Source organism: Pelobates fuscus, chromosome 1 (assembly GCF_036172605.1).
Source record: "Pelobates fuscus isolate aPelFus1 chromosome 1, aPelFus1.pri, whole genome shotgun sequence".
NCBI lineage: Eukaryota > Metazoa > Chordata > Amphibia > Anura > Pelobatidae > Pelobates > Pelobates fuscus.
Window position 1 is genome coordinate 404,096,080 of NC_086317.1, and position 72,089 is coordinate 404,168,168.

General features: G+C 41.7%; 1 protein-coding gene across 1 annotated transcript; it reads right to left on the reverse strand.

The window, feature by feature from the left end:
• Positions 1-2,546: 2,546 nt before the first annotated feature.
• LOC134575843 (pro-glucagon-like) lies at positions 2,547-35,312 on the reverse strand. Its single transcript, XM_063435316.1, has 5 exons — positions 35,256-35,312; positions 32,045-32,153; positions 11,147-11,290; positions 10,794-10,856; positions 2,547-2,628 (listed from the first exon to the last, which is right to left on the reverse strand). The coding sequence occupies exons 2-5, from the start codon at positions 32,143-32,145 to the stop codon at positions 2,547-2,549; spliced, it is 390 nt and encodes a 129-aa protein (XP_063291386.1). The 5' UTR covers positions 32,146-32,153; positions 35,256-35,312.
• Between the last annotated feature and the right edge of the window lie 36,777 nt (positions 35,313-72,089).

The window sequence follows — 72,089 nt, forward strand, 5'->3', positions numbered from 1 at the left end:
CTGTGAAGTATGATGGTGGGAGAGGGCCCGGCGTTGGAGTCCTTGATCTGCGGTCGGCCTGTGGGCGATGGTGCTGGGTACATCTTGGGTGCAGGCGGTGTTTTCAAAGGCGGCTGTGTATCCGGTGCTTCTGTCGTCGGTGCGGGGTATGCGGGTGTGATGCTGTAAGTTGCAGTTCTGTAAGTCTTGGGAGGGGGGGGCTTGGGCGTCCAGACAGGCTGCTACCTCCATTATGTCGCTGCCCCCTCCTCGATTATTTACGGCTTATGTCCTTTACAGCACCGCATTCCGGTGCTGGAAATCATCTGATCTTGCTGATGGGTTGTTGCTCGGTGGCTGGCGTGAGCTAGTGCCAGCTGCGGAGAGCGGTGTCTCAGAAAGCTGCGGAAGGCCCAGCTGGTCCAGGAGAGCGGGAATTTCTTCGGGCCGTGAGAGGGAAAGGAATCTGCCATCTTCTGACAATTAGCTTAAAGGGATGGCCCCATGCGTACCGATGACCATGCTGGGTAAGGTGGTGTGTAAGTGGGCGCAAGTCCCTTCTCCGTTTCAGGGTGGTCGGTGCCAAGTCCTGAAACAGTTGGACTGGCACTCCTTCCACCTCGATGGGGGTATCCCTGGCAGCTTTAATTATACGCTCCTTAATGTGGTAGAAATAGAGCCTTACAATGATGTCTCTGGGTGTGGATGCGTTTGGGCCCCTCAGTGCTCGGTGAGCACGGTCCATTAGGAAATCGGCTGCTGTAGCTTCAGGTATGAGGTTTTGAAATACCTCAGTAAGGGTGTCTGTGAGGATGTCTGTGGAGATGGATTCCGGTATGCCCCTCACTCTAATGTTGTTTCTCCTCGTTCTGTTATTCAGATCTTCATTGGTATCCTCGAGGGATCTTAGCTGTGCACGTAAGTCCTGTAGTTCACCGCCATGTGCAGACACCGTTTCTGCCGTCTCCGCCATTTTGGCTTCTGTTGCCTGTGTGCGCGCCGAGAGGTCCGCCATGCCTTCTAGAATTGGGCAAAGTCGTTTGTCGAGCTCTTCGGCTACGGACTTTTTGAAGTCGGCAATGAACCCGCGCATATCTCTCCGTGTCAGCGGGGCCTCCGTCGCCTGGCTGCTCATGTCGGATTCGGATTCCGACGGTGAGGGGTCCAAAGATGGCGGCTGCGTTTTCTCCGGCTTCTGTCTAAAGATCGGGGCCACCGATGAATTCCGGGCTTTCTTTCCTCCGCCCATTTAGGGGGGTGAGTGTGGGCACAGGGGCGGTATGGGGTGTATTTTCAGGGTGATGGGGGGCTCAGATGCTAATTATGGCTATGGATTGAGGCTAGGCCATGGCAGAGCTCGGGGGTTATGCTGCCATTCACTTGCGAGGTTAGGCTCCGCCTCCGCCTCCGCTCTGATATGCTTTTACAGCTGTGAGACTTTATATAGACCAGTGTGTGTGCCTTTCCAAATCAAGTCTAATCAATTGAATTTGCCACAAGTGGACTCCGATCAAAGTTTAAAAACACATCAAATATGATCATAATTTTCAAGTGTCATTAAAAAGGATCTGAATACTTATGCCAATGCAGTATATCAGGATTTGTTTTTGTTTGTTTGGGGGTTTTTTTACATATAAATTTGCAACATTTTAAAAAATCTGTTTTTTTTTTTGCTGTCATTGAGGGGTATTGAGTGTAGATTGAAATGAAAAAGTTTTAAATATTTTAAAAAGTATAGCTTTAAGACTGCAAAACAAAATGTTTTTTTATACATATATCTCCTAACATGATCAGTTATATTCATTACTGTTAACCCAAATGCAGTCCAGTATTACACAAAAGATAGTTATCTCAACAGTTTAATTTTAGTATTGGGAATGCATAGAGCCATACCGAGAGGGTGGCAGGTGCTAGGGCACGTCAGTGTATAGTCCCATGTAGTGAATGACTGGACCACAAGAGCATCTCCCCACCGCCCCTCATTGGCTCAAGGTAAGCAAGAAGGAGGAGGGAGAATAAACTTTATTATTCTTTTTTTTACACGACCAACACTACTGCTCCCCCCCCCAAACTGCAACAATTATTTCCCTCTCCACACCACAGCTAATTTTCCACTATACTACACCTACTCACCACATCTCCTTCATCCCCTTACACTACAGCTTCTATCCCCCCAACCACCTCTACTGTGCAGGTCACATCCTATGTATCTACATCACAGCCCCTATCCCTCACCATCTCAAACAAGCACTATAGACCCTATCCCGACTCTATAAGCAGTATACCTACAAATACTTAATACTACAAGTAGACTACACACCACCACAGACGGCATGACCCTACATACAGGGGAAGAACCACCGCCAGTGCAGCTGCACTGGGGTTGCACACTTGGGGGGGGGGGGGGGAGGGGCAGGGGGGGAGGCACCAGGCCCGGTTGGTCCCCAAAGCTCTTTTAACAGTGCAACAACTGGTAAGATTGACAGCACTAGGTGGAAGTGAGAGAAGGTCCCTTCCTCCCACCTACCTATAGAGCCACACAGGAGGCAGAGACAAGAGGAAAGAGCTCAAGACACAGTTCCAGCCAGCCCCACCCTCCCATCAGTCTCAGTCAGCAGCAGGTACCCAATGATGTCACAATCCTGCACACTAAAGGTATGTTAACAGGAGTGTGGTTGAAAATATAAAAATGATGACGTGTGTGTATTTGCCAGTGTGTGTGTCAGTATGTTGGGATGGTTGGGTGTTGTGCTTCAAATTGGTGTATACAGTTGCAAGAAAAAGTATGTGAACCCTTTAGAATGATATGGATTTCTGCTCAAATTGGTAATAAAATGTGATCTAATCATCATCTAAGTCACAACAATAGACAATCACATGTTTTTATTGAACACTTGAACACACCATGTAAACATTCACAGTGCAGGTGGAAAAAGTATGTGAACCCTTGGATTTAATAACTGATTGAACCTTCTTTGGCAGCAATAACTTCAACCAAACGTTTCCTGTCGTTGCAGATCAGACGTGCACAACAGTCAGGAGTAATTCTTGACCATTCCTCTTTACCGAACTGTTTCAGTTCAGCAATATTCTTGGGATGTCTGGTGTGAATCGCTTTATTGAGGTCATGCCACAGCATCTCAATCGGGTTGAGGTCAAGACTCTGACTGGGCCACTTCAGAAGGCGTATTTTCTTCTGTTTAAGCCATTCTGTTGTTGATTTATTTCTATGCTTTGGGTCATTGTCCTGTTGCAACACCCATCTTCTGTTGAGCTTCAGCTGGTAGACAGATGGCCTTAAGTTCTCCTGCAAAATGTCTTGATAAACTTGGGAATTCATTTTTCCTTCGATGATAGCAATCCGTCCAGGCCCTGACGCAGCAAAGCAGCCCCAAACCATGATGCCCCTACCACCATAATTCAGTCGGGATGAGGTTTTGATGTTGGTGTGCTGTGCCTCTTTTTCGCCACACATAGTGTTGTGTGTTTCTTCCAAACAACTCAACTTTGGTTTCATCTGTCCACAGAATATTTTGCCAGTACTGCTGTGGAACATCCAGGTGCTCTTGTGCAAACTATAAACGTGCAGCAATGTTTTGTTTGGACAGCAGTGGCTTCCTCTGTGATATCCTCCCACGAAATCCATTCTTGTTTAGTGTTTTACGTATTGTAGATTCGCTAACAGGGATGTTAGCATTTGCCAGTGACTTTTGTAAGTCTTTAGCTGACATGCTAGGATTCTTCTTCACCTCATTGAGCAGTCTGCGCTGTGCTCTTGCAGTCATCTTTACAGGACGGCCACTCCTAGGGAGAGTAGCAGCAGTGCTGAACTTTCTCCATTTATAGACAATTTGTCTTACCGTGGACTGATGAACAGCACGGCTTTTGGAGATACTTTTACAACCCTTTCCAGCTTTATGCAAGTCAACAATTCTTAATCGTAGGTCTTCTGAGAGCTCTTTTGTGTGAGGCATCATTCACATCAGGCAATGCTTCTTGTGAAAAGCAGACCCAGAACTTGTGTGTGTTTTTATAGGGCAGGGCAGCTGTAACCAACACCTCCAGTCTCATCTCATTGATTGGACTCCAGTTGGCTGACATCTCACTCCAATTAGCTCTTGGAGATGTCATTAGTCTAGTCACATACTTTTTCCACCTGCACTGTGAATGTTTACATGGTGTGTTCAATAAAAACATGGCAACATTTCATTCTTTGTGTGTTATTAGTTTAGGCAGACTGTGATTGTCTATTGTTGTGACTTAGATGATGATCAGATCACATTTTATGACAATTTGTGCAGAAATCCATATCATTCCAAAGGGTTTACATACTTTTTCTTGAAACTGTATGTAAGACAAAAAAGAAGACTTTGAAGGTTGAGTAGATATAGACCCTGGTTAAAAGAAATGTGGAAACCTCTTGCATTTAACAGAGCTTCAGGCTGGCTCTGGGATTTAAGCTAAGATTTAAGCAGTACAATTCCCGCCTTGGGATATGGGTGCTTCTCTTAGCGGATATACGTCCTCAATGGCATATGTATTATGATAAAAATTCCCATATGGCTCCAATAAGACAGCATTAAGTGGTATAATCCCCACTCCAGGATAATACTCAGCTACATGTTTTCAGCGTTATGCAACATATAACACAAAACACAGTGTGTGCATGTAACTGTGTGTATATATGTTTTTCACTATATGTATGTTTGTGTCGATGTTTATCTGTGTAAGTATTTAAAGGGAGCACTAAATAAAAAAACACACCACTGCATTCCAATGGAAACAGTACATAAAAATACACCCTTACAGGTACACATACATACTCCATACAAAACACACGCACATATTGCATTCAAACACACAAACTGCTCACAAATACTATCATGCAAGGATTGTAGATTCCATTCCTGGACTGGCCATGGGGCACACCGGGCAAATGCCTCGTGGGCCGCCATGGGCCGAGGCCGGCGCTATCCGAGTGCTATCCGAGTCAATGCATTCCATGACGGGCAGGTGGGGAGACTTAATCTCCCTCACCGGCCTACTATCACTAACAAGCGGTCGCTGGGTGGGGAGGGAGAGAGGACCCAGTGGAGCTCTATCTTGCAGCTCATCCGGGTTCCTCTCGCGAGATCCTGAGAGTTGCCATGGCAAGGCCCCTGATCTAACAAGCATGAACTCACTCACCACTAGAACCACCAGGGATGGCAGCACGGTCCGCCCCTGCCAGGCTCAAAGTAAGAAGGGAGGAGGGGATATAATGCCTGTTTTTTTTTCCCCAACACACAATCCCTCCTAACATATAGACACAAACATCACCCTCACACACATTACTCCCTCACACACATTACCCTCACATACACACATATCTCTCACACACACACACACTGCCCCCTCACACATGCACACTGCACCACTCACGCACACACAATACTTCCATATATATATGTACATACATACTACAGAACCCCTCACACACACTGCAACCCTAAACACATTACATTCCAGACAGACACTAAATCCCTTACCCAACTCTGGATCATCTACACACACTAGATCCCTATATACAATCTGAATCCGCTATATACACACACTCACTAGATCTCCTATACACATTGTGAGTCCTTGAAACACACACTACACCCTTATACACACACACACTCTACATTCCTGACATACACACTCTGGATCCCCTATACACACACACACACACACACACACTATATGGTATCTCATTTAAAGAGACAAGTTGCAAGGAAACACAGCACAAGCATATTATTAAATTTGCTTGCATTGTGTATGTCACGATTCCGGGAACCAAACACGCTAACATACACACAGAAAAGGTGCTGTACCGGACCTTAGAGTGGCCGGGCTAAGCACACAAAGAATAGTCAGGAGACAAGCCGAGTAAGGGGAACCAGAAGACAGAATAACGAGAAACAAGCCGAGGTCAAAGGGTAGGAGAAAGTCACAAAGTCAGATAAACAAGCCAGAGAGTACGTAACCAGAAACACAAGTTCAGTAGCAATACTAGCAAGCAAAGACCACAACAGGGCAGGGAGAGACAGGAAAGGTAAGTATTTAAACCTATTGATTAATTCTGATTGGATAATTTCCAATCAGAATTAACAATCACACGTGGGAGATATTTATACCTCCCACTGTGATTGAGGCACTGTGCCTTTAACGCCGGGTCAGGTGGCTGACCCCGGCGTTTATAAACTGGGCGGTCTCCCAGCGTGCAGCGTCATGCATGCTGCTGCTGGGGGACGGAGAGGAAGACGCGGGCGGCATTCGTGGCTGGGAGGATGCCGCCCGCCGAGCGCACACCAAGAAGGGGACCGCGGACGGCTGGAGGGTGAGTGCCGCGAGCGGACTGCAGCCTCCCCTCGCAGCCGACCGCGGGATCCTGACAGTGTAGGACAAATACAGGGCCTTTTTTTTTCATGCTAGAACTCTTCAGCGGAGCTCTGCGCATGGTCTGCCCTGGAAGAGCATTTAACCAACATGCTTACTTTTAGAGGGGGCATGCTTGTTATTAGTGATGATAAAACACACCCTCTCTGCCCCGTCCCCTTCTTAGTGGGCCGCTGTGATTTAAAAAATAAAAAATGCCTGGGCTGAAATTTTTTTCCGGTCCTGGTAGATGCCGCGCCTGTCATAGCAATGTGGGCATTGTATGACAGATGGGGTTCTACGTTTTGGTACCCTTTCGCTATAGTGGGGCCCAAAGGAAAACATTTTCTCGCACCAGGACCCTCTTTGTATTAGTTCCACCACTCCCCACTTAGACAACACCACATATACAAGACACTCTCCAATTTATGGGGCCACCAGAGGCAAAAGACAAGCAAGCATGACCTGTTTCTATGCCACAGGATTGTTAAGGGAGACACCCCCGGGTTTGAATAGGCCCTGGAAGGGTCTGTCTGCCTGTCCCCAAGCTGATTATGGTCAGTGCTGAGCTTTGCCAACTGGCCAGTGCCAATCACGCTGTAATTATGAAAACTGCCAGTAGATGGTGGTCACAGACCACTCTCTACTGTTTTTACAAGAACAAACATCTTCTGATCTAAAATTAATATTAGCAGGTGGTTTCTTTAGGGTTAGATTTAGGGGTAAGTGTGGAGTTAGGTTTATTGGGTTAATGTTGTTTTAGGGTTAGGGAGGGTGTAGGGTTAAGGGTAAGGTTAGGGTAGATATAAGGTTACAGTAAGCATAGGGTAAGGGGTATGGTTTGTGCAGGGTTGGGGTGGTTGGTATAGAGTTAGTTTTAAATACCAAAAATGTATTTAGATCCTAAACATATTGGGCATTTAACAATTTGTAACCCATTTTCCCCTTAGTTTTAAATTTGTATTCATACTTAATGTGTTGGATATACATATAGTATATTAAATGAAATGTATAGAGGTACTTAAAGGGAAATCCTTACATTACGGTGGAATACATTGTGCACATTATAGGTTTTGTTTTGGTTCAGAACTTGGAAAATTGCTTCCATCCTTAAGGGGACCATAAAGACACAAAAAGCACAGAATTCAGCTCAAAAATAATGAAAAAGGTATAATGATCCTGTTCTGTCCATAGTCAGACTATTCATTGAGAATAGTTTCATGTCATACAGTAAACACAGTTTAATTGGTGCTGAGCGGTTTTCAGACTGTTATAATTCAATTACGTGCAAAATACAGGGAAGGTCATCACTGTATTTAATGTTCCATTCATGACGCTATTCTGATGATGGATATGTACAAACAAACATTTGATAAAATAAAATTAATCATTTTATTATGTTTATTTAAAACCAACTAAAAGCATCATATACTGCATAAGTTACTTTTATATTGGCTCAAATAGAATGTATTATTTTTCAGGCCACAGAGATTTAGTCCAAATAGTAATAGTGCAGGATATGCCATTAAGGATTTATTTTTCCCATTTAGAGTTCTAGTAAGATAAACCGGAAATGTCTCCAAGTAGCAATCTGTCCAGCTGCTGTTAGCTGTATCTGGAAAACAGAATTAAATGTGTAAGTATGTCCTCCTCCAGTCTGAACTACTATAAATATTATCACTGGCTATATCATTAATCTGTGTCATGGTAGGCTTAACATTTCCAGGTAAAGGTAGGCAACATTATGGTGGTATCCATTGCTAAAAATACATAAAACTAAAAGTACATCATTGGTTCATCTAATGTATTTTGTCCAATGATTAAAGGGACACTCCAGACCACATGTTAAGTACTTAAAGGGGCATTATAGTCACCAGAACCACTACAGCTCAATGCAGTGGTTCTGGTGTCCATAGCCTGTCCCTGCATACTTTTACTTGTAAACACTGCCTTTTCAGAGAAACAGTTTTTACATTGCTGCAAAGTAACACCTCCCGTGGTGTTCATTAGAAATGCTTACTAGTTTATTGCCGCACTGTGTGCAGAATGCCCTCCATAGAGATGCACAGGTTCAATGCATCTCTGAGGAGTTGCCACGCATGCACAATAGCCTCCCAATGCTTTCCTATGGAAAAGCATTGGATTGTTTGAGTTCATCAAAATTGATCTCAGCTATGGAGGTGGGGCCAGCCTCAGCTACACCGGCAAGGTGATGGAGAAACTCTATGTTTAAACACAGAGATGGGGGCTGGTATCTAGTGTTACAAATATGTACATGTATTCCTAACACTATAGTGCTGGAATATATATTTAGGTATATATTCCAGCACTATAGTGTTAGGAATACATGTACATATTTGTAACACTAGATAGTTCCTTTAAACCCTTTAGGACACATGTCATGATTCCCTTTTATTCCAGAAGTTTGGTCCTTAAGGGGTTAAGCTTGCTACAGAGCTTTGGGGAAGAGTGCAGATTTCAATATGAATTGGCAATAGTACAAGTTTTTATATAGCGCCAACATATTCCTCAAAGTTGTACAATAGATCTGCCAAGACAATTAATTCTAACTAAGCACGTTTGACATACGAGAACAGTTGGTATAGTGGCTCCAGGGCCGGATTTAGATGAAAAGAGGCCCTAGGTTATTCCACTTATGAGGCCCTTTCACCTCCCATTTTTATGTTTGTAAATTACATGAGAGACAATAAAATACATCATTACTGTGATGTATATCAATATGTTAAATGAAACATGTTGTGATTGGTACTAACCTTTATAAAAAATGTGGCACGGATAATAAATTAAAAAAAGTCGAGATGAGGAGGGGGGGGTTGTGAGAGGGAGAGTGAGAGGGAGGGGGGTTGTGAGAGGGAGGGGGGTTGTGAGAGGGAGGGGGTGGCGAGAGGGAGGGGGTGGCGAGAGGGAGGGGGGTGGCGAGAGGGAGGGGGTGGCGAGAGGGAGGGGGGTGGTGAGGAGAGTGGGGGTGATTGTGAGAGGGAGGCGGGGAGTGACTAAAAAAAATTACCTTAAATCCCTGGTGGTCCAGTGGGGGCTACCTGGTGGTCCGGTGGGGTCCCTGGTGGTCCGGTGGCCCTCATTTCCGGTCTGCAGCTCTACAGAGCTGCAGACCATGGATCTCGCGAGACCCAATCAGAGCGTTGCCGTGGAAACCCGCGGCAACGCTCTGATTGGGCAGTGCAAGCGAGATCCATGGACTGCAGCTCTGCACATTGCGTAGCTGCAGACCGCCGGTCTCGGCGATCGCGGCAGGAGGGGCATTGCAGTCTGCCCCGGGCACCCCCCTAGTAAGTGGCGCCCGGGGCGGACCACCCCCCCTTAGTACGCCACTGGTCATATCATATGTGTAGAATTTCTACTTATTTTCGATTCAGTGTTTTAGTGTACATTGCGGAGCTGCAGACCGCCGGTCTCTGCGATCGCGGCAGGAGGGGCATTGCAGTCTGCCCCGGGCACCCCCCTAGTAAGTGGCACCCGGGGCGGACCACCCCCCCCTTAGTACGCCACTGGTCATATCATATGCGTAGAATTTCTACTTATTTTCGATTCAGTGTTTTAGTGTTCACTGTTTTAGAATAGTGTAATTTTAATTGTGCTAACAATTTGAATGTAGGCCCCTCTTGATCTTGAGGCCCTAGGCTGAAGCCTAGTTAGCCTATAGGAAAATCCGGCCCTGAGTGGCCCCTGCACAAAAAAGCTTACAAACTAAAATACTTTTTAAATTAACCTTTTTGCACTACTCTGGCTGTCAATAAGACAACTAGTCTTGTTACTTCCTGGTTGCTTAGTTCAGTGGAGCGAAGAGACAGGCAATTGCCCAGAGAACCTGCCTTGCAAAGACTTCTCATTGAGCTGCATTGGGAAGTGTGTTATTAGACAACCCCTTCTTAGGTGGTGAAGAAGGAGAGGGTTTGGAAAGGCTGCAGACCTTTTTTTTTTGCAAATGTATACGTAGGAAAAAGTTAGGACTACTTTTCCTTATATATAACCAGTGGGTTGACATAAGCTATGGAGTTTGAATAAAGCTCCACTCTGACAATTTTGTCATTGACTGTGTGTGTGTAAATATATATATATATTTATTTATTTATTTATTTTCACTTCGGTCTAGCCCCATGTCACCTCCTGAAGTGATGCATCACTGATCATTAACTGACTCTTGCGAGAGTCTCTCCAGAGTTAAAACGGAGGTCAGTGAAAGCCACCAGTGTAAGTACAACACATTGGAAGTCCCAGGTGTTTCCATCAGTCCTTGATCGTAAAAACCTCATACAGGTGAGTTAAACTGGTCCCAGGGGCTGAAGCTAAATATCCCTTGGCTGGGTGACGATTGGTCAGTAAGTGATAATGCTGCTTTATTGAGAATTTGTCATTGAATATTCATGCACACTTACCTGAGAAATGAAAGCTCTGCTAGGTTATTTGCAATCTTTAAACCACTCTCAAGGTGTCTCTTGCTGTAAGTGTGAAAAATATAGAGCTGTGTTTAACAGCTGTTATAAGAGAGAAAACATTCACATGATAAATTTGAGACATAAGTAAAAAAAAAAAAAATGTGCCTTTTCCCTTGTTTATTATTAGTCTATGATTATTATTTATTCATCATCCGTAATTTTGTCACAGCAAACGGACACTGATTTTAAAATTCATTTTCAAGCTAAAACTATAGAAAGCAAAATATAATCAGGAACATTTCATGGAAAAAAGGCACTGAATGAAAGAAAAACAGCAACTTTTTGTTGCTCACCTGAAGCGTTTCTTGTCCATAAGCCACTGTATAAAGTCCTTTGCTTTCATTTTGTCCAGGTACCTTGTTAAATCACTGGAGAAGGTTCCTTCAGAATGTCGTTTAATATTTGATATAAAGCTCTGAGATTGGTATTCTTGCCACCTGTAGGTAGGAAATGCTCAAGTGTCATTACAAAAGAGGAATTCTGTATTTGCAAATTGTAATGAAACCGGAAACCTCTTGGACGTAGTAAACCTGCTCATAAATCTTCCAAATCTTGCCACAGCAGCAAATTTACACCAATCAGACAGGCTACTACAGGTATGCCCAGTGATGCCTTTAAGTTAGTGCTCCATCAAACTGTTCATTGACTAGAAACCACACTTCATCACTTTTTCCCTATGGGATTTAGTCCTTGATTTAATTTTTTAACCGAGGCCCATAAATTATCCCAATATGTTAGAAAAAACTTTACAAATTATGTGTGTGCCTAAATTCCCATAGATTTTAATGGTGACTTCGGTAGGGAAATCATTTTATATAATTCTTTATTTTATTGTGCACGAACAATACAGATAGACAGGCAATGCCACAACAGCTATTGCATGCATTTAGGGCAACAATGATGAACATTTGGCATATCTAAACAGCGCACATTTTATGTTTTGTTGTAAGATCGTCAAGGGTAAAAACAACATGTCAGTTATACGATAAGGCAGATGAAAGGCTATTCAGCTGAGCATACTGACGTTATAAAAGTTAAAGAATCAAAAGTTTATTTAAGATTCATCTGTCATATGTGAATTAATAAAAAAACAAAAACAAAAAAAACAGCGAGAAAGCATGGTTAAACGTACGGTAAACAGTCTGGGTACTTGCTTTCAGAGGGTACATTATGTGTATTTAGAAGCCTGTCGTAAGCAATCCTGTACCTATTATATCCAACGTTTTCTATCAATTAAAGTAAGAGTGAGAGGTACCTTTCACAGGGTAATATAGACAGGTTAGGCAAGGCTGGATATAGCTTAATCACTGCAGGGAGATGTAATTGCTCAGAGTATTTAATGAGACTGGTCGCTGAGTTTAGCGCTTATATGAAGCAGTGTCTACTGAGGCTGATCCGAGGACACTACTTGTATGGCAAAATAAACTTTTCAAGACAACAGGCACTAAGAAATGAGACATTAAAGAAAACAAGATGAATTAACCAGGTTAACTTGGGACAGGTTTCTGCGGGGTGTTCATGTTCTATAAATGTGTGGAGCCTCTACAGTCGATCTTGGGCAATGAGGGACCCTGGAATACAAGCGGCCAGGGGGAGCTAGTACCTCTGTATATCCCCCCCACCCTTGACATGGCTGCCATTCACCCGATGCCTGTGCTGGCTACCTGGAGTCCTGTCAGTAATGAATGTCCCGCTTGGGTCCAATGTGGCGCAGCAGGGCGAGGGATACCTCCATCTCCTGGCTTGCGAGAGGGCGTGCAGCCCTGGACCGCCTTCTCTTGAACCTCTGATCAAGTCCATGGGTCTCTTGTTGAGCCGAAACTTGGTGGTATGTTTGAGTGTGGATAGCTTATTCATGCTTGTGAAGGTGGTCGCAGCCGCGTGGGTCTGTGCTCGTGATGTAGCTTTCGCTGTCGGCGGCACCATTTTCGTGCTCGCTTCTTTCTGTGTGGTGTGCCTCGTGCCCGAGGTTGTGAGGAGAGTGCCATCGGAGGGTGCACTTCCAGAGTGTGTGCCCAAGCCTGCCGTTCTTCCAGTTTCATCCAGAAGGCTGCAAATATGGCATCCAGCCGCATTAGAATGTCGGGCCAATGTGCCTTGTCTTGTGGCTCAGGGGCGTTTGCCGCCATTTTGGGTTTGGTAAGCACCGCTTGGGTATGCTTCCCCCGAGGCTGTTGGGGTCTCTCAAGGACGGGGATAACCTCCGCCAGTGCATAGGGGGGGGGGAACAAGGGCCCATTCGTGGGCTGTTTGCCTTTGGAGGCAGCCGGGGAGAGGCCGTCTCCCCAGTGCTGTGCGAGTTTGTAGGCCGCAGATATTGATCCGTTGATTCTTGCAGGGGTGGCCTCGTATTTGGTGTCAGCGTGAGCCCCGCTAGTTCACCTCTCGATTGGTGACCCATTTGGGTCATTTGGGAGCCATCTGTGGCCTGTATGCAGCGATTATTGCCTGGAAAAGCAGGAGCCATTCTGTTCTGCATCCTCTCAGTTCAGCATCCAGGCCCCCCCCCCGGGAAATCATTTTAAAAGCTGTTTCCTAACAGTTTGGAATAATTTCTGATGCTGATTGAGACAAACTAAATTGAGGCCTTGGTGAGGGGAAAATTATCCAATGAAAATAAAATCAACACGTGATAAATCCAATGACAGTGCAATGACAATCTTAGGATAGGGAATGGTCATCTAAAATATCCACTTCCTGGGCAATTCCAGGACAAAGAATTGAAAAGAAAATAAATGTGTGAATAATATCACTAGGGGACTCACATTGTCCCACCTTTCCTTCAGGCTATCTATTAAAAGAACACTATTGTGAGGAACTGACTCTGCTGGGTTTCGAACCTTGGTTTACATGCTGCTAAACCTCTTCCTTACCACTACACCAGCCTGCGTTTTGCAAATGTACCTGAGATCTGGTTACCTTGACTCTATAAGCATTGGTATCAGTGACAAGTCTCTTCAGCTGTGTCTGGTCATGTTTCTGGTTCTTGGCCTATAAAAGCCACTTCCTGTCTCTGTACCTTTGCCAGATTATTGTGGTTCCTGTACTCTCTAATCAAGCTTGTTCCTGTTTCTCCTACCTGTTGCCTGATTTTGGACCGTTTTGACTTTGCTGCTTCTCCTTCCCACTGACCTCGGCTTGCCTCACTACGATTATCATCTCTCTGTTCCAGTCTCCCATCTCTGCTTAAGACCAGAAGGCCACTCAAGGCTCAGGGGCTCAACCACCTGGGTAACGAGTGGCTACCTCTGGCAGAAAACATTGCTGATCTGGCTACTGGACTCCAAAACTTTGTAACATCAATATCATTACAGAATAATCTGGCCCATTCATGGAGACCGTCGGATCAGATTCTGCATTGGCCCAGCAGGTTGCTTTTAATGCAAGAACTATGCAGACCCAGGCACAGACCATTCAAGTGCTGCAAGATCAGGTAGCTGAACTGCAAAATGAAGTTCGATCAATGCATAGTGAGCTTCCCAGCTACAGGGCACATGATGTTGCGGCTGCTGCTGCTACTACTGTTACACCTGCACAAGATGCCCGCTTGCCTCTACCAGAAAAATTTGGAGGAGACCGCAAAAAATTTAGGGGTTTTCTAAATCAATGCCGTTTGCATTTCATGATGTTACCTAACCGTTTTCCATCTGAAAGAGAGAAGGTGGGATTTATTTTCTCCCTATTCAAAGATGAAGCCCTGGCTTGGGGCTCCCCTTTTCTGGAACAGGACAGTCCAGTCTTGGGAAATTTAAAAGACTTTCTTGAGGCCATGTGCCTAGTTTTTGATGACCCCAATCGCTGTGCTACAGCAGAAGCCACTCTCCTTCATTTACATCAAGGGAGGCGCTCTGTGGCTGAATATGCTGCTGAATTCAGACAGTGGGTTGCTGATACTACTTGGAACCAATCAGCCCAGAGGTTCCACTTCAGAAGGGGTCTCTCAGAAGCTATAAAAGATGAGCTAGCTCGTGTTGATCTTCCTGTTGAGTTTGATGCATTTGTGCGGTTGGCTATCCATATTGATCGGAGACTTTCAGAAAGAAGATTGGAAAGACAGGGCTCTTTTAAATCAAGTGCTACTCCTACTTTCTATTCAAGAATTTCTACTCCGACCCCACAAACACCTACAGAATCTGAACCTGAGGCTATGCAGGTAGATCTAATAAGAGGGTCATTATCCAATGAAGAAAAACAGTGGCGACGCACTCACAATTTATGCCTGTATTGTAGTAGTGCCGGGCATTATGCCATCAAGCATAATAGCAAGTCTAAAAGAACAATAGCTATGACTGCTTAGGGTGCACAGATTCAACACCAAGCCCAGATTTCAGACCAACTGGATTCTGTCACACAACCCTTGTTTTCTCTGGCTCAGGGTGAAGAGGGTATAATGACTCAACATCCTCATTTGGTGGTGCCTATCACTTTGCAATATGGTGATAATAAAATTTCAACTACAGCTATGATAGATTCTGGAGCAGGCGGAAACTTTATGGATATCAAATTTGCAGCAGGAAATAAAATTCAGTCTATCCCTAAATCTTCACCTGTGTTAATGGAAACAGTAGACGGTTCTCCACTTACGTCAGGCCCGGTTACACATGAGACTGTGCCCTTAAAATTGATTCTGGAAGTGAATCACCAAGAGTCTATATCTTTCCACCTAATTTCCTCAACACAGTTTCCAGTGATTTGGGGTATACCCTGGCTTGCTCTGCATAACCCACAGATTGATTGGAAGACTAGAACTTTGTCCTTTCCTTCAGAACACTGCTTAATGAATTGTCAACCCTCTAAGGCAACACCTGTTGCCACAACAATTAATGAAATGGTTGATACAAACTCTACAATATCGGGATTTTGCAGATGTCTGTGATAAGAAGAATGCTGATCAGCTTCCACCTCACAGGCCTTATGATTGCCCCATAGAGCTGCTACCTGGAGCTGCTATCCCATTTGGCCGTATATACTCCCTTTCTGAGCCTGAATTGAAAGCACTTCGTGAATACATACAAGAAAATCTTGCCAAAGGCTTTATTCGACCATCTACTTCTCCAGCAGGAGCTCCTATATTCTTTGTAGAAAAGAGAGATGGCAGTCTACGGCCATGTGTCGATTACAGGGACATTAATAAAATCACTGTTAAAAACCGCTATTCCTTGCCTCTCATTCCTGAACTTCTGGAGAGACTTCGTTCAGCTAAAATATTTACGAAACTTGATCTACGGGGGGCATATAATCTGGTTCGCATAAGACCAAATGATGAATGGAAAACAGCTTTCAGAACCAGGTACGGACATTACGAATATCTAGTAATGCCATTTGGGCTTTGTAATGCCCCTGCAACTTTTCAGCATCTAATCAATGATGTACTACGGGATCTCCTGGATCAGTTTGTTGTGGCATATTTGGATGATATCCTGATATTTTCTGATAATCTTGAAAATCACAGAAAACAGGTCTGCATTGTTCTTGAGCGCCTTCGTACCCATCACCTATACATTAAACTGGAAAAATGTGAGTTTGAACAAACAGAAATTCAATTCCTGGGATATGTAATAACTCCTAAAGGTTTAAGTATGGACGCAAGTAAAATTAAAGCTGTGCTGGACTGGCCCATCCCCAAGAATGAAAAAGATATTCAGAGATTTGTGGGGTTTGCCAATTTTTACAGGCGTTTCATTAAGAATTTCTCTGCCGTTATTACACCGATCACTGAACTTACACGTAAAGGGACTCCTTTTCAGTGGTCCAATAAGGCTGACACTGCATTTTCCAGATTAAAGACTCTGTTTACATCTGCCCCTATCCTGGTACATCCTCAGCCAGAATTGCCATTTACTGTAGAGGTAGATGCTTCTGATTCAGCTGTTGGGGCTATACTGTCTCAAAGGACTGGACCTAAGATGTTGTTACATCCATGTGCCTTCTATTCCCACCAGATGTTACCAGCAGAAAGAAATTATGACATAGGGAATAAAGAACTTTTGGCTATAAAAGCTGCCTTTGCCGAATGGAGACATCTCTTGGAGGGAGCCACCCATCCAATTACTGTCCTCACAGATCACAAAAATCTGGAATGTATTCAATCAGCTAAGAGACTGTCAGCCAGACAAGCGCGCTGGTCCCTATTTTTCTCAAGGTTTAATTTTTTGATTTCATACCGCCCTGGTTCCAGAAATGGCAAGGCAGATGCCTTGTCTAGGATAGCTGACCCCCTCCATACTACAGTAACCAAAGCCACCATCTTGCCTGAGAGTAGATCTTTAGGAGTTACCTTTCCTTCTGATCTAATGTCTCGCATTAAAAAGGGCTACGCTGATGATCCAGTTTTTCGTGATCCTCCTCGTGATCTTCATATGACCATGCTTAATGGGTTTTGGATTTTTCAACAACGTCTGTTTGTTCCGGAATCAGTAAGACTGGACGTTTTACGTCTCTACCATGACTCAAAACCAGCAGGTCATCCAGGAATCCGAAAGACACAAGAACTACTTACCCGATCCTTTTGGTGGCCTAAATATTATGAGGATGTTAAAGGACCACTCTAGGCACCCAGACCACTTCAGCTTAATGAAGTGGTCTGGGTGCCAGGTCCAGCTAGGGTTAACTAATTGTTTTATAAACATAGCAGTTTCAGAGAAACTGCTATGTTTATCAATTAGTTAAGCCTTCCCCTATTTCCTCTAGTGGCTGTCTCACTGACAGCCGCTAGAGGCGCTTGCGTGATTCTCACTGTGAAAATCACAGTGAGAGCACGCAAGCGTCCATAGGAAAGCATTATGAATGCTTTCCTATGTGACCGGCTGAATGCGCGCGCAGCTCTTGCCGCGCGTGCGCATTCAGCCGACGGGGAGGAACGGAGGCGGAGAGGAGGAGGAGAGCTCCCCGCCCAGCGCTGAAAAAAGGTAAGTTTTACCCCTTTTCCCCTTTCCAGAGCCGGGCGGGAGGGGGTCCCTGAGGGTGGGGGCACCCTCAGGGCACTCTAGTGCCAGGAAAACGAGTATGCTTTCCTGGCACTAGAGTGGCCCTTTAAGAAGTATGTGTCCTCTTGTGATGTATGTGCCAGACATAAGACTCCTCGCTCATCCCCTGTTGGCATGCTTCAGCCTCTTCCTATTCCTCATCGTCCCTGGGTATCTATATCCATGGACTTTATTGTGGAACTACCTCCCTCTAAGGAACACACTACCATTCTTGTTGTTGTGGACCGGTTAACTAAGATGAGTCATTTCATACCAGCTCGTGGTCTCCCTTCAGCTAAACAGACTGCTGACCTAGTTATTCGGGAAATATTTTGCTTGCATGGAGTGCCTGATGAAGTAATTTCTGACAGGGGAGTGCAGTTTACATCTAATTTTTGGAAATATTTTGTTCTATTCTAGGTATTAATGTAAATCTGTCGTCAGCTTTTCATCCACAAAGTAATGGACAGACTGAGCGAACCAACCAGACGTTAGAACAATATTTGCGGTGCTATATTAGTTACCTGCAGGATGACTGGCTGGATTTTCTACCCACGGCGGAATTTGCCTATAACAATGCCCAACACTGCTCCACTTCTTTGAGCCCATTTTTTGCTAATTATGGTTACCATCCAACCTTTCTAGTGAGTCTCCCAATTACTACTTCCATTCCTGCAGTCACTGACCGGCTAACCGCCTTACGAGATTCCCAAGAACTGTTGAAGAAGACTCTTTCGGAGGCTCAGGAATGTTACAAAAGAGCTGCTGATAGGCATAGAAAGGAGGCCCCAGTTTATCATGTTGGTGACAAGGTTTGGCTGTCAACAAAGAATCTTAAGCTTAGGATTCCTTCTCATAAATTGGGTCAAAAGTTCATGGGACCTTTTGAGATCATCGCTCAGATCAATGCTGTCACCTTCCGTCTGCAACTTCCAGATTCCATGAAAATACATCCGGTGTTTCACGTTGCACTGCTTAAACCTTTTCATGAAAATACTTTCCCTGGTCGAGCCCTGCCTGCCCCACCACCAGTCCTCGTGGATGGTGAAGATGAATACGAGGTGGAAAAAATTCTTGACTCCATTCTTGACTCTTGACTCCATATTCCGCAACAAGCTTCAATATTTGGTTCTTTGGAAAGGCTATGGTGAAGAGGATAGATCATGGGAACCAGTGGACAATATTCATGCCCCTGATCTTCTTCAGTCTTTCCATGCACAGTACCCTGCTAAACCAGGAAATAGGGCATCCAGAGGCTGCGCCTGTAGAGGTGGGAGTAATGTGAGGAACTGACTCTGCTGGGTTTCGAACCTTGGTTTACATGCTGCTAAACCTCTTCCTTACCACTACACCAGCCTGCCTTTTTGCAAATGTACCTGAGATCTGGTTACCTTGACTCTATAAGCATTGGTATCAGTGACAAGTCTCTTCAGCTGTGTCTGGTCATGTGTCTGGTTCTTGGCCTATAAAAGCCACTTCCTGTCTCTGTACCTTTGCCAGATTATTGTGGTTCCTGTACTCTCTAATCAAGCTTGTTCCTGTTTCTCCTACCTGTTGCCTGATTTTGGACCGTTTTGACTTTGCTGCTTCTCCTTCCCACTGACCTCGGCTTGCCTCACTACGATTATCATCTCTCTGTTCCAGTCTCCCATCTCTGCTTAAGACCAGAAGGCCACTCAAGGCTCAGGGGCTCAACCACCTGGGTAACAAGTGGCTACCTCTGGCAGAAAACATTGCTGATCTGGCTACTGGACTCCAAAACTTTGTAACATCAATATCATTACAACTATAGTGAAAGAAATACAAACATGTATTCCTGTCACTATAGCTGTAAAAAACACTATTTAAGTGGCGGCTCCCCCTTTACCCACCGTAGAAAGGGTGAAAACTCACCTTTATTCCAGCACCAAGTCGGTTTGTCATGGCTTTAATCAAAATTCCAATTGGACTGTGACCGCCTATGTCAGTCCGAGGGAATTAAGGAGGGAGGTGCTTAGGGCTGATACGGCCGCAATTAGGCGGCTGGCAGTCAGAAGGAGTCATCAGTCTCCCTTCACAATCCCCAGCAATTTGGTGCCTTGTGATCCTCGCACTCAAGATCCACCTCCCACATGCAAGCCATGCTACCCACACGCATGATGTTGACCTCACTGGCAGAAGGAGGACAAAAAATGGCAACTTCACCTCCCAGTGCTTCCACACAGCCTTCAGTGTCAGGTAGGCTTCAGCCCATGACAGTGATTCTGTGTGTGTATGTGCCTGTGAGTGAGCTTGTCTGTAGTGAGCATGTGTTTGTCAGTGAACCTGTCTGTAGTGAGCATGTGTTTGTGTCAGTAAGCTTATATGTAGGGAGAATGTGTGTGTCAGTGAGATTTTCTGTAGGGTGCATATGTGTGCCAGTGCTTAAGTATATCTGTAGGGAGCCTGTGTGTGCCTTATCTGTAGAAAGCTGTTCTGTAGGGAGTATGTGTGTGTCAATAACCATGTCTGTAGTGAGTTTGTGTGGGTCAGTGAGCTTGTCTGTAGTGAGCATGTGTGTGTCAGTGAGCTTTTCTGTAGAGAGAATGTTTAAAATGGAATGAGGCAAAAATGGGATTCTTTGTTAAACAAATTTGTATATGTCCACCCAGAATCCTTTGCAGTAGTACCATCACTGCAAATTTGTGATTTCTGTGGGAAAAGCAAGTCTTTTGGCTTGACTGGTGTGCAGATTTTTGTTTAACATTGTATTAACTATCCACAGACTTCAGGTGAAAGGGGTTTTCAATCACAATTTTTCCCCACCATAACTTTTGTGGTATATATATATATAAATTCCCACTATGAGTGCCTAAGTTAGGTGTATAAAAAAAAAAAAACATTTTTAAAAATACTATTTATGTTTTGAAGTTGGTGTTTACAGAGTGAGTAAGTGTGCCTGACCTTGTATGTTGTATTAATTGGCCCAAGCAGCAGGGGCGTACCTAGAGCATTTGGCACCCGGGGCGGGTCCTATTTTTGGCACCCCCCTGCCCCCCCCCCCCCCCCCCAAATTTAAATATAAAAACAACCAATTTTTTTTTATGTATTTAGCACTAAGCAGTGTTTGTGTGTTTGAATGTATGCATGTTTTTGTATGGAGTATATGTGAGTGAATGTAGCGGTGTGTTTGTATGTAGTGTTGGCGTTTGAATGCAAGCATGCATTTGTGTGTTGTGTGGTATTTGAATGCAGTGGTATGGTTATATATAATGGTGGGGTGTGTATGTAGTGTTGACGTTGAAATTCATGAGTGTATTTGTGTGTAGTGTTGGCGAGATTGTTAGATGTCTGCACATATACACATACACGGACATACACACATGCAGATACATATACACAAAACACAGTCACACACAGATACACATTGACACACATGCAGACATCGTGGCGACTCTAGGAACAATATATATGGGGGGGGGGCACATAAGATACCACAGTCAAAACAGGAGGGGGAGGGGGAGCAGTAAAACTTCTCACTAGGGGATGGGGTAATATGCTGCCATTGGCTGTCTGATGCCAGCATGCTGTGTTCTGCATGCTGGCATCTGACTACACATTTGCATATTATTCACATTAGCCACCCAGATTTCTTGTTGTGGGCTGGCTGACACCTCTTAATTGCAATCTTTGTTTAGCAGATAACTCCTCTATTTGCTATCCTTTGTGGGATTGCCATATTTAAGGACACCAAATAAGGTGCTATCTGCTAAACAGCACCCTCATTTGGTATCTTTAAATATGGAAATCTCACATACGGGCACCAATTCAGGGAATTATCTACTAAACAGATAAAGGATAACAAAATGCCCTTTTCTTATTTTCAGTTGTTTAGCAGATAAATCCCTTATTTGTTATCCTTATGTGGGATTGCAATATTTAACCCCTTAAGTCCGGAGGGCGTACTATTACGTCCTTTTAAAAGCGGCTCTAAACGCCGCCGGACGTAATAGTACGCCCTCCGTTTTTTAGTAACTTACCCGGTCGCTGGCGGTCCCACGCCGGCGATCGCGGTTCGGGGGACTCCCAGGGAGCCCCCCGCGGCACGTCCGCCCTCCAGGAGCCCTCCCGGCCATGTGAGAGTGAGGTCCTTGCGAGGACCTCACAATCACATGGCCGGTATAGCTGCCTGCTGCATTGCCAGCAGGGGGACCAACTGTAATGACAGTTGGTCCCCCTGCTGGCTGAAAATCAAATAAAAAATGTTTAAAACAGTGTAAAAAAAAATAAATTATATACTTAGATCATATATATATATATTATATATATATGATCTAAGTATATATATACACATATACACACATACACATACACCGTCTAGGTGTATTTTAATATTAATATATATATAATTATATATATATATTAATATCAAATTACACGTAGACTGATACTGATTAAATATATATATCATTATTGTTATATATATATTTATAAATAATATAAAAAAAATTAATATGTAAATACGTAAAAAAATAAAATAAAAAAAATAATTAAAAATAAAATATTAAAAAATATATAGATGTGTTTTATTTCGTTCTAACTGTATTCTGATATTAATATATATATATATTTATATCAAAATACACTTATAACGAAATAATATATATATCTATATACATAAATATATACGTATATATCACTATATATATACCTATATATAAATAAAAATATTAAAAAAAATATATATATATATATACGTATATATACACATATGTATATATATACATATATTAATTCTACACATATATTTATGTAATAATTTTACATAATTAGATATCCTAATTAATTACAATTAGCGGGACCTGCCTGACCACCCATGCCGAAAGTATAGGGAATTTAATTTGCTAGCACTATATTTAACCCTATGACTTTCCAAGACACCATAAAACCTGTACATGGGGGCTACTGTTTTACTCGGGAGACTTCGCTGAACACAAATATTAGTGTTTCAAAACAGTAAAATGTATTACAACCATGATATCGCCAGTAAAAGTGACGTTTTTTGCATTTTTCACGCACAAACAGCACTTACAGGGACGATATTATTGCTGCAATACTTTTTACTGTTTTGAAACACAAATATTTGTGTTCAGCGAAGTCTCCTGAGTACAACAGTACCCCTCATGTACAGGTTTTATGGTGTTTTCAAAAATTACAGCGTCAAATATAAGGCTTGTGTTTAATTTTTTTCACATTAAAATTCGCCAGATTGCTTACGTTGCCTTTATGACCCTATGGTAGCCCAAGAATGAAAATTACCCCTATGATGGCATACCATTTGCAATAGTAGACAACCAAAGGTATTGCAAATGGGGTATGTCCAGTATTTTTTAGTAGCCACTTAGTCACAAACACTGGCCAAAATTGGCATTTTTTGCATTTTTCACACACAAACAAATACAAACGCTAACTTTGGCCAGTGTTTGTGACCAAATGGCTACTAAAAAAGACTGGACATCGCTTATTTGCAATACCTTGGGTCGTCTACTATTGCAAATGGTATGCCATTATGGGTGTAAATTTATTTCCTGGGCTACTATACAGTCTCAAAGGCAACGTAACCAATCTGGCGAATTTCAATTTCAAATGTAACACGCTATATTTGACCCTGTAACTTCCCAAAACACCATAAAACCTGTACATAGGGGGTACTGTTTTACACGTGAGACTTTGCTGAATACAAATATGTGTATTTTATTGCAGTAAAAGCAAACAGTATTATGACATTGACAGTTAAAATGTCATGAAGAACGAAAAAAATCAAAAAAAATCTTATTTTCTCCCATTTTTTTCATATTTTTTTTTTTTTTTTTTTTTTTTGTCAATCTTTCTTTTATTAAGGCATATTTAAGGGGTACAGAGGAAAGAGCGGGAAATGCATAAGTGTTTCACAAGGTAGGGTCAAAACAGAGTTATCAGTGTTCACATACATTTCCAGAACCTTAACCCCTTAAGGACCAAACCTCTGGAATAAAAGGGAATCATGACGTGTCACACACGTCATGTGTCCTTAAGGGGTTAATGCCTCATTTTATGTTTTTATGTGTCGATGAACGGTAAATGTTGTGTTTCTATAGGCTAAACACTAAACATATTCGATCAAGCTTAACGTTACAGTGAGAAATAAGCTGTTGTATGCGTTTGTCTTTAGGTTAAACATTAAACATATTCTACCAAACTTAACGTTACAGTAAGTATTAGACTGTTGCTTGCTTTTGTTGCAGGAGTACAATATTATTCATGTTATTCACGGTATAGGCTATTATATGCAGTCCCTCACTTTTCTTTACCTTTGTAAGGAATATATCATAGTGTAACGTTATGAGTCTATATGCTAAATATTAAACGTATTCAATCAAGCTTAACGTTACAGTGAGAGGTAGGCTGTCGCATGCATTTGTCTATCGGTTAAAGACTAAGCATATTCAATCAAGCTTAACGTGACAGTGGAAAATACTGTTGCTTGCTTTTATCTATAGGTGAAACTTTAAACAGATTCAATCAAGCTTAACGTGACGGTGAAAAATAGACTGTTGCATGCTTTTGTTGCAGGTATACAATATTAACCATGTTATTCCCATCATAGGCTATTACATTTAGTCACCCTCTTTACTTTACATATGCTAAGACAATACCCCATGAAGGGATACGTACATCCTGCAGGCTCGAGTTTGCAAGAGAGAAATTAAGTAGCTAAATACAGTGGGAAATACATAATGCATGAGGATATGTTGTACTTCGTTTAGGTGCCCTTATGTATTGCAGAGCAAAATAAAGTAGAATAAAATGACAACACAGCATACGAGTAAGTCCTGCAAAAGCTGACATGAGTCTTCCCCCGGGCATGTGGCCAGACTGGCTAGCAAAACACGGTGGCGGGGTCTTCCCGATGTCGTGGTGATTCTGCAGCTGTGGGCCGCCCATCTTCGGCCCGAGGCCTTAGTAGGTGCTCGTGCCTGGTCGCCATTGATCCCATCAACAGGATCGTGGGCCCAGGGTTTCGCCGGATCCCGGTGTTCTCCCTGGGGGTATGGCTGGCTATGGAGGAGTTCCTCCTGTTGAGCACCCAGCTCGGATGAAGGGCTAGCGGTCTCGTCTGCAGCGCTATCCACTTGGGCGATGCATGTTGTGGTACTGGCGTTGTGTGCTTGGTGTATCCCCTTACTTGGGAGCTGCTCGATGGCATGTCTCAGTTGGCGTTTGTTGCCCAGGGTGGTGAGCCAGATGGTGTCTGTGGTCTGCTTCGGTCTCTGCGGTGCGGGTCTTACACACGTGGCCTCCGCCATCTTAGCTTCGGGCCTCGGCCTGCCTGGTGGCTTGTCATTGCCTCCGGGTTTCTCTGTGGCGCATGGACCGGGATCACCCCCCCGGTCCAGAGGGGGGGGGGATCAGGACCGGGTCCGCAGAAGTGCCAGACGCTTGTTGGGCAGGATAGTGGAGCGGCGGCCGTCCACTCCACTCACCGCCAGGTGGGATCCCGCATGGTGCCGCGGGGGTCCCTCCTCCGGGGGACTAAAACTCCGGGAGCAAGCCTCTCCCCGACTCCGGTAGCCCTGGTGCATCAATGGTCGCGGTTTTCGGTCAGTTAGTATCACTAAAATCGTCCATTATAAGCTGTATGAGCCATGTTGTGCAGGAGCTGATCCGTCCTGCGACCGCTCAGCTCGGCGGCCCGGCCCCGCCCCCCCATTTTTTTCATATTAAATTATGTTTCATAGCTAAATATTTGATATTAAATGAAAGCCCTGTTTCCCCTGAATAAAATGATATATAATAAGGGGGGGTGCATTTAATATGAAAGAGGTGAATTACGGTTGGACAGACATATAGTGCAAATGCCAGGTTTTGTTTACGTTTTGTTTCGTTCACAACTTGTACATTTGGCTGCGGTGTTAAGGGGTTAAGGACAGGAAATAAGGGAGCTATCTACTAAACACATACGCAGAGATACACACAATCACACATAATCACAGATTTACACAAACACAATCACTGACCCACAATCACATACACACACACACAAATATTACATACATACACACATTTAATCATTAAGAGGTCCACCCTGCCTCCCTACCTTGCTCTAGAAGGGCTGGAGTGGATCCTCAGTCCCTGGTGGTCAGTGGTTGCTGCTGGGATCTCTGTGCTCTTTCTGCACAGGTCCATCGCACGCCCTGTAATGATGCCGAGGCTGCGATGACATCATATCCTGGCTGCCGGCTCACTGCAGGGCGAAGACCGTCAGACACAGTCACTCACACACAGTTACAGGCACAGTCAAACACGCAGGCAATCACACAGGCAGACAGTCACACATACACACACAGATTCACACCCACAATCACAGGCAGACAGTCACACATACACACAACACAGTCACAGGCAGTCACTCACACACACACACACACAGTCACAGACAGTCACTCACACACGCACGCACACACACAGACAATCACAGTCAGACAGTCACACACACAGTGGCACACACACACACAGTCACAGACAGTCACACACACAATCAGAGGCAGACAGTCACACATACACACAACATAATCACAGACAGTCACACACACACAATCAAAGACGGTCACAATTAGGGATCGACCGATATTGATTTTTTAGAGCCGATACCGATACCGATAAGCTGTGAACTTTCATGCCGATAGCCGATAACTTGCCGATATTCTGTACATTTACCATTTTGAAAAAATAAACTCTTTCTAACGGTAAATGCACAAAATATACATGCCACATGTAGTGGATGAAGTGTATTTAGACAGGGGAGCTGTGTGTGTAGTGGATGCAGTGTGTATTTGTGTAGTGTGTATATATAGTGTATGCAGAGTGTATAGTGAATGCAGTGAGTGTTTGTGTAGTGTGTGTGTATATATATATATATATAGTGAATGCAGAGTGTGCATAGTGAATGCAGAGTGTGTGTTTGTGTAGTGTGTGCATAGTGAATGCAGAGTGTGTGTTTGTGTAGTGTGTGCATAGTGAATGCAGAGTGTGTGTTTGTGTAGTGTGTGCATAGTGAATGCAGAGTGTGTGTTTGTGTAGTGTGTGTATAGTGAATGCAGAGTGTGTGTTTGTGTAGTGTGTGTATAGTGAATGCAGAGTGTGTGTTTGTGTAGTGTGTGTATAGTGAATGCAGAGTGTGTTTGTGTAGTGTGTATGTATGTAATGCAGTGTGTGTATGTATGTAATGCAGTTTGTGTGTGTGTAGTTTGTGTATGTAATGCAGTGTGTGTGTGTAGTTTGTGTATGTAATGCAGTGTGTGTGTTTGTGTAGTGTGTATGTATGCAATGCAGTTTGTGTGTGTTTGTGTAGTGTGTATGTATGCAATGCAGTTTGTGTGTGTTTGTGTAGTGTGTATGTATGCAATGCAGTTTGTGTGTGTTTGTGTAGTGTGTATGTATGTCATGCAGTGAGTGTGTGTGTGTGTGTGTGTTTGTGTAGTGATGTAATTTGTGTAAAATGGAGGGGGGGATTTTTTATGTTTATTATAATTTTTTTTTATATTTAAATTGTATTGTTTTTGTTTCTTTTAGTCCCCCCCTCCCCCCCCACCTGCTTCTTACCAGGGAGGGGGGGATATAGTATTCCCTGGTGGTCCGGTGGCTTGTTAAGTACTGTGGGGCGGCTGGCAGCAAGTGCTAACTTACCCTCCCAGCAGCTCCTCCAGCTCCCCAGTGTAAATCTCGCGTCCCTTAGTGCCGCGCGGAGCGTTGCCATGGTAACCCGTGGCAACGCTCTGCAGCCGCGGGTCTCGCAAGATTTAGACATGGAGCTGCAGGAGCTGCTGGGAGGGTAAGTCAGCGCTTGCTGCCGGCCCCCCCAGGATCGCCGGGCTTGTAATGAGCCTGGCGGTCCTAGGAGGTATTATCGGCAATATCGGTAGCTATATTGGCCGATACCGATATTTCCGAAAATAACGAATATCGGCCGATTATATCGGTAAAACCGATAATCGGTCGATCCCTAGTCACAATCACAGTTACACACTCACACACAGTCAAAGACAGTCACAATCACAATTACACACACACACACAGTCAAAATCACAGTTACACACAGCACACACAGTCAAAGACAGTCACAATCACAGTTACACACAGCACACACAGTCAAAGACAGTCACAATCACAGTTACACACAGCACACACAGTCAAAGACAGTCACAATCACAGTTACACACTCACACACAGTCAAAGACAGTCACAATCACAATTACACACTCACACACAGTCAAAGACAGTCACAATCACAGTTACACACAGCACACACAGTCAAAGACAGTCACAATCACAGTTACACACAGCACACACTCTCTCACTTACAGTAAGCTTGGGCTGGAGTAGGAGTGGATCCAGTCCCTCCTGTGCTGTAGTTGGGGAAGCAGGGACTCCTTCCTGCTTCCCCTCTCTCTGTGTGCAGCAGTATGAGACTGCATTTAGCTCCGCCCCCGCATCCGGCTTGGCTCCGCCCCCACGGCCGTTTTAGCTCCGCCCCCAAATCTCCGTGCAGGTTTCCTGCTTCCAGCCCCTGCGTGTGAGCTGTGTCGGCTGCCCGGCGCCCTGGTGCTACGGCACCCGGTGCAGCCACACAGCTCACAGAATAGCAAGCCTGGCCAGCCCTGGTGGCACCCCCCTGCCTGATGGCACCCGGGGCGGACCGCCCCCCCCCGCCCCCCCCTTAGTACGCCACTGCCAAGCAGCACCTTTATAATGTATACCCATCCATCAGGTACCTACCATATATCCAGGTTGAATTTGCACATGCACATATATATAGTGAGGATTGCTGCCGTGGCAATGCTCTGTCGACGCTGCGGTGCTCGCAAGACTTAGAACAGAGCAGCTGTGAAGTGAGGATGAACCGTACTGGGCCCCCCTGCGGTGTACAGATAGCCAGGGGCCTGCAGCATGTCACCAGACCACTAGGGAATGTGACCTCCCTCGCCCTGGCCACAGGTAAGATGCAGGGAGGGGGGAATGAAATAAAATGTATAACAATTAATGGGAAAAAAAATGTATTACAATTAATGGGGGGAAATTTATAACCGTTAATGGGGAAAAATGCAACCCCCCCAAAGTATTAACCCCCACTACATTTTACACACACACACACACACACTGCATTAACTAAACACACGCTACATCCTTTCACACACTCACACACCATTAACTAAACACATGTTACATTCTTACACACACACGCACACATTCTGCAGTCACCAAACCACACATCATCCTTACAAAAACACACACTTTGTGTAAGGATGTAGTGTGTTTAGTGACTGTCGAGTGTGTGTTTGTGTACAGCTATTTTCTGTTAAACAGGCTAATTTGATGGCCCTAGATGGGTGTTACAGGCTCCCAGCACCATCGGCGGGCACGGCAGGTGTTAACAGGGACGTTAAAATCCGCTTCCAAAATGGCCCTGACAAACAAGAGTTTATGACCACCATTCGCAGTAAGTCACCTTACAGCTTTAAAAGCCACCAGCTAACATTCTTCCTGGATTTGTCTAGAACGACCCTGGACTGGCGCAGGTCCATGAGACCTTTAATCTTGGAACTCATAAAGCATAATATGCCATATAAGTGGGGAGCCTTAAGAAGTCTCCTGATTCCCTACAACTCCAGGACATTGAAGGTCATGGAGGTCTGGTCTCTGAAATTTCGGACACGCTGTCTGCAGAAGTAGAGGGACCAGAGACCAGCGGTCTCCTGAACTGTTCACCAGCTTTTATTTTGTTTTGCTTAGTTTGATTTTCTCATGTTCTCTTTCTGTGTTCACACTAACCTCCACATATATAACTATACACCCTAATATGCTACCCCTGTTAATCGTCCCCCGCCCACCCCCACCCCCACCCCCACCCACACACCTATCTGATCCTGGAACACTCTTCACACCAACACTGTGGTTGATCACCTCTAACCCTGTTACAGTGACATGTATACACATCAAATTCTTGAACGGCAAGAGGAGTATAGTCCACGATACTCCTTTTCACATAACACTAACCTTCAATACATCGTGTAGGGGTAGTGAGCTTCCAACCAACTGTTTAAAGATATCTTAAGTTTTATCATAAAAAATGTGCAGTGATCTCAATGCCAAACCTCTGTTAACCTTTGTTGATATTATTATGCTTGCATTTGCCGTTGTGGCTTAGTAACCTGCTTTGCTACATTTTGCACAACAAAAAATTAAAAAATTTAAAATAAAAATAAAACACTTATAATTAAATTACACACATATGATATATAATAACTGTATGTTGTATATATATATTATTATTATAAAATATAACAATAAAATGTGAAAATTATTAAAAAAAATTATATATGTAATTTTATTCTAACTGTATTTTGATATTAATATATATGTATTTATATCAAAATACACTTAGAATGAAATTATATATATATGTATATAAAAATAATACAAAATATATATCCATATACATAATTTCATAAATAAACACATAGACTTCAAATATATAAATATGTATATATATTTAAATTCTACGTGTATATTTCTGTATTATTTTTACGGAATTTCATTGATTGCAATTTGTGGGACCTGCCGGACAACCCAGGCTGAAAGTATAGAGAATTTAATTTGCTAGCACTGTATTTAACCCTGTAACTTTCCATGACACCCTAAAACCTGTACATGGGGGGGGGGTACTGTTTTACTCGGGAGACTTCTCTGAACACAAATATTAGTGTTTCAAAACCGTAAAACATATTGTGAAGTGTTTTGCATTTTTCACACTCAAACGGCACTTTCACTGATGATATTGTTGTGATACGTTTTACTGTTTTGAAACACTAATATTTTAGTTCAGCAAAGTCTCCCGAGTATACCAATACCCCCCATGTACTTGTTTTATAGTGTATTTAAAAGTTACAGTGTCATATATAAGGCTGGATTTTCCGTTCCGTTTTTCACATTGAAATTTGCCAGATTGGTTATGTTGCCTTTGAGAACGTATGGTAGCCCAGGAATGAGAATTACCCCCATGATGGCATACCGTTTTTTTCACAAACACTGGCCAAAGTTAGCATTCATAATGTTTTTTTTGCATTTTTACCACACAAATATAAATGCTAACTTTGGCCAGTATTTGGGACTAAGTGGCTACTAAAAAAAAGACTGGACATACCCCATTTTGTATACCCTGGGTTGTCTACTTTAAAAAAAAAATGCAATGTCACTATTGATAAATTTTAAATATATATATTTTGAAATAGCCATGTCCTACTTGTACTTATAGCCTTATAACTTGCAAAAAAATAGCTGACAATATGTTAACATTGGGTATTTCTAAACTCAGGACAAAATTTAGAAATGGGTGTTTTTTGCGGTTGTAGATGCGTCACAGATTTTGGGGGTCAAAGTTTGAAAAAGTGTGAGTTTTTTTCAACATATTTTATAAAGATTTTTATAGTAAATTATATGATATGATGAAAATAATGGTATCTTTAGAAAGACCATTTAATGGCGAGAAAAACGGTATATAATATGTGTGGGTACAGTAAATGAGTAAGAGGAAAACTACAGCTAAACACAAACACCGCAGAAATTTAAAAACAGCCCTGGTCCTTAACGGTAAGAAAATTGAAAAACGGTCTGGTCACTAAGGGGTTAACATTGTGGTTCATGTCAAATCTTTACAGTAGGGGGAGACATGGCAGCCTGTAAAATGGATGTTTAAGTGAGAAAATAGAAAAAAAATGTGTGACTAAAGCATGAACTTTATACTACCTATACTATGCTGTAGCCAAAAGAGTATACTCCCTAAACGCATAATTGTAGTGAATTTAAAACAGATTAGCAAAAACTGTGTTAAAATATCCAAGATATGACTGTATATGAATTGAAGAAATTATCAGTTCTTTATGTTAAACATTGCAATTTGCATTTCACTTCACTACAATGTGTTGTTCACTAAATAAATTGTTTTGTCCTAAACACCGCCTTCTCAATCTACAGCTACAGAGTTAACATTCCACCAAAAATGAATGTATCATAAAACAAATAAAACCATAAAATAAACTTGGCAGCTTGGAAGTTGGACCATGGATCAGTGATGTTGCCAATGATTTTAAAATATGATCGAGTTGTAAATGTATTATTTTAGGTGTAAGCTGACGATATGACTGTGCAAGCTGCACTTTACTGAATTCATACCTGGTTTCATCTGAAGAATCCCTTATCAATATTTGCACGGTGACAGGCGCCATCATCAGGATAATTGCTGCAGCAATATTAATCAGTTGTGTCTTTTTCATCTGTTATGCTGAGGGAGGAGGTTACTAAAATCAATAAATGTTTTTTCAATATATTACGGTGAGCACAGTGTATAAATGAGCATGTGAGGACAGGGGAAGCCATCATTTCAGCATTAACTGCTATACTGTTTTAAAAATGTATATATTTTACTCTTCTTTTACATTGTATGCACCTTGCTTGGTAACCTAAAGAGTATTGTATATTCTATTTATCATGGTAGAATTGATCACATTTCTGATTGGCCCTGCTGAAGTTGCTGACCTATAATTTCCATTATTCTCTGGCCATCTACTGCATTTAAAGGATTCTGGGAGGTACAGGCTTAACATTTCAAATTTTGAGATCTGTTCCTTTAAAAAGCATCACACTAAGCATCATAACAACCTTGAAGCGCTTATGGTGCGAAGTCATTGTCTCCGAGCACAGTTTGACTTAAAACTGACTCTCTAAGCCTGTCCTTTTGCTGTCCAACTTCCATTCAACTGGGCACACAGAGCTTGCATGCGCCACATGGTGAACTTGGAGGGACATTATTCCTTTCTATGTTACTGCAGAATGTTTGAGCCACATGTATGGATGGTGGCTCAGGAGATCACTGCACACATCTCAGATTGCAAAACACTGGACCAGGCTGTGAATAGTCTAACACAACCAATGCGTGGTTATCAATTTATCCAGCATTTCTGTTCACCATGGAAGCTGCGCTACATATCCCATAAACTCATGCTAGACAGAAATGAATAAGATAAGGAAAACACATCTATAGCTTGGAATGACAGACTTCTGATGGCCCCTCAGAGTTCATACCCACACTCGGTTTTCAAGGATCAAAGCAGGAATATTGCTTTGGTTGCTGGCTTATACTGATAGGAGTTTGAATTCTAGCTTGATTGAAACATGCTCAATATTATTTCTGAATGCCAGGAGATCTAATATAAAAAGAACATATTTACTCAACACAATGTGCAATGTGGATAATTGGCTTAATTCTAATTGGAGATGTAATAGACAATGACAAACAGGATATCATTTATCACTCAGATATGAGTCATCAACCATTCTTCATCTCCGGAGAGAAATCTGACCTGAATGTTGCTTTCATTTTGCAGGAACAGTGCAATCCTTTATATTTCATCCTAGACATTGAGTATAATGGACTAGTGTCCCAATTGTGGGCTGCTCCCTCTAACATCTTGTTCTGGTTAGACATGGGAAAAGCCTGCCGGAGGTATATAGGCATTTGGCAAAACCAGAGTACTACAGGCCAAAGCCTCCAAAAGCATCACTTTTAAAGGCTCTGCTGAGTGTAGCTTCAAGTGGTAAAAACTACAACAGAAGGGGAACCTGTGAAATATGCATTTCTTGCCACTGCAGGATGTCAACACATGTGTAAAGCAGCAAAAGTGAGATTTAGGGAACTCATACAGCATCTAATAAAGTATGTCTGAATATGCAAACCTATGCACTCATTGGGTCCTAGATACTGCGTCTGAGTTCGTGGGTAGAATAATCTTCTCTTTTGCTTTCTTTACACTTTCACCTTAACTTTTACTTTTTGTGTTCCTCTACTTTCCCCTCCTCCCTCTAGCCTTCCTGTATTTTTACCCATTCTATATTTCCACTTCTCCTCTAATCCTGGATGACAGGTGTTACAAATAGCATCTCGTACTCAGGGATCCCCATTTGTCATAGGATGGTTTACAGATGGCATTTGCCTTTCTCCTTTATGTATTTTCTTCCCCCTTCCCATAGCCATTTGTTCACTTTATTTGTATTCTACACATTTTCCTGAAAAGTATTACAGTTGGTACATTGTATGATTTACTATACAACATTGGTACATTTTAGCATTGTTGTCAGGTCCCTCAGTTATAAAACACTCAGTGGAATCATTGCAGTATATATAACCATGGTCTCTAGGTTAAGCTGAGGTGCAGGACCTCTTGGGTGTGCAAAAACATGAGAAGATTCTATGGGAAACGCAAAACCCACTGTCCAACTTTTTATCTTGTAATCTAACTCAGATTAATTCATTCCCATAAATCTACAAAGCTATCTGTCACATACATGGAATTTCGGCATTTAGTTTAATCACTGCTGAATTCTCTGCCATTAACAAGTAAACTCACTTTGTTTATGTAGCCCTTGTCACACATCCCCTGGCATAGGTATGGCTAGGACTACATAGGACATTTTTGTTTTTTTTCCATGGAAGATGAAAAAGTAGTTAGATTGACACTTTAATTACCAAAACAGTGTGAGACACAACCAGGATAGGAGTGACTAGGGCTACGTGCCCAAAAGTGAACTCCTAAATTGCAGAGAACTGAGCAGTGAGATGCTCTAGAGACTAAAACTGCTTCATTAAACTAAAGTTATTTTGGTGCTTAGTTTTCCTTTAACCCCTTAAGGATACATGACGTGTGACATGTCATGATTCCCTTTTATTCCAGAAGTTTGGTCCTTAAGAGGTTAAGGGATTTATTATTCCTAGAAAGATTATTTCATGTAGCCAACATGCTTTTTGTTCTCATTTGTCGTTAGTGTTTTCTTGTCACTGCTACATTTAACATACACATTTACAGTATTTACACTAATTTTTTATTTTTTTTATAGCTTAGATTTAATTATTTTCTCTACCTGTAATAAATCTACAGCAAAGTTTACAACAACCTTCAAAATGTTTATATAGTGAGCTTATCTTGCTAAACACATGTTGGAAAATGTGAATTTATATATCTCAACATGTTTACCTGCATATGAATATACATAATTTATTATTATGTATATGTTATAGACTTGTATTTATATGTTTGTCAGTTTATATTTACATGTGTTACAGTTGAATTATTTTTGTTTTGAAAAGTAAAGTATGCATTTATATCTTACAGATTGTATACATGGTGATGAATTTAAAACTTACTTTAGACTAAAATTTTAACCCCTTACGGACACATGACATGTGTGACATGTCATGATTCCCTTTTATTCCAGAAGTTTGGTCCTTAAGGGGTTAAATACACACATACTCTTTGAAAAGAAGATACAATAAATCCAATACTAAAGTTGCGTGGTAAATGTATCATTCCATTATAGAATGTTGACTTACCCTTCTGCAGAAGAGGTTCTTCCTTTACCGGTCTTCACTGCTCTTGGTGAAGCTGCTCACCGCGCATTTCGCTTTTAAGCATTTACCGGATGTACAAGATGACAGGTAGGTCAGAGGTGTCTTCTGTATTCGTTTTCTATGCCATTATGATTCAAGTTCCATTTTATGTTTTCCAAGTCATTAATAATAACCTTTGAAATGTGTTTTTTTTCCTGTGGTCCTATGCATTTTTTTTTTTTTTTTTTTTAACAGTGGATATCCTAATCATGTTAACGATCTACTTCTGACAAAAGAAATGCACACTGTAATCCCCGGATCTTGTCACATTGCATTGTAGACATGACATTGACAGAAGGGTCGGATTTAGAGGTGGAAGGTCTGTGATACGCAAGCCAATTGGGTAGACATTTCAAACTACGTGGCTGAGACCGTTATTAACTCGTGTTACTATAAATATTATTTGTCACACATAGAAGATATTAAATCCCCCCCTTTTTTTAATGAGTTCTTTCTCATTTCCGAAATAGTTTTTAAGAGGCTATTATTTTCTTTAAGGGGCATAAAGTATTCAGCATTTCATCTAACTCTAATTAGTATTCACTGTGCAAACTATGAAAATATATATTCATTAAAAGGCTTGATTGCTGACATAATTGGTTACATCTTCCAACAGGGCAATTCTCAGATGAAATATTTAACCAAATGTTTGATATACCTGGACAGAAACATGGCACAAACAGGATACTTTAAAGGGGTGCTCTAAGCACCATAACCACTTAAATATGTGGCAGTGATTATGGTGCAAGAATGCCCTTCATATCATTGTCCAGTTATGTGTCAAACTGTTTTTGAGTGAATACATGAGTAAGATACACCAGCTTGGATGGCATGCATTGGATGACAGTGTTTACTGTTGCGCTAAGCTCATGAATGTAATTCAAATATGGGCACAGCTGGTATTGCTAATGTGGACATGTAACTTCTGTAACAGCGATATGCCAAGTGAGGGGCTAGGCTGCACTCCGGGCAGCAATGTATTGAGATTTCAAGAATGTCCATCTCCTCAGCCAGCAACCGTATCTTCAGTTCCTTTATGTTATGTATTCGTCTCTATACTATCACAAACGTCGCAGAGCCAGATCATCGCCAGTCATTCTCACTAGCGCTTTGCAAGAGCTTGATTTATTGTTTGGATGATGGTGTAATGGAGAGATCAGACATTCTTCGATATTAAATTTATCTGATTACAAGGTTTAAAAACGCTCTGTAAGATTAGACTTCAGTTGCAGCAAATTTGAATGGAACATCATGTTATTAAATAGTAAAGAGTGTTTATTATTTTATGTCCCTCTTGCAGGGGGTTAATATTTCTGAATTATATTTTATCATGAGGCTCTACACTGTTATGTTTAGTGGCTATCTTCTGTGAATAGAGTTGAGCTTTTGAAAGCGGAATAATATCTGTATTAATGAACTGAACACATGCATAGGGTTTTATTAAATTAGCCTTACTTTATTTTGCCTTGATTCTATTCATAGCTCATAGCAGTAATCACAGTAGGCAAGTTCTGGATTCAGTATATTTTACTGCAGGACATTGTTTCCATCCATGGAGATTGAGCATTCAGGAAAGTCGAACAGACAAGCAGGGAAGAGATTGTTAGTGTGAATAGTCAATTTAAATAAATCTACAAATGGGTGCTTTTCTTTAACCCTTTCACTCCAATACCAGGGAAATTACCTTCTATAAAGCATCAATTTACTTAAAATGTTAATAGAAGGTGCATGCTATGTCCTTTTAAGCAAATATTGCAATTATTGCAACTTAGAAGAACCCAACCTAAACTATATTTTTTATAATAGTAATAATTAGTAGCAGTAGTAGTTGTAAGAGCAATTGCATTCATTGTCAGTAGGTGAATACGAACAAAATGTAAACAAAAAAAGGACACAGACAGTTCATATGTGACCGATATCTAACAGAATCTAAAATTGATTTTCTCTTTTTTTTAATTCAAATTATAACAACTAACACTCACGAGTCACTAGAAGTTTTAGAAAACTCTGAACCAACACTAAGAATGTATTTAATACACTGACAAATGATCAACATGTAGAAATAAATTAAAGGGACACTACAGTCACCAGAACAACTAGAACGGAGTGGTTTTGAGCGTTCATTTACATTTTTGCCCTAGTAAGATCTACAGCCACAATGCAGAATACCTCCTACAAAAAACATTGGGGTTTAAATGAGTATTATTTATTTATAAAATATTTTACCAGGAAGGATACATTGAGATTTCTCTTGTTTTCAAGTATGTCCTGGGTCCACAAATCATTGCATTGTTACATTAGGGTACAATAAAATACAAATACAATATTAATACACAATAAATACAGATTTTAACATAGAACAGGTAGGAAATATATAATCAACCATGACACGTGCATTCTGTTTTGAGGTATGTAGAGAGGGATCTCTTAAAGGACTTTAGGCCTGGGGAAGATTTGAAAGTGTGTGGGAGGTCGTTATACAATTGCGGTGCTCTGTAGGAGAAGGAGGATCGGGCCGCTTTCTTTTTGTATTGAGGTAGACTAAGTAAAGTATTGGTATTACTTGGAACAAGTAACGTTATGGTGTAAATAAATAGATAAACCGAATGACCCAGCATGGATATTTTACAATTCTTGGTAGCAATGTCACGAGTAACAGGTAGATCATTTAAATCAGGAATGGCAGGGTGTCCACTAACTACAGAAATGGCAGGTATGTGTGTTTTAGAATTCAGGTAGATTATGGTTGAGTGCCTTGTTAAGCAAGGTATCTTCACATAGCTAAAGGAAGCGGCTTCTCACATGCAATGACTATTCCTAACAATATTGAGAACTATAATAATAGAAAAATAAAAGGTCAAAAGAAACATTCCCTCCCTCAAACCTAACCTCTCCTCTCCCCCCCCTTTTTTTTTTATTACACTTTTGTTCCCCCAAAGTTATACATAAGGAAAAGTAAGGACTATGTTTTCTTACTTAAAACCTTCAGGTTCAGGTTTAGTCAAGTTCCAAAGCCTTTGTCAGCTTTGTCATTGGGCGTATTTAGCTATATTTACGCCCCCTCCTGTGTTGCATCACTTCCCTGAAACAGCGTGTCACTGATACTTAGTGTTGAGGTCAGCGGAAGCAGCCAAATCCCCCTGCAATGAATGTGAGTTCAAGCTCACACTCAGGGAAGGCAGAAGATATGGTTTTCCAGTAGGGGAATCCAGGAGCTTAAGGAAAAGAACCCTCGGCAGGGATCAATATAGTGACAAAGATGCTTTAAAGTGATGTGCAGCGGACTTGTACTTGACAATTGGTATTGCATCCAGCCAAGTGGGGCTTTCAAAAGGGACCTGAGAAATGCTATACCCTTATTTGGAGGTGCGGACATGTTTGATAACTGGTTCACACTACTCTTTTTGGAGATCTTCTCCTTCCCCATTCAGCATATTCTTTGCTTGTAATTCTTTGTGTTATTCATATCCATTCGATGTCACCATAGACATGTTTCTGCTATTCATGCAGTATGCCAATGTAGTAAGGAAGGATACATTACAGTGAAACATATATTATGGCACAATAATTCCATTAGACATCATAATAAATCACAAGTCCAAATGTCTCCAAATTACCCAAATATCTTTATTTTACCCTATGCTTCAACATATCAATTTAGAGTATTTTATTTCTTTTTTTAGGGTATTGTTGGGGTTAGGGACAGGCTAGCTTACTTTCTAATTCTATATATGATACAAAGACTGAATACAGATGATTGTTGTGTAAAGGTGCATAAACACCCCGAATTATGTTCTTAATGGTCTGCCCATTCTTTATGTACATTTACACTACATAGAAACATGGAATGTGATGGCAGATAAGAACCATTCGGCCCATCTAGTCTGCCCAGTTTTCTAAATACTTTCATTAGTCCCTGGCCTTATCTTATAGTTAGGATAGCCTTATGCCTATCCCACGCATGCTTAAACTCCTTTACTGTGTTAACCTCTACCACTTCTGCTGGAAGGCTATTCCATGCATCCACTACCCTCTCAGTAAAGTAATATTTCCTGATATTTTTCAACCTTTGCCCCTATAATTTAAGACTATGTCCTCTTGTTGTGGTAGTTTTTCTTCTTTTAAATATAGTCTAATCCTTTACTGTGTTGATTCCTATTATGTATTTAAATGTTTATATCATATCCCCCCCCTGTCACTAGTGTGTGGGTTTATATTGTAAGGATTAGGCTGTTCAGTGAATGCTTACGTATTTCTTTCCCAAACCTTCTGCCTGTGGACTGATTTAATAAAACTAAATCCCCCAAAAATGTAAAACCTGGGATGGGGCAAGACTTTGGCCCCTTTCTTTTCATTTTACAAAAAAAATTTGGAGGATAAAACATTTTGGATGTTACACAGTATCCATATTCTTGGGGTAGTTTACAAAAGGTCTAAAACATTAGCTTTGACTAAGCAAAATACCTTTTTTCACCTACAGTAGGTGTGACGACAAACTCAAATTTACAAATCAGCAATACTATTTAAAAAAGCTAACAAAATTTAGCTTTGACATACAAACCTAGTTAGATACAAGGAAGGTATGCGGGTATGCCTAGCGGTCCATAGAGTGGCCGGACTAGCACTGAGACATTATTAAGATATATAAATTGCCAACATATTCTAGAAGGCACAGAGCTTCTAGAAAAGAGAGACATTAAAATCGAAAATAAGGACCGAGGGATTTGGGCCCAAAACCAGGCTGTCCCTCTTAAACCAGGACACTTGGGAACTATGCACAAGCTCTTCAAAAGGGCAGCACATAAAATATACTCCAAGCAGTATATAGACTTTAAATGCTGCGGAACAGTAATGCATTAGTTGATCAAGGCAGTTTTCTTTGGTATAGTTTTTGATCAATTGATTTCACTCCTACATAAAGCTGCCACATTGTCATAGTTGTGTGGAGTATGTATGTAGCATTGACAGATAAACAGGCAAAGTGAATGGGGCAGTCACTTCCTCCCAGTGTGTGATGTCATCACAGGGGGCCCTGTTGCGCACCGCTGAGCAGGCCCCCTGAAAATCCATACCCATCGAGTGGCCCTAACAGCATGGGCCACTTGATGGACACCGTGAATGGCGGCTTGCCGCAAAACATGATGGCGAGCACCCGGTTGCAGGGGTCCACAGGGCAGCCAGGCCCCCTGGAGTAACGGGCCCAGTCGCAGCTGCGATCCCTATATGTACGCCACTGGTTAGCATTCACTTTTCCTATTAGATTGTTTTCATAGAATTTTTAAACAAATAGAAAACTAAAGTCTAAGAAGGATGACAATTGTTAGTGATGTCATTTTAGAAAACAGTGTCTTTATTTATCTTATTCTGTGTCCAGGCCATTGTGCAATAAAGGCTAAGCCAATTAGCAAGTCTGAAATGTATTGCTGGACTCATTATAACAACGTTTGTGAAAGACTGCTATTGTGATTATATGAATAAATGTCATACAGAGTCATTACGCTAACCTATCTTTTAATAAGCTTATATTATATCCGCTCAGGAGCTCTATTTTTCCATTTAAGACCTCAAGGGGAATTATAACAGCAATTCCCAAAATATGCTTAATGTCAGTAGTCAGACATGCAAAACTGTCACACTTTCTAATCATTCTACTCGCTGTGAGTGTACTTAAAGGGACAGTAAACACCATGTTTCCATATAACTAGAGATGTATATCTCACAGATTGTGTCTCTAGAAAAAAGGCAACTACCGGTTTGCATAGGCATAACATAGGGAGAGCATTTTTGTCAGTGGTATGATCTGTAGATATATTTTAGACCATGGTCTACTTTGTTAACTTAAAAGTTTTATTTTATGTGTGCTACAAGAGTTTTAAGTTGGAGATAAGAGAACAATGGGGCAGATGGTAAGTTATAAACCTTTTGTAATTCTGGGGACTTCATCATGTTCACTTGATGGAACAATTGGTGAACGTGCGTTACTCCACACTGCTCCCAAGCTTTATGATTTAAAATTTGAAATATTTTCTGAGTTGCAAAAACAAATGGAAATAAACACACAATTTATGGCATGATTGATCCCGAATGGACAATAATAGTTGGGTCATGGGAAGCAAAGGGGTGGGAACATATTTATTGTTAATTGGACAAACATTTAATGTTTGGCTATTGCGCTGATGCAGACTCTGTTTGGACCCATTGAGGGGAGTAGTCTACTGAATGTGCAAATATTACATTAGAAAGTTGAGATGACCGAAAATAGGCTTTAACCTCCCGCAAGCCTAGGCAACGCTCCACCACTGGTCTTGTCAAGACATTTGCGGTTATTCCAGGTTTTTTATTGTTGCAAATACATTTAGAGAAAAGAGTGCACTTACTTCAGGAACCCCAAGGTGATAGATATCTGTAACATCCAAAAGTAATAATTTGGGTAGCAGTATCATATTAATTGCTGCCATTCTCCATATCAACAACAGTAATTTGCCCGCCCACTCCTTTATTATTTGCATCATATCTTTATAAAGTTTATAATAGTTTTGCTTGAACATTTTATTACATTTTTTGTTAGTCTAATTCCCTGTCCTCCAATCAAAATGAAATTAAGATTGAAGCTGAGACAGTACCAAACCATAATGCCTGGGCATAGAAAGATATATTCAATGAATAGCATGAATGTAAGCTGTATTCCTGCAGCTTGCTTGCAGATTGGGCAGGGAAATCAGAGGTTGTGTCAGTGTAAGGAGAACATCAACTGCAAATCGGTTTTATTTGTATTCACTTTTACATTTGAATATTGAGTATTGAGGTCTGATCTAATTGCTACTTCTAATGGTTCTAATGTCTTGTACCTTATTAAACATATTTGCTAATAAAGTCTTATATTTTTTGTATTGGATGTAAAAGAAGCCATCTGGCCCTTGAAGCCGTGCCACGAGGAAGGAGTTGTATGTGTGAAGTCACTTCTTCTATTGTGATGGGTTCTGCTAGTTTTTCTTTTTGGTTATAACAGAAGGTGGATATATCTAGTCCAACCAAGATATGCAATAATTCCATCTTTAGACCAGTGTGAGAGGTTGGGATCTGACTTCAGGTTATACAGTGTGCAATAATATTCAGCAAACTCGTTGCATATGTTATGGGGGGTCATGACAGTCTACCCTTTATTGGGAATTTAGACCCCTCTCATTATGGGAGTAAACCTGTTATAATGCTATTCAATTGGTGTCCACTTAGCTCAATGTTGGGTAGCTTTGGCTTATCATACAGGATCAGTAAAGCATGCACTATTTGGTATATGACCTGACCAGTCACAGAGCATTAGAGAGGCCTGTGCTTATCAGGGTACTAGACATGTTTTTTTTTTATTAGTGGCTTGTATATGGGGGACTTCTGGCATATTGACATATGTTAGTACATTGAACATAGACATATTCTGATCATATATAGTTAGAGATGTCCAATTATAGGGTAAGGGGTGAATGTGGTTAGCCAGAAAAGAGGGATAATTTAAAACCAGTAATGGGGAAAGAAACTGAAAGTGACCCATTGGTGGGGTAATGTATCACTAGGTGAGAGGCAGTGTGTTTAAATCTAAACTGACACTGCTGCCGCTCTGTCTATCCATAAATGTAGGTTGTGTATCAATAATTGTAATAAAGCATAAAAGGCCCAAACAGCAAAACACCATGTATATAGCTAGTGTGATATCAGAAGATTATGTCATGGTGCAGACCCTTCTAAGTCAGAACACCAACAATTAACTTGTAGATATAAAAATAAGTTTACACTATAAGTATAGCTACATTTAGTGAATCTTTAACTATACTCTTAACATAAAATGCATACAATCGCCCATGTAGTAAATAAGTGCCCATGCAACATAACCTTTTCTTCTTTGTTTTTGTCTTTTTTGTTTTGTTTTTTTGCTTTGTTTGTTTGTTTTGTTTTTTTTATGCTGTGTTTCCCTAATATAACATAACTGTGGTTCTTTACATGATGTATTCCCATTGTGTGTAAGGCACTAACATAAGAACAGCACTTCTAGACCTCCAGTATATTTCCAAACATTATAACTAGATTCTGGTGGGAAATCAAGGATGTGTGCAGGAGCGTCTAAACCAAGTTGTTAGATTAGGTACAGCTACAAGGTCTCTCTGACCTTCCCTAATTGTTAGCATAGAAACATCATAATGAGCAAACATAAAATAATGACTGTAACGGAACCGCTGGCACCCCGACCGGGTACCCTCCGCTGACGGATGCTCCTAGGTAACCCAATTACACATACAGTTAAAACATACTTTTTACCCAACTTTCATAACTCTAAAACCATACATCCAATCTCCATAAATTACATATTCACAATCAACCCATTCAGGGGAACAACATATTAAAAAATGGCACGAATCAGACCAGTGGTTCAAAAGTTAAGGGAAAATCCTTTGTGACCAAATGGAGCATGGCTTTTCTGCCCAAAACAAGTTCCACAGAGTCTCTATCCTGGAGATAATTGGGAAGTAATCCATTAGCCACATGGCAGACAAAGGACAATAAAAGACACAAAAATACATACTGTTACATTTATCACATAGAACCTACACATTTACAATTTACCGAACACATAATAACATACATAATATTGAAGACAGCCTGAATGCAATCTGCTACACAGTCCTAAAGGGACATTGTTGCTAAAAGTCATAATATGCCCACGGATGGTTTTTAAATGGCCAGCAGCAGCACCATACAAATCCAATATGCCCAAATGTTGCACCTGAAGGGCCAAATCTCCCAGGGACCATAGTCAACAGGTAAGAGGCTGGCAATCAGGCTCCTCCAACAGCCAGGGGTAAAGGGCAGCTTGTCACCAATAAACCCAGTGACAAAAGGCATTTCGTCATAATGACATTAAGGTGTGAGCATAAAGGTGATTAAACAAGCTGGCATTCGTATATAAAACTTTGGCAATATCACTTAACGATGCTGCTTTCTGGGTGTGGAGTCGCTTCCATGCGAGTTGTAAACGTGGGCTCCTCGCTCTTATCCTCAGGTGCTAATTAGTCAGGATCCCTCTGCAGGGAAAGGGATAGGCACCTGGTCGCCATTTCTTGATACCAGATGTTTTGCCAGGGAACCCCGGCGATATGGGCCTTGATTGTTTAGGAGTGTCTCTGTGGTCTCCTTGAAGGATGCAGGGTTTCTGCCGACAAGTCAGTGAATATCGTGCTCTCCTTGCAAGTGTCCGATAAGTCAATTTTTGCCCTAATACACCTGAGCAGCATTTCTTTGATATAAGTAATGAAGGTGAGCCAATATATCTCTGGGCACAGAGCTTGACAAATGCTACAGTTTGGCAACCTTATGCAACCGGTCCACCATCAGCATGTTGGTGCCAAGGCTCGGAATAAGCAATGCATGTATGCTATCAGTGCAGCGGGCAACACATCCTCAGAAATGCCTTGTAATCTTCTGTTATTTCTTCAGGATCGATATTTGAGATCCATGATCTTCACCTCATCTCTAGAAAAAAGCAAAGATGTGTGAGAATTGTACAGGCATCAGGTACCCTTGTTGGTGCCGAAACGTTGGGGGGGCGGGGGGGGGGGGTTTGGTGACTCGTGTTTCTGTCTGAGGCTTGTAAGGATTTTTGTGGTAATTTATTACTATTATTTTATTGTATCTGCCTTTACTTCTGTTACTTTGTTTACATTCATTTTTTCTTATATGTTTACATTCTGGTACTTTTTTGTACATAATAAAATTTAAATATTTTTTTGAGATTGTTATGGTGTGCATTCTATATCCTATATAGAATTGTACATGCACTCATAAATGTAATTTAAGATAAGTATCAGCAGCTTTAGCACTATAAGGGTACTCCTATTATTCCCCACGAATTGAACAGCAAACCACACACAGTGATTATTTAAGGGTTTGGGTGTTATTCCTCTCCCTTACATGAAATACAACCATGTAAAGTACAGTGCTAATAATAAGGAGAAAAAAATATATACAAAAACCAGTAGCAGCTTACCCTTAGATTAACACAGCATGGGTTGTCATATACACATGAAATACACATTAAATTAATCTTAACCACTGTTCAATGGATATCAAGATAAAGTAATTACCAGAATACACTGATTTAACACCAAGTGAAAATGATATTCGTTTAACATGAACAAGAGTTGAGTATACAGACACAGATTTATTGAGACAGTGCAAAATAATAAGATAAGCATGTCATAGAGACTCTAAGTTAAAGTGTGATTTACAATAAGAGTTTGAGCCGAAATGAGTAACTCTAAAGATCATAAATTTGCAATTTCCTTACAGAGATTATCAGGCCTCTGAATCATGCCAATTTCAGTGGGACAGTCCTGATTTTCCGGCACTGTCCCGCTGTACCAACTTTGTTCCGTAGTATCCTGCATTTAAGGACACCAGGAAATGTCCCTAAAAAGTGTAGCACAAGCGCATTATTAGATTCCCTGAAGCAGTGCTCCCTGCATGGACTGCCCTCAATGGCAGCCTGACATGCGTGCACACCAAGCTGACCTGCATGTGATTCAGGCAGACCCACCCCTTTGGGCAGAGCTTTTGGCACAACTAAGTCATTGGCCCTCCCCTTTTACCCCCTTCCCACTGGTGTCTCGGTTCATGGGCTGCTAATGAGGATATAGATTATAAAGTGTGGGTTATAAAGTATTTTAAATCTACATTGAGATGGTCAGAAGAGCGTAAATGAAATCTCAAGTCAGGATTGCCATGTAACAGTTCTCATGGTATGCTAAAGAAAAGGTTATTTATAGGAAAGATGATTGAAGTGCTCACTTGCCTTTATATTTATTAATGTTTCTTCCTTGTGCAATATCTGCAACCATTATCTGCTGCTCTGCCCATGATGGCTTCTGTTTGCCCTTCTATTGATTGATTAACTTACTGATGAATTGTGGGTGTATTTGATTGGCAGCTGAAACAGAACCTTGCTCAAGTTCCACCCATGTCAAATTTTAATGTGGGCCCTTCAAAATGTTGAGTTATTACAGTGTTGTCATAATAGACTTACAAGAGTATTAGAGCTAGGTGTCCACTGGTAAAGGTTATGAGTCAACTGCAGTGTCCACATATATGACTAGGAGCAGTGGTGGATCTTGGGAGGTGCACAGCCAAATCATATTATGACTAACACGATTTACCCTTTATGCTTTTTAAATAAGTCCTAGTCACAGTTACCCTTCCCTCATTGAGAGCCCCATATACGCTGATAATCCCCCTTTCTCCAGTATTCATATTCTTACAGTAACTTGCTAATTAACCCTCTTTCCTAAGTTCACAACCCCACTATCCATTGAAAATTAACTCTCTCATTATCCAATATAGATCCTAACATTCCCCTCCTATTGAAACCCTTCCTTCTAAAAAAAAAATAGATGGCCACACCACCATTTTATCCTCTACCTTCTAAAATAGAACACTTAATTTCCCTGCAATTTATCTCTTTCTCCCAATTCACATCCCCGCTTCGTGCTATCCATACATAAACAAATGAAACTATGTGTCTATCCAGGTTGGGGTACACCTTCATTCCAAATGATGTGGCTTGTAACTCCCATCATTCTCCGCTTACTGAACTCTGGGTCAAAGCATCTCCACCGTGCCATGTACCTTTATAATGCTCAGTGATGTGTGATATCTGTCATTGTCTGGATTCTGATTACAGACCAGTCTCAGATAAACATTATCTTTATTAAAAAGTTGTGTGTTATAAAAAACCTTCTGTAGTTAATCATTTTTTCTGTTTAGATATTTTTGTTTAGTTATTGATATCGGCCACAAATATAGGTGGATTTTGAGCTGTAGAGGATTTTACAAATTACTAAAGTTATAAATAACTAGGTTAAAGAAGACATCGTACGAGTAACATTAATCCCTAGTGCTAAAAAAAAAAAAAAGTTTAAAACTAACATACAAACCAGGTTACCACAAAGAGAGAGAGTGAAATCTAATTTGAAAACTTGGGAAATATGAGAGAGAGACATTGCATTATTTAGCAAAGCGAGGCTTGTTGGAAATTCAAAGTGAATTTTATGTTTTAGTCCAAAATAGATGTCAGCTGATCTTAAAATATACGTTTCTTGGAGATATTTTTCAAAGTCTGCCTATTGTGGCCAAACATGTTTAATTCTATTTTAAGTTCACTTTGAAATCCTGACTAGTCACTCTTTGGTTATTAATGCAGAAAGAAAAGTCCTGCGCTCACTCCTATCACTGGGCGGCTGCAAATGACTACAGTACACATCAGCCCAAATATATAGTAAAAAACAAGTTACCTGCGCTCTCTCCTTAATCCCTATGTATTTTTAAACAAATGGAGGTTTTTTAGTTGCCTCCAATGGCCATGAGAGGATGAGCCCACCTGCCAACGTCAAGGCAAACCCCCCTAGGGGGTCCTAACTCTGGCAAAAATCTCTAATGAGACAGAAAGGGGTATTTTTTTATATACACCCCTATACATTATTAACCCTTAATAGGGAACACATGGGATGGGCGGCTGCATTGTAACAAGGCTGAGTAATACAAAAAATGGATACAAAAATGGATACTCTTTGGTTAATAAACAAGTTTGTGTCTAATATAGAATCAACCCACCTAGAATACACTTGGATGTGAATAAATGCATCATGTTAATATAACCGTAGCTGATTCTTATTGTCTACATAATTCTTCATTGGATTTGGTGTATATATTGATAAACCCACTCACTCTATGCCTGGAAAACAAAATGATCTACATATCATCCATCCTACCATACACCACAATAACATTATTTTATTATTATAGCCATTTATATAGCGCTAACAGATTCCGTTGCACACTTTACAATATTATTAGAGGGGGGATTTAACTATAAATAGGACAATTACAAGAAAACTTAAAGCATTGATAGGTTGAAGAGGACCCTGCTCAAACAAGCTTACAGTCTATAGGAGGTGGGGTATAAAACACATTGGGACAAGAAATAGCAATTAAATAAGGTGGGAGTGAAGCAGAGCTGGAGGAGAGAGTAGAGTGCTGCCCTTTAGGAGAGAGCAAGAGACAGGTATGTGAGGTAGAGGTTACTCTGAGAGACCATAGTAAGAGATGGGTTTTAAGGCACTTCTTAAAGGATTGAAGACTAGGGGAGAGTCTGATGGCGGTAGGCAGGCTATTCAATACCCGCGAGATGTCCTGCAAACATGAGTTGGCAGTACGGGTGCGAGCAGTGGACAGAAGAAGGTCATGGGCATGGTCATGGTACAAGTATTCCATACAGCATAAAATGGGCAAACATATCACACATATTACAAGTTGGCCACATGGCTTCCAGATGGTAAGACACACAAATACCAATAGACCCATTTTTTTGCTCTCCACAATTTTAAAGGGTAATCCAGACGTGGACCCCTTGCTCACGGTGCCTAGGGAGATATCAGCTATGCCTCACTGATGAATCCTAATAAGGCTGAAACGATCGTCTGGGGTTGCCGTGTCTCTCGTGCAGAGGGAACTTGCTGCCATTTCGGATCTGGACTGTCCGTATGGGTGGGACCAGTCTGATATGTTTCAGATATGTTCTCTCTGTAATGGCACAAGATGAGCAAAAACCAGCTTGAGATCTGAGTGGGGACCCACTGAAGGGGGGGCTATTTCAGCTGCTGCCCGTTCTCAGTATTCTCTTGCGACCCATTTTTTTGCTCTCCACCAATTGATGTAATGCTTGAAAATGTAAGATTTTGTTGCTATTTTCACTTGGATTATGACAATAATCATTTTCAGGCAATTTCCTGTTAACATTTGACCACTAGATGGCAGAGATGTAATAGTTTTCTCTCACACAGAAACCTCTTTAGGCTGTCTACTAATTCATTGAATAGTTGCACTACCCTACATCACACATTGGAAATTTAAAATATTGTATACACTGCGTGCAGAATTATTAGGCAAATGAGTATTTTGACCACATCATCCTCTTTATGCATGTTGTCTTACTCCAAGCTGTATAGGCTTGAAAGCCTACTACCAATTAAGCATATTAGGTGATGTGCATCTCTGTAATGAGAAGGGGTGTGGTCTAATGACATCAACACCCTATATCAGGTGTGCATAATTATTAGGCAACTTCCTTTCCTTTGGCGAAATGGGTCAAAAGAAGGACTTGACAGGCTCAGAAAAGTTAAAAATAGTGAGATAGCTTGCAGAGGGATGCAGCACTCTTAAAATTGCAAAGCTTCTGAAGCGTGATCATCGAACAATCAAGCGTTTCATTCAAAATAGTCAACAGGGTCGCAAGAAGCGTGTGGAGAAACCAAGGCGCAAAATAACTGCCCATGAACTGAGAAAAGTCAAGCGTACAGCTGCCAAGATGCCACTTGCCACCAGTTTGGCCATAGTTCAGAGCTGCAACATCACTGGAGTGCCCGAAAGCACAAGGTGTGCAATACTCAGAGACATGGCCAAGGTAAGAAAGGCTGAAGACGACCACCACTGAACAAGACACACAAGCTGAAACGTCAAGACTGGGCCAAGAAATATCTCAAGACTGATTTTTCTAAGGTTTTATGGACTGATGAAATGAGAGTGAGTCTTGATGGGCCAGATGGATGGATTGGTAAAGGGCAGAGAGCTCCAGTCCGACTCAGACGCCAGCAAGGTGGAGGTGGAGTACTGGTTTGGGCTGGTATCATCAAAGATGAGCTTGTGGGGCCTTTTCGGGTTGAGGATGGAGTCAAGCTCAACTCCCAGTTTCTGGAAGACACCTTCTTCAAGCAGTGGTACAGGAAGAAGTCTGCATCCTTCAAGAAAAACATGATTTTCATGCAGGACAATGCTCCATCACACGCGTCCAAGTACTCCACAGCGTGGCTGGCAAGAAAGGGTATAAAAGAAGTAAATCTAATGACATGGCCTCCTTGTTCACCTGATCTGAACCCCATTGAGAACCTGTGGTCCATCAACAAATGTGAGATTTACAAGGAGGGAAAACAGTACACCTCTCTGAACAGTGTCTGGGAGGCTGTGGTTGCTGCTGCACGCAATGTTGATGGTGAACAGATCAAAACACTGACAGAATCCATGGATGGCAGGCTTTTGAGTGTCCTTGCAAAGAAAGGTGGCTATATTGGTCACTGATTTGTTTTTGTTATGTTTTTGAATGTCAGAAATGTATATTTGTGAATGTTGAGATGTTATATTGGTTTCACTGGTAAAATAAATAATTGAAATGGGTATATATTTGTTTTTTGTTAAGTTGCCTAATAATTATGCACAGTAATAGTCACCTGCACACACAGATATCCCCCTAAAATAGCTATAACTAAAAACAAACTAAAAACTACTTCCAAAAATATTCAGCTTTGATATTAATGAGTTTTTTGGGTTCATTGAGAACATGGTTGTTGTTCAATAATAAAATTAATCCTCAAAAATACAACTTGCCTAATAATTCTGCACTCCCTGTATTATTAATTAAAACTTGAACATAGTACCTATCTACTGCAAGATAGCAGACTGATGGGTTGCTTATGGTCAGAGAAAGGAATATAATTCTGGAAAAACATTCCTAGTCCATTAAATGACATTCTTTTAAATATATTTGTAAGCGTTTATTTAACATAATTATTATATTATTACATTTGTTTTGTAAATGTATTTTTATTAAACACATTTTCATTTTACAAAACCCTCAGAGGAAACAGATGGGACTCACAGGTCCTCAATATTCAGAACTCCGCATATGTAACAGCTGAGATACGCAGATCTCTATTGGAGAATAAGGTACTAGAAACATGCAGGTCTCGGTAATGTATGGTATCGCAAAGTATACTCCTAGAGTGTGCCCCTATGTAGAGTTGGCATTTGAAAGCTAAGGCATGGGCAATACAAAGATATAGGGCCCAGGATAGCTGTCAGCACCCCTTGTCTTCAGTCATTAATAGGCACCCAGACCACTTCATCTTATTGAAGTGGTCTGGGTGCAGTCTCCCTGTTCTCCTAACCCTGCAGTGTAGAACAAGGTAAATTTAGAGAAACTGAAATGTTTACATTGCAGGGTTAACATTGCCTCTAGTGGCTGTCTTCCAGGAGGGAGAGGTGGGGGGACGACAACGACACTATGGTGTTAGGAATACACTTTTCTATTCCTAATACTATATTGTTCCTTTAAATAATGAAAACATTGGAAGGTAGAAACACAAATATATATGTAAAACTATAGAAATTGATGTAGGTATCTTTGAAGGTATTTTGTTCATTGGTAGAAATGATACAGATTATATATGTTCACCTGTAATGGCAATGTTTACTGTAATATAAAAAAGCATAGCTAGCAAAAATATTTCCACACAACCGAGATTAATGATGTCAGAATACTAATTTTATTGGGAGATAATTTAGAATGTGTCAGGAAGTGAATTAACCCTCACATCTGTATTCAATATATTATTTCTATGAATAAATACTACTATATTTATTAGAACAATACTGAAATGTATTTATTTAGTCGCAATACAGCAAAAAGAAGGTAGAGGGCAGTATCTTATAGCATTGTCAGAGTATTGTAAGATAGAGACCAGTTCGTTACATGTAACTCATTTTCTTTGTTGTCATTTTTTAAATTTATATTTGAAAAGCAATGGTTAATATATTTTTTGAACAGCTCAGTCAAATAACAACAGAACCAATAGGGAGAGCTGTAAATATATTCCATCGAAAAAATATATGCAACAATATATATATTGAACGTGAAAGGAAAAAACAATATTCAGAACTGCCAATGGTGAAATTAATATTAACACCACTATAACTATTTATCTCCAGGGTTTACACTTGGCTTAAATCTGATCTCCTTTTTTTTACTAAATGCCCTCAAATTAGTTTGTTGTTGCTACATAGGGATGTGCATGTATGAAAAAAAATCATTTTGTTTAATTTTATCCAAAATTCGGAAATTAGGGATTTGCACAAATCAAATTTCAACCGAAAATGCAGTTAATTTCTGAAATTCAGATGCCCGTAATCCCATAAGATAAAGTTACGAAGTTACAAAGTATCAATTTAGGATATTTTCTGCTAAACTGCTGAAAAATCAAAATTAAGAAAAGCCCTTCAATAATAGATAATTACCTCTTTTGGTATCCATAATTATGGCAATCACACCAAAGCTGTTATCTGTTCATCTGCTGAAATTGCAAAATTAAGAAAAGCCTTTCGAAAATGTGCTTACCCATTGTACAGCTCTACGGAATTTTGCTGGCGCCATATAATAATAAAGTGAATGGATTCAAAATAATTAGTTGTGATTAATTTTGATTCCGTTCATTTTCATTTTGTTTCAGTTTCCATGGATTTGGAAATATTGACACTTGCTGAATTTCGATGAAATTCAATTTGGAATTAAACAAATTGTAAATGTCTATTGCTTCATGTCCCTATTATGTATCTGTTATTTTAATAAGAGAGTGCCAGTGTGTGTCAAGGTGTGTATATCTGACACACAGATACACACATACACTGGCAGATAGTGGCACATAGATACACACACCTTGACACACAGTGTGTGTGTATGTATCTGTGTGTCAAGGTGTGTATGTGCCGGTGTGTCACGACGTGTATATCTGTGTTTATATCCGCCAGTGTGTGTATCTGTATGTATCTGACACACAGATACACACACACACTGGCACATAGTGGCACACAGATACACACTGACACACAGACACACACACTCAGATACACACAATGACACATACACACACTTGCACCCACAGATACACACTGGCACATACACACACACACACTTAGATACACACAGTGACACATACATAAACCTTGACACACAGATACATACACTGGCACACTTACACATACATGCTCTTTGACAAACACACATACTCTTTTACAGACACACATATACACTCTCACTGACACACATACACTCTTACACACTCACTGACAAGCACACATTCACTCTCAATGACAAACACACATATACTCTTTGACGGACACACAAACACATACAAACTCCCTAACAGACACACATACAAACTTTTTTTTACTCCATTTTACTCCACTTAGTCCCCCTACTTTTAGGAGTGCTGTGATCCAGTGGGGTTGCTGAGCGGCTGCCATACAGTCCGAGAGTCTGGCCTAAAAATTGGCAGGTCAGCTTGCCATAAATGCACAACAAACACCCAAAGTCTCAGTGGACAAATATGTTGAAGGCTTGACTAGATATCTGCCATGAATGAACGTTGGTCTGCCTGCCAATCATGCAGGTCAGCCACATAAGTGCGAACCATGCAGAGAGGGCTGGTTCAGCATTTTCAGGAGGGCCTAGTGCCCTGAGCATAGCGTGAGTGCTTCTACTTGCACATTTCAGTGCTGACCCCCAAAAGCAGAACACCAGGGAACAGAGTTTGGATGAGGAGAAAAGACCATATGCTTAGAGAATCGGGAACAAATAAAAGACAGATGCAAAGCAGTTTGTTTTATTCGATATGCTAATCTTCAGGAATTCTTGAATTGATGGGATAGACGTTGATGTGGGACAAGCTGAAGGTGCTATGTGAACAGTCATTCGAGATATTGGTACCTTGCCTTCATCAAGAACTGATTAATTCCATACTTGGAACTAATCGCTGATCCATCAGTTGCCATGCCTTAAAAAATTAAGTGGTCATAACAATACAAGATGTTACCAATGAGAATTGTGTTCATGCTAGCATTTGTTGGCATGGTAAAGTAATTTTTTTGTCCAATGTCAGTTACTGCTATGGGTGCATTAGTATGCAGATGTTAGAATCATAATATTCTCCTGTGGAAGATAGGCTTGTTTGATAATGCTTAGTCCATCGATTTCCTTTGAAAAAAGAGGGAGGGAATTGTTGCTTTGAAGATGGCACTGTAGTGGATATATATTTTCTCTTTATATAAGTATTGTATATTCCTCTGGGAACCTTTGTTTATTTTGTAAGGTAAATTCAATGTCCTAAGATTGGCCTCAATATATTATTTTGGGTAAGCTTTCAAATTATTCAAATCTGTTAGAAAAACCTTTCAAATAATTTACCTACAAAAGTCCGCATTAAAGCCTATAGGAATTTTTGTAGATAAATCATGTAAAATGTTTTTCGAACAGGTTGTGATCATTTGAAAAGCGTATCCAAAAATATTAAATCAAGGTCATTGTTACTAACTAATCATTATGGTCCATGATTGTTACGAACAGTCATAGACTATAATGATTTAGTTAGTAATAATAACGGACTATAGTGTTAGTAAGCCTATGGCTTGAAGAACATCCGAGGCTTCCTAAACGTAAGTGGCACCAAGAACCTCACGGCACCATAAGAATTTAATTCAGATGAAGTTGTCATGGTGCCCAGATGTTCCCTTTTAAGTATTTGTGTCAGCGATCCATGTCCAGATTTTAATTGTGCACAGCTTTTGGTCAAGCAGTAACCTGGAGCACATTTGGATATTGTTAAATACTATGAGCAATGTCTAGATTTTGCAGTCCAAATGGCCCCATACAGCACTGGATGGTTTTCCCTATTTGGGGACATTCAAACTTCAGTGAATAACCCTGTTAGTATTTTATATTTGCCCCTAAGTATTTTAATATCCTACATTAAAACTCTCTAATGTCTCTTGTTTTATAATTCATTACTTGTTTTATTATTTTATTGCATTTTAATATGTAGGAAGGGCCTGTGTATAAATAGTTTATTTAATACAAAGAAAGTTATCTTTTTTTATATATTGCTCTCCATCTTTCTGTTAACTGTTTCACTTTTAACTCTCTCAACCACACTATCGAGAAATTATAAAATCAGTTGTAAAATTACCTCAGTTCTGTATTTGTCTAAGGGGCTTCCCGTTGCAACAAAGAATATAGTGTTGTTACAAAAAACAATATATAGTGGGTAGTTGCCCTTAGTTTGGTCACTATATTGTCATGTCTTCCAATTATCTACTGTAGATCCAGTGAAATTGTATGGATCCTCAATTTTTGGTCTTGGACAAGGGATTAAGAACCATTGTGTTAAATAGGTAGACCTACATCTACCTATAGACCTGCTCAGAACACTGTGAGGACAGAGCATGTTGACAGCACGGCATTGCGGGCCTCCGTATTCTTTCTCTTGCTGCCCCTTACACCACTGAATGGACTCTCTGCCTCCCTCTCTGCCCAGCAGCGTGGCGGCAACTGGACCGCACTGCTAGTGGTCCGTGGGTTGGACACCCATGCTTTATCTCCTTATTTGAGGTTGCACAAAGACATCAAATCCCCACGCAAGTATGTGCGTTGGACACAAATTTAAACTCTGAATACATGTATGCACACTGAGGAAATTAGATTTTCCCCAAAAATTCCTCAAGAACATTGCATATACTCAATACCTTAAAATGTATAACTCTGGCTTCCTCTTACAAACCTTGCCATTTCACAAATGGCCCAATGCCCTCTTTCTCCATTAATATTCATCTTGGCTCTAGAACCATTAATTTACAAGATTAAAAATATAGATCTAATATCGGGGCTAAATACTGCCTCCATGGAAAACAAACTTGCCCTCTTTATAGATGATATTTTACTAATCATTACAAACCCAGAAACATAATTTCCAGAGTTAATGAAATTCTCATCTGAATATGTTTAGGTGTCATTCTAGAAAAATAAACTTGGCAAAAAAGTTAACCATATATTTAGTCAATTAAATATATATTTTTTTTATCAGGAATGATAAATTTTTATCAGGTCGGATAATAATATGATCATAATGTACGTAAAGGAAAATCCCGATGTAGATTTTAATACCCAATGGTGGAAAAAAAGACCTACTGTTGATGGACTAGGAAAATATTGCCCAGAGTACAGATATATATATTTTTTTTTAGAGAGAACTGTATTTGGATGGTTGGTGATGCAGGAGTTTGGTGTGCATATAGAGCATGATCCCCTGTCTTTTGATTAAGTTAAACATAAATAGAGCTAGGAAAAAGGGATTGAAGTTGGCGATAACATATTATCAGCTAGCCAGAATAAATTACAATTTCCCTTCAAAAGAAATCACTTCCCAACTCACAGAGATCAAAGAAAAAATGAATGAATTTTTGATTGAAGAAACTAAGTTATTAATTATGAAAGAAAAATATTACTATAAAGGAAATAAAGCTGACAAATGAATGACCAATAGAATAAGAGGCAATAAAGTGAACAAATGAATTACTAAGATACTTAATGGGGAGGAAATCTGTCTTGTACCTAATAGGATAGTTAAGTCATTTAATAAATTTTATGAAGAACTGTACAATATACCCAAGGGCCCGCATGATGAGATGATAAACACATTTTTGACCTCTATTACTTTTCTTAAAATAATTGAACAGCAACTGACAAATTTAAATCTTCCTTTTTCATGGCAAGAAGTCGAACTTGCAATTAAGAATTTGAAATTAGGCAAATTCCCTGGCCTAGATGGGTTCAGTAATACATTGTATAAGATCCTAAAAAAATATTTAGTATGTAGAAAAGGGTGTGGAGAGACAGCGCCTGTAGAATTGTTCTCAACTCCGGTGATATATGAAATAAGCAGGAAAATTTAATATAGTGCACTATATTATGAATCCTGGTGGAATATTAAAAACAGAAATGCACTTACAATTTTCTGGAGCTTATGTTCAGCTCCAGATTGATGCGCATGGACAGGACAATCCCCGTCTGTGGATATAATAGTAGATCCTGGTTCTTCTTAATAGGTGTTGGCCCCAGGCTTTGGATTGTTGTCCCGCTGGTGGACGGTCAGATGTCCTCAGTATAAGGGGGAAGATAAAAACAGACTATAGTGCTCACTGTATGTGATGAACAGAATAAAAAGAGAGGATAAAAGCCATCGTGGGCATGTCTATGGAGGATTCTCTACATTTACTACATTCCCCATAATGCAGCCGATGACGTCGCGGCCCAAGCCGATCACGTGGGCGGGTCCGTGAATGTCATTTTGGTTTTCTGAATATAGGGGTTCTCTAAGTTTATAATGCTCGTTTTAAGGGGTGATACATTCCATCCACCCTCCCTTCCCCCTCCCTCCCACCCCCCCCCCTCTTGATCTTTCAATTAAAACTGGCAGTGGCCATCTTTATACTCCTATTATGGAGATGGCGGTGGCCATCTTGGGCCCCCCCCTTTTTCTTAAAGCCACCCCACAAAATAGAATATATAATACATTTTATTTGAATGTCATTTATGGTTTTATGTAACATTTCTTATCCAGTCTGTTGTTTTTATTGGTTTATATTTCGTTTTAAAATATGTTTTAATTAAGTCCTGGTCACATGCCCAATCAATACCACCTGTTTTTAGCTATTTAAACAAGATAGGTCTCACAAACTGTAATCACATTGAAAAAGCCTGTCAGAGGTGAAACGCGTTAGTGTTATTCTTTTATGTTTTATATACTTTGTATTATCTCTAAATAAAGTTATTTGCTTTATACTACCTTGTAGATTCCAGACCTATCTTTGAAAATATGTTTAATCCTGAAGATTCTCAGAAGGAACATGAGGAACAAGAGGTCGTGGAATAGGAAAAGACTATTATAGATTATGCAAATGTAAGTGTTATTTCTGCAGAAGTGGAATGTTTGCATTTGAACATTTGGAGAAACAAGGGTATTTCAAAAAAATCAATGGAGGGAGACTTAGTTAAATATTTCCACCACCTAAAGTTTTATAATTAAACATCTGAGAAATAATCATAGACCTTTAATTGTTAAATTAGAATCTTTATTATCTTCCTTGATGCCACAAACTCGATTTGAGTCAATATATGGATCTTATTAATCTTAAAACTGATCCCAAAGAAATTCCTTCAATTAAAATATGGAGTGCCGATACGAAATATCAGATTAAACGCTCAGATTGGTCTGTGTGACGAGATCAATCTCGCCACTGTGCATTGGAGGAGCCTGGTTGCCCGCCTGCTGCCTTTAGACTATGACCCCATGTTGAAGCGCTTGATTTTCCCCTGCAAAGACATGAAAGCCGGGTCATTCGGTGCTTGCCCTGTTTGAGCGGTGATACCCCAGATAGCTATGCCATGGAGCCCATTTGTATAATGAAAGACTATGGAAAAGACTTTGACTCCATGGCAATTGAACTGTATGTGTGTGGTCTGAGCGCCATTCAGTAATTATGTGTGCTCAGACCTAAGCTATCTGGGGATATGTTGCATGTCTGTATTTTATGTAATAAATGTAACCTTGTGTATTTTATTGTATTTTACTGTCTTTTTACTGCCCTGTGCTTAATGGAGTTTTGCCTCTGTCCTTGGAGATAATTGGATTACTTCCCAATTATCTCCAGGATAGAAGACCCTGTGGAACTGGTTTTGGGCAAAAAAGCCATGCTTCATTTGGTCACAAAGGACTACGATCTATCTTTTAAACCACTGGACCAAATTGTATGATTTTGACGTATGTTTGTATTTGGAGTATGCTGATTCTGAAAATGTAATTGGTGGCAAGCGGCGGGATCGTTCACACAGCCAGAAGGACAGCTACAGGAGACACCATTCTGTGGATTTACAAGTTGGGGGCAACGCATGTCCCAGTACAGCGACCCTAAAAGCAACAGAATGGAACCAGCAGTGTTATATGAGGAGGAGGACCTGGATGGCCGGGATGCATTAAGGAAAGGCATCTGGTACCAGGCCCTGGATAATGTACAATACCAGCGGGGTGAGAGTCTCCCCAGTGAAGAGCAGCGGTTGCAGAAGCAAGTGGCCCTGCGGATGCCCTTCCTGGGAGAGCAGCCCCTGGAGGAATGGGTGAAGGAACTAGAGCACCGGGTATGGCAGGAGCTATGGCTGGAGGATGCCTACCAGACACTCTGGTGGTATATGGCACAGTATATACCCTGGGCAGATGAGCATGACAAGCCAGAGGGAGAGGAGTTTGATGGGCCTAGCTTGTTATGGGAGTCCTTTGCAGAGCCTGACTTTGGGAGCCCTGCGCAGACCAGACTTCAGGATATTTTCTACGAGAGGGAGGCTAGGCATGACTGGGATGACCCCCATGAGGTAGAGCAAGACCTGGCTCACCTAGCAACCCTGGAGTGGGAACTGGAACAGGACTACCGAGATCTCTTCCACTCCATTGGGAAGGCTCAGCAGGACAGCAAGGTGACAGATCCAGACCCCTTCAGCTGGGAAGATATTGTAGAGCTTTACTGGGAGGAACCCCAGGTGGCAGGTGGAGATGGGACTGAGGTCTCTCCACTGGCCCTACAGGGATGCTGGGTGGTCAGCCCAGATCCCCAGCGGCAGATTGATTTGCAGGGAATAGAGAGCCGTGTCTCCTTTCCCCAGCGGCAGTGTGAAGTGCAGGGAGTGGAGAGCATCGTCTCCCCTCCCCAGCGGCAGTGTACCTTGCAGGGAGAGGAGAGCAGCGTCCTCCCTTCCTAGCGGCAGGGTGAGCTACAGGGATGCTGGGCGGTCAGCTCAGATCCCCAGCGGCAGTGTGATATGCAGGGAATTGGGAGCCCAGTCTCCATTCCCCAGCAGCAGGCTGAGCTACCGGGGGCAGAGACGGTCGGTCCTGTCCTCCAGCAACAGGGCTGTTTAGCCAAAGGGGAGACAGTTGGTCTCCCCCTCCAGCAGCAGAGCTGTGTATCTAAAGGGGAGACAGTTGGTCTCCCCCTCCAACAACCAGGCTCCAACCAGGCTACTTCCGTGGTAGCACTGGCACCAGGGCAGAGTACCGCTGGTCTCTGCCCACTCAGCAACCCACCAAGGCAGCTTACCAGTACCCAGCACAGCCATGGTGAGGCACCTGGACATGGACAAGTTTCTCCTCTACCCAGGTGTAGTAACCAGTTATTGTGGGTGGGCTGTATTGCTGATTGTGTTTTGTGGGTGGGCTGCTGGACTAACCAGGGCACTGACTGGCAGGAGGTCAGATACCCTGTTAGTCTGTTTGGAAAAGGGGAGAGATGTGACGAGACCAATTTCGCCACTGTGCATTGGGAGGAGCCTGGTTGCCCGCCTGCTGCCTTTAGACTATGACCCCATGTTGAAGCGCTTGATTTTCCCCTGCAAAGACATGAAAGCCGGGTCATTCGGTTCTTGCCTTGTTTGAGCGGTGATACCCCAGATAGCTATGCCATGGAGCCCATTCGTATAATGAAAGACTATGGGAAAGACTTTGGCTCCATGGCAATTGAACTGTATGTGTGTGGTCTGAGCACCATTCAGTAATAATGTGTGCTCAGACCTAAGCTATCTGGGGATATGTTGCATGTCTGTATTTTATGTAATAAATGTAACCTTGTGTATTTTATTGTATTTTACTGTCTTTTTACTGCCATGTGCTTAATGGAGTTTTGCCTCTGTCCTTGGAGATAATTGGATTACTTCCCAATTATCTCCAGGATAGAAGACTCTGTGGAACTGGTTTTGGGCAGAAAAGCCATGCTTCATTTGATCACAAAGGATTACGATCTATCTTTTGAACCACTGGAACAATTTGATGCATACTTTTAAAGTTATGAATAATGTGGAAAACTGTATTTCTCTGCCTGTGATAATTACATTACCCAGGCAGAGGGAGGATTTTGTGTGGGAGTGTCTGAGTGTATTGTACGTGTTTATTGGTTGTTTTCCAAAGCCCTGTGGGTGGTACTAATGTGTATATAAGAACAATAAACCCACAGCTCTAGTTGTTCACTGCTTGACCCTCAACACGGAGCTTTGTCTCGTTCTTGGGGGGATTTACTGTATGCTATAAGAGACTGATTGCCAGGAGTGTAAGCCGGTTGGGTGCTTTTCCTGTTCAGCTGATAGCACCTATTTGTGAGGTACAAGTTCGGGAGTTTGGAGTGCTACTTGGTATCCTCTTCGGGAGTTTGGGGTTCTGCAGTAGCTGTGCCTGTGTCTCTGGAAGGGGAAGATCTACTAAACGGCTTTCTGATTAAAGTTAAAAAAAAACTGTCCACTGTCTAAATCTGAAACATGTTATATATTAATTAATAGATGATATTAAGTGCCACATGTTGGAGATGTGGAAATGAAAGGTGCTTATCTTCATATTTGGTGGTCAAGCGAAAAGATTATTACTACCTGGCAGATAGTACAAAACAAAATTATTTATTTAACAGATATAAATTAGAATTTTACTCCAGTTGAATTCTTGTTGCTCATGAATTGACCAAATATTTCATGGGAATTAAAACAGATTATAACTCATCTTAATTAGCACATTGCTACTTATAGCTAGAAATTGGAAAGCTACTAATGAGGTTCATTGGTCACAAATAGCAAATAAAGTAATAGATCAATGGAAATGTAAAAAATGCAACCTGCACCTTATAAGATTAGATTCCAGGAAATTGATAAATTGGTTCTAATTGTTAAATTAAAGAATTAAGACCTAAGATTTTTCTTCCTTGGAAGTTATTAATACAAAATAACTGTCTATGATTTTCTGGCCTTACGCCTCATAGTTTCTATAATTTTTCACCTAGTACAGTGATGACGAACCTATGGCACGCGTGCCACAGGTGGCACGCCGGGCCGTCTCTGTGGACACGCCTCCATAGGTTTCCCATCACTGCAGAGTAGGCACCTGCCTGGCCGAAACGGCAGGCGCCTACTCTGCTTCCATGTCGGGAGGATCGGAAGCAGGGGGGGGGGAGGGATCGAGGAAGCAGCTCTCCTTTCCTCCCTCCAGGTGTGGTGGAGCGTTGCCGCGCGTTAACATGGCAACGCTCCACACAGCATCGCGCGGGAGGACAGGAGAGCTGCAGGACCTGTCATCCTGTCCTGCATACTTGCCACCACCAGACCACCAGGGATGGCTGTGTTCCCCCCCTCCCCTTCACCAAAGGTAAGAAGAAGGGAAGGGGGGATACTGATTTAATAAATATTTAATATTTTTTTAAAAAATGTAATGCATTCAACTCCTCCCCCCACACACAGCCCCCCTACCCACAGCACCCCTACCCCCTACCCACAGCACCCCTACCCACAGCACCCCTACCCCCCTTCCCACAGCACGCCTACCCACAGCACCCCTACCCCCTACACACAGCACCCCTACCTCCCTACACACAGCACCCTTACCCCCCCACACACAGCACCCCTACCCCCCTACCCACAGCACCCCTACACACAGCACCCCTACCTCCCCTACACACAGCACCCCTACCTCCCCTACACACAAAACCCCTACATCCCCTACACACAGCACCCCTACCACCCTACACACAGCACCCCACACACAGCATCCCTACCCCCACTACACAAAGCACCCCTACATCCCCTACAAACAGCACCCCTACCCCCCCTACACACAGCACCCCACACACAGCATCCCTACCCCCACTACACACAGCAAACCTACCCCCTACACACAGCACCCCTACCCCCCCACACACACAGTACCCCTGCCCCCCACACCCACAGTACCCTACCCCCCACACCCACAGCACCCCTATCCCCCCACACCCACAGCACCCCTACCCCCCACACACACAGCACCCCTACCCCCCACACACACAGAACCCCTTCCCCCAAACACACACCGCACCCAAAGCCCCACACACAGCACCCAAATCCCCCACACACAGCACCTTACCCCCCACACAGCACGCCATCCCCCCACACACAGCACCCCAACCCCCCCCACACAGCACTACACACAAACACATACACTGCACCCCTCAATGCAGTATATGTGTGTGTGTGTTCAGCAGTCTTTATGTATTCAGCAGTGTGTGTGTGTGTGTGTGTGTATTCAGCAGTGTGTGTGTGTGTGTATTCAGCAGACTGCGTGCGTATTCAGCAGAATGCGTGCGTATTCAGCAGAATGCGTGCGTATTTAGCAGACTGCGTGCGTACTCAGCAGACTGCGTGCGTACTCAGCAGACTGCGTGCGTACTCAGCAGACTGCATGTGTGTATTCAGCAGGCTGTGTACGTGTATTGAGTAGACTGTGTACTCAGCAGTGTGCGTGTATTTAGCGGACTGTGTGTGTATTTAGCAGTCTGCCTGTGTCTCGGTGTGTGTATGTATTAAGCAGTTGGTGTGTGAATGTGTTCAGCAGTCTGTGGGTATGTATTGCATTTGTTGGAGATACTAATAAATATAAGCTTAATTTATATCATTATTTAAAATTTGTATAATTTAACTTTCTGTTGTGTTCTTCTTTTAATACAAAAGTTGTTAACTGTACGAGTAGTTTTTTCTAAACGTAAACCTCAGTATTCAGGTTTAATGGCCATGTTGGCACTTGGAGGGAAAAAAAGTTGGCATGTATTGCGGTTTGGGCACTCGGGCTCAAAAAGGTTGGCCATTAGTGATGTCCCGAACGGTTCGCTGGCAAATAGTTCCTGCCGAACGTAGCATGTTTGCGTTCGCCACAGACGGCGAACATATGCGATGTTCGGTCCGCCCCCTATTCGTCATCATTGAGTAAACTTTGACCCTGTACCTCACAGTCAGCAGACACATCCCAGCCAATCAGCAGCATACCCTCCCTCCCAGACCCTCCCACCTCCTGGACAGCATACAATTTAGATTAATTCTGAAGCTGCATTCATTTTTTTTGTATTTTTTTTTTTTTTTTTTTTTGTGTTTATTATATATTATCCTCCATAGCCAGTAACCTGTGTTTATTATACATTATCCCCCATAGCCAGCAACCTGTGTTTATTATACATTATCCCCCTATAGCCAGTAACCTGTGTTTATTATACATTATCCCCCATAGCCAGTAACCTGTGTTTATTAAGATGGGGGGGACCTACTGTCCTCCACCCCGGCCCCCACCCCTGAGCGGTGGGTGGGGGCCCTAGATAAGAATGGGGGGGACCTACCGTCCTCCCCCCCACCCCGGCCCCCACCCCTGAGCGGTGGGTGGGGGCCCTAAATAAAGAGGGGGGGACCTACTGTCCTCCCCCCGGCCCCCACCCCTGAGCGGTGGGTGGGGGCCCTAAATGAAAATCCCTCCCCCAATCAAGGTGACTAGGGACCCCAAGTCCCTAGTCACCCCCCCACCCAAATCAAGCTATCCCCTACCTACCCTCCTTACCCTAAAAATAGTGAGGGGGGAATAAAATAACTAACCTGTAAAAAAAAAATTAAACTTACAATTTGACGTCTTCTTTTTTTCTAAAATCTTCATTTTTCAGCCCCAAAAAAGGGCAAATCAAAAGCCATCATACCCGACGAACTTAAAATAAAATAAAAAACCGGAGCCATCCAATCACAGTGCTCTGTGTCATTTTACACAGCGTGGGAAAGTTCTTTGGAATTTTCCCACGCTGTGTAAAATGACAAAGAGCACTCTGATTGGCTTAAACCCACCAATCAGTGTTCTTAGCCTAATTGCAGGGCGGGGCAAGGCTTTATAAGCCTTCCCCCGCCTTGCGTAGCTCAGTCTGCGCGGAGCCCTCCATGGGTGAAGATGGATTATTTTTTTGCGCTCGGGTTTTTTCTTTTTCGTCTGTTTTTGTTTTGCGCTCGGGTTTTTTATTTTATTAAGGGGGGGTAGGTCCACCCCCTTATTGTTTTTTTAGGGCCCCCACCCACCGCTCAGGGGTGGGGGCTGGGGGGGAGGATGGTAGGTCCCCCCCACCATTATTATCTAGGGCCCCCACCCACTGCTCAGGGGTGGGGGCTGGGGGACAGTAGGTCACCCCCCTCTCTTTATTTAGGGCCCCCACCCACCACTCAGGGGTGGGGGCTTGGGGTATCAGTAGGTCACCCCCCTCTCTTTATTTAGGGCCCCCACCCACCGCTCAGGGGTGAGGGCCGGGGGGGAGGACGGTAGGTGTACCCCCCACCATTATTATCTAGGGCCCCCACCCACTGCTCAGGGTCCCCCCTCTCTTTATTTAGGGCCCCCACCCACCGCTCAGGGGTGGGGGCCGGGGGGGACAGTAGGTCCCCCTCCTTATTGTTTTTTTAGGGCCCCCACCCACCGTTCAGAGGTGGGGGCCGGGGGGAAGGACGGTAGGTCCCCCCCCATCATTCTTATCTAGGGCCCCCACCCACCGCTCAGGGGTGGGGGCCGGGGGGGAGGATGGTAGGTCCCCCCACCATTATTATCTAGGTCCCCCACCCACTGCTCAGGGCTGGGGGCTGGGGGACAGTAGGTCACCCCCCTCTCTTTATTTAGGGCCCCCACCCACCACTCAGGGGTGGGGGCTGGGGCGGACAGTAGGTCACCCCCTTATTGTTTTTTTAGGGCCCCCACCCACCGCTCAGGGGTGAGGGCCGGGGGGGAGGACGGTAGGTGTACCCCCCACCATTATTATCTAGGGCCCCCACCCACTGCTCAGGGTCCCCCCTCTCTTTATTTAGGGCCCCCACCCTCCGCTCAGGGGTGGGGGCCGGGGGGGACAGTAGGTCCCCCTCCTTATTGTTTTTTTAGGGCCCCCACCCACCGTTCAGAGGTGGGGGCCGGGGGGAAGGACGGTAGGTCCCCCCCATCATTCTTATCTAGGGCCCCCACCCACCACTCAGGGGTGGGGGCCGGGGGAAGGACAGTAGGTCCCCCCATCTTTATTTAGGGCCCCCACCCACCGCTCAGGGGTGGGGGCCAGGGGGGGAGGACAGTAGGTCCCCCCCTTATTGTTATTTAGTAAGTCCCCCCCTTATTTTACGTGCTTTAAAGCATGTTATTTCAAACAATTTAGGAATGTTAGGTGATTTATGCCCTTTATGGATTAAAACCAGACTCTGCATCAACTATGTAATTTTCCATGGGAGTTTTGCCATGGATCCCCCTCTGGCATGCCACAGTCCAGGTGTTAGTCCCCTTGAAACAACTTTTCCATCACTATTGTGACCAGAAAGAGTCCCTGTGGGTTTTAAAATTCGCCTGCCTATTGAAGTCTATGGCGGTTCTCCCGGTTCGCCCGTTCGCGAACATTTGCGGAAGTTTTATGTTCGCGACATCACTATTGGCCATCACTGACCTAGTATGTGTTGTTGCCAATATGTGTATGTACTGTTTTTGTCTTTACTCTTGTGTGATCTTTAGTGTAAAAAAAAAAAAAAAAAATTCCCTTTCCTTTATTTTCTTCCTATGTCAATTATTTTCTTCTTTCTCCACCTTCACTTGCATACATCATTTGATCTCAGATTGCTAATGCACAACTTTTTTTTTTTCTTTTGGATGGATTAATAACATAGTGAGCATATCAATATTTCCACCATGAAAATTAGAAATGTATTTGTTCATTTGGTAGGCAAACTATAAGAATGCTTATATTTATACATTACACTTTGTTATTACACATTTTATCGTAATGTGTTTGTTCGATTGACCAATAAAAATGATACATGTGAAAGAAAATATATAATAATAATAATAATAATAATAATTGAAATGTAATAATAAGGGGGTTCACGCTCTTGGACCAGTTGGTTTTATTCCCTTTATTGTTACACCACTGTTTGTGTCATTTTACTGAGCATTACAATTCAGCGTAAATATATCTAGTCATGATTAATCATGACTAATCAAGTGATTCACCGAAATCTAAATAGAAACATATTCTATCACTCCAATATAAATGTGAGACATTGAAATCCTACTGCTGTCAAATGAGAGGCATTGATCGAATTTCCTGGCTGTCTGCAGAAATGTTAAATAAATTTTTTTTAAAAATGGCTACGTAAACCCAGTGGTATTCCTACCTGCCAGGCCAGCTGCTTTGTCTGACGGATCACTAACTTCCTTTAGTGCTGTTTGTTCAAGTATGAAGCAGTCATTGTTTCTGCTGAATTAAAAGAGTGCTTAAACCGGGCACAGTAAGGCAAAGGGATTATGGCTTGCAGCACGCTGGAGGCTTTCATTGAGCCGTGCTTTGAGTTGGTTTAATAATTGCTTTGATGTTAGATGTTGATGTTAATACAGTTTACTGGAATGACTGGATTACTTGTAAAACATGTTATTGATTGGAGACCATTCTGCTTTGTATTTTTGTATAAATGTAATCCCTATGAGCGATATATGCGATAATTCAGATGAGATATGCATTTTGATGATTCATGATAAAAAAAAAAGTACGGTTGCAAGTCGAAAATCAAATTGGAAAATTTCGACCAAAATATACAGGCAATAACTGTTGCTGAACTTATTAATTATTTATTTATAGTGATGTCCCGAACTATTCGCTGGCGAATAGTTCCTGGCGAACATAGCATGTTCGCGTTCGCCACTGCGGGCAAACACATGCGATGTTCGGTCCGCCCCCTATTTGTCATCATTGAGTAAACTTTGACCCAGTACATCACAGTCAGCAGACACATTACAGCCAATCAGCAGCAGACCCTCCCTAGCAGACCCTCCCACCTACTGGGCAGCATCCATTTTAGATTCATTTGGAAGCTGCAATCATTTTATTTTTATTTTTTTATTATTATTATTTTTTATTTTTTTTAATTCTAAATGCAAAACATTGGTATATAGGGGAATATTTACTGAATGTCAAACATTGGTATATTCCCCTATATAACAACGTTTGGCATTTAGTGAATATTCCCCTATATAACAATGTTTTGCATTTAGTGAATATTCCCCTGTATAACAATGTTTAGCATTTAGTGAATATTCCCCTATATAACAATGTTTTGCATTTAGTGAATATTCCCCTGTATTACAATGTTTGGCATTTAGTGAATATTCCCCTGTATAACAATGTTTGGCATTTAGTGAATATTCCCCTATATAACAATGTTTTGCATTTAGTGAATATTCCCCTGTATAACAATGTTTGGCATTTAGTGAATATTCCCCTATATAACAATGTTTAGCATTTAGTGAATATTCCCCTATATAACAATGTTTTGCATTTAGTGAATATTCCCCTGTATTACAATGTTTGGCATTTAGTGAATATTCCCCTATATAACAAAGTTTGGCATTTAGTGAATATAGGGGGATATTCACTAAATGCCAAACATTGTTATGCAGGGGAATATTCACTAAATGCCAAACATTGTTATATAGGGGAATATTCACTAAATGCAAAACATTGTTATACAGGGGAATATTCACTAAATACCAAACATTGTTATATAGGGGAATATGGCCCCCACCCCACCCCGAGCGGTGCGTGGGGGCCCTAAAAAAAACAATAAAGGGGGGACTTACTGTCCCCCCCTGGCCCCCACCCCTGAGCGGTGGGTGGGGGCCCTAAAAAAAACAAGGGGGGACCTACTGTCCCCCCCGGGCCCCACCCCTGAGCGGTGGGTGGGGGCCCTAAAAAAACAATAAGGGGGCACCTACTGTACCCTCCCAGCCCCACCCCTGAGCGGTGGGTGGGGGCCCTAAAACAACAATAAGGGGGACCTACTGTCCCCCCCGGCCCCCACCCCTGAGCGGTGGGTGGGGGCCCTAAAAAAACAGTAAGGGGGGACCTACTGTCCCCCTCCAGGCCCCACCCCTGAGCAGTGGGTGGGGGCCCTAAATACTAATAAGGGGGGGACCTAATGTCCTCCCCCCTCTTCCCCACCCCTGAGCGTGACATCACTATTTATTTATAAAATATTTTACCAGGAAAGATACATTGAGATTTCTCTCGTTTTCAAGTATGTCCTGGGTCCACAAAACATTGCATTGATACAATAGGGTACAATAAAATATGAAAACAATATTAACACACATTAGGAAATATATAATCAACCATGGCAGGTGTATTCTGTTTTGAGGCATGTAGAGAGGACTCTTAACCCCTTAAGGACACATGACGTGTGTGACATGTCATGATTCCCTTTTATTCCAGAAGTTTGGTCCTTAAGGGGTTAAAGGACTTTAGGCTTGGGGAAGATTTGAAAGTGTGCGGTAGGTCGTTCCATAATTACGGTGCTCTGTAGGAAAAGGAGGATCAGGCCACTTTCTTTTTGTATTGAGGTAGACTAAATAAAGTGCTGGTACTGGATCGGAGGCTATAGGAGGTGGGAACAGCCGGGGAGAGCATTCTGCTCAGGTAGGGCAGGAGCTTCCCAGAAAAGCTCTTAAACACAAGGCTGGAAAGATGAAGGGTGCGTCTGAATTCCAGCGACAGCCAGTTTAGTTCTTTTAACATATCACAATGGTGGGTCCTGTAATTACATTGTAGCGCAAATCGGCAGAACGAGTTATACAATGTATTGAGTTCATTAATGTGGGATTGCGGTGCAGGTGCATATACTACATCCCCATAATCAATGACTGGCATCAGCATTTGCTGTACAATCTTTTCTTTCACTGTAGAGCTTAGGCAGGATTTGTTTCTGTACAGGGCACCTAGCTTCGGATAAAGTTTAGATGCAAGCTTTTCTATGTGCAGGCCAAAAGATAGATTGGGGTCTAACAACATACCCAAGTATTTGAAAGAGTGGACTGCGGTCAGTGTGATTTTTGAATTAGTTTTGATGGATAGGTGGGAATTGTATAATTTGTGTAATTTAGGCACTGTTCCAAAGATCATTGTGACAGTTTTGTCAGTGTTTAGGAAGAGTTTGTTTTTTGCGATCCACTTTTCTACCTCCGTGAACTGGTCTTGGAGCACATCCTCCAGCTGCGGTAGATCGGATTTGCTCGCACAGATCACTGTCGTCTGCGTACATGTGTACATTTGAAGATTGGGAGAGGGAGGGAGTCTCTGTCAGAAATGGACACATATCGCGAGCGATCCGATACATCCGATCGAAACCAGATTAGCGGACAATCACCAATACCTGAGTTTTTGAGTTTGTGCAGTAGAATGTCGTGGTCTACCGTGTCAAAGGCCTTTGCAAAATCAAGGAAAATAGCTCCAGTTAGGTCTCCTTGTTTCATGCCAGTTTGGATGTCATTGCAAACTTTTAAGAGGGCAGCTGTAGTGGAGTGATTCGGACGAAAGCCCGATTGATCAGGGGTCAGATAGTTAGTTAGCTTGTTGGTAATACTCACATAGTTGCGTATGGACACATTTTTCTAAGATTTTTGACAATACTGGAAGCAATGATATTAGGCGATAGTTCGAAACCACAGTAGTGCCACCACTTTTATGGATAGGCACTACTCTTGCAGTCTTCCAAAGTTTAGGTATGTATACAGACACCAAGGATTGAGCCATTTTTTCAAAAATTTGCCAATTCATTTTTTTTTTATAATGCAGTTTGATGTACTATCCCCACGATTAGAAAGTACTAATTAGATTTACAGCAAATTTTAATATAAAAAAGTGTATGTCATGTTAGTCTAAAGCATCTTTTATATTTAGTTTTTTTTTTTCTATAGCATTCACATGGTTAATCCAGAAATTGTAAAAGTTTAAAACGGGAATAGAAGAATTTAGACCAAAGTGGCTGAGCTAGAAACCTAGTGGAATTAGAGATTTTGTTAAATTTGGTTATTTTTTTACTTAAAATCTTAAAATCGCTTATCAATTTTTAGCTATGCATCATTTAATGCATACACCAGATATGTGAGAAGAGATATACTTTTTACATCAAAGTAATGTTTTTACATACTCTCCTAAATGTATAAAACAAAAAATGCACAATACATAAATCTAACGAGATTCATTGTTTATTTATTATACACTATAATCTTCTCATCTTTATAGTATATTGCCCATGCCCAACATGTTGCACTGAAATTCGTAAAGAGATTAATTAACAATAAGGGATTTATTCACTAAACAGTGAGTTTATCTAAAGTACCATCTGTGCCAAAATGGTGGGATTGAAAATAGTTGTCAGCTCTTACTTTTTCATCTCCATCATGGTGACCTGTACTTTCTATATGTATTGTCAATTTCTTGTCATGGACTCAAATGATGCACATGGCATTAGCATGGTAACTAATTTTTCAATTACAAGTAATAAAATTAAATTTAACAAATTAAAGTATAGATGACAGACAAATGTTACCAGCCACAGTAAGTCATCTAACACATTCAGATTAGGCACTAGCTATTACTACTAACAGTTAGTTGCCTAGGAGCCATATCAATATGCTTATCAACCCAGTGAAATGCCATTGGTACCAATCTTGCGCAGTAACCCAGGATTTATGAACCAAGGATTTAGAGTGTAAATAAGTTTGACCATTAGATCTCTTTCACTTCACCATCACCTATGCCGTATAGTGTGGCAAATTCAGGGCTGGTGCAAGGATTTCTGCCGCCCTAGGCAAAGATCCATTTTTCCGCCCCCTCGTGTCACTCTCTCACTGACAGACTCACACTGGCAGACACACTCACTCACTGACAGACACACACAGAAGCTCACTGACAGACACACACAGGCAGATATTTCCAAAGGTACATTTGTGGAACCGCACTCAAACCCTTAGTTCTGGGTGCAACCAGATCGGTCACAGTACCAGGCAACCAGTTGAATAATGTAACAGAAGAAGAAAGGTCCAGGCACTCCATAAATCAAACAAATAGGCAATTTATTCTGTGGGTTCAATAAATTGCCTATTTGTTTGATTTATGGAGACACTCACTGACAGACAGACAGACAGAGACACACACACACACACACTGACAGTCAAACACTCACACACTCACTGATTGACATACACTCACTCACTGACAGACACACACACACACACACACACACACAAACACTTATGGACATACATACACTCACTCACTGACAGACACACACAAACATACTACCGGACACAGACTCAGACACCCAGCCTCCTTACCTCCTTGGGGTCCAGTGTGGGGCAGCTCCTCACTCTTCCA

Excerpts from the sequence above, each read along its gene's own strand:
- LOC134575843 (XM_063435316.1), bottom strand. The coding sequence starts at position 32,145 with ATGAAAAAGACACAACTGATTAATATTGCTGCAGCAATTATCCTGATG. Across the intron at positions 10,857-11,146 it reads ATGGACAAGAAACGCTTCAG|CAAGAGACACCTTGAGAGTG; the intron begins GTGAGCAACAAA and ends TCACACTTACAG. Across the intron at positions 2,629-10,793 it reads GCAGAGCTTTCATTTCTCAG|TGTGCAGGATTGTGACATCA; the intron begins GTAAGTGTGCAT and ends ACATACCTTTAG.